General features: G+C 65.0%; 2 protein-coding genes across 12 annotated transcripts; both read left to right on the top strand.

Annotated features, from left to right (window-relative positions):
* The first annotated feature begins 25,104 nt into the window (after nt 1-25,104).
* INF2 (inverted formin 2) lies at nt 25,105-40,823 on the top strand. Of its 2 annotated transcripts, XM_036241509.1 has the most exons (23): nt 25,105-25,262; nt 26,786-27,185; nt 28,552-28,667; nt 28,732-28,891; nt 29,319-29,352; nt 30,086-30,227; nt 30,777-30,918; nt 31,104-31,913; nt 32,281-32,423; nt 32,504-32,565; nt 33,151-33,253; nt 33,509-33,594; nt 34,362-34,462; nt 35,023-35,093; nt 35,168-35,275; nt 35,524-35,594; nt 36,121-36,241; nt 36,505-36,669; nt 36,788-36,890; nt 37,060-37,221; nt 37,726-38,373; nt 38,786-38,842; nt 40,207-40,823. In XM_036241509.1, the coding sequence occupies exons 1-22, from the start codon at nt 25,176-25,178 to the stop codon at nt 38,839-38,841; spliced, it is 3,891 nt and encodes a 1,296-aa protein (XP_036097402.1). In that variant the 5' UTR covers nt 25,105-25,175; the 3' UTR covers nt 38,842; nt 40,207-40,823. The 2 variants fall into 2 exon arrangements, with proteins under 2 accessions (XP_036097402.1, XP_036097412.1); XM_036241519.1 differs by lacking the exon at nt 38,786-38,842.
* Nucleotides 40,824-44,462: 3,639 nt separating this feature from the next.
* ADSS1 (adenylosuccinate synthase 1) lies at nt 44,463-60,296 on the top strand. Of its 10 annotated transcripts, none has more exons than XM_036267982.1 (13): nt 44,463-44,481; nt 51,228-51,330; nt 53,354-53,416; nt 53,940-53,990; nt 54,493-54,542; nt 55,281-55,388; nt 55,468-55,567; nt 56,270-56,396; nt 56,806-56,960; nt 57,633-57,757; nt 58,088-58,185; nt 59,720-59,869; nt 59,945-60,296. In XM_036267982.1, exons 2-13 carry the CDS (start codon nt 51,274-51,276, stop codon nt 59,995-59,997), a joined length of 1,137 nt encoding a protein of 378 aa, XP_036123875.1. In that variant the 5' UTR covers nt 44,463-44,481; nt 51,228-51,273; the 3' UTR covers nt 59,998-60,296. The 10 variants fall into 10 exon arrangements, with proteins under 10 accessions (XP_036123875.1, XP_036123856.1, XP_036123848.1 ...); XM_036267963.1 differs by lacking the exon at nt 44,463-44,481 and adding an exon at nt 44,496-44,518; XM_036267955.1 differs by lacking the exon at nt 44,463-44,481 and adding an exon at nt 44,520-44,613.
* The last annotated feature ends 652 nt before the right edge of the window (nt 60,297-60,948 follow it).

Here is a 60,948-nt window from a genome sequence, read left to right on the forward strand (position 1 = left end):
AAGGACATTGTCACTGATTTTTAGAGAGAAAGGAGCGGGGGACAACGCTGTGAGAGAGAACCACCAGTCGGCGGCACCCCCATGTGCCCCGACAGGGAACCAGGGACCGAACCCACAACCCAGCCATGTGCCCCCAGCAGGAATCGAACCGGAGACCTTCCCGTGTCCGGGACAACGCTCCAGCCTGCTGAGCCGCCAGCCCGGGCATCGCACCCTGTCTTCGTCCTGTGACAGCCGCCCCCAGGCTGGCTCGCAGCCCTGGTCCCCACCACTGTAAGTCAGGCTGGCGGAGTGACCAGAGCCCACGTGACGCCGCTGACTTCTGGGTCGTGACAGGTCCTGGAGCCTCCCCTGGATTCCTTGGGGCCCCACCCCGGGGAGAGCAGGCCACCGGGTCGTGAGGACACCCAAGCGGCGGCGTCATGAAGACACGGGGAGGACTGGGCGCCCACCCTGAGTCAGATGCTTCGGAAGCAGATCCGGGGCCCCAGTCCAGTGTGCAGATGGCGGCACCCCAAGCACACACCTGGCCCCACAAACACAGTCTCCCGAAGAGCTGCTCCACATGCCAGCCCACGGGGACCCTGCCACAGTGTCGGTGGCCGTCCTAAACCAGTGAGCATGGGTGCTGGTCAGGACAGACCCCGCCACTCCTGGTCGGTCCTTCTCCCGGACAACCTCCGTGCGGGTCTGCTCTCGGCTCGTTCCATATGAAATTGCGTTTCCTGTGCTGTGGGGTGGGCTCCAGGCCGCCTTCCAGCTCACGCTGCCGTGGGGGCCCCGGTGCCACCTCCTCTGGGCTTGTTCCCCACCTTGCGGCTGTCCCTGAAGTCGGGGTGCACTGGCACCTTCTCCTGGGGAGCCCTGGCGGGTTGGCTCTGAGAGCCTAGGTCCCTCCTGGCCACTGCTCCTGCCTTTGAGGGAATTCCTGCTGATTCCACCGGATGCCCAGCTGCTTCCTCCTGCCCGAGGTCGCCGGGCTGCAGGCTGGCGGTGTGTCCGTCCCTGCACCAGCGAGGTCGCCGGTCTGCGGGCTGGTGGCGTGTCCCTGCACCAGCGAGGTCGCCGGTCTGCGGGCTGGTGGCGTGTCCCTGCACCAGCCGGTCTACGGGCTGGCGGCGTGTCCCTGCACCAGCGAGGTCGATGGTCTGTGGGCTGGCGGCGTGTCCCTGCACCAGCGAGGTCGCCGGTCTGAGGGCTGGCGGCGTGTCCCTGCACCAGCGAGGTCACCGGTCTGCAGGCTGGTGGCGTGTCCCTGCACCAGCGAGGTCACCGGTCTGCAGGCTAGCGGTGTGTCCGTCCCTGCACCAGCAGAGGCGCACGGGTACCTGGCTCACTGCGCATGGAGGGCGGGCGCTTCGGCGCTGCCATCCCGGTGTCTGTGGGGAGGCTCAGCCCTGGGCCACCCTGCCCCCCACCCCCGAATCAGTTACAGTGTTTGAATGACTCAGAGCAACAATGTCTCAGGCTCAGGACCGGAACCAGGAGCTCAGCCATGGTGGTAAATGGGCAGAATTAGGGGGAAACCACTTGAAGACCGTGTAGACTTCTTACACGTGTGTCTGCATAAAGTCTATATAATTAAACCCACCCCTGCCCCCTTCCACCCGGGATGGACGGAGGGGAAGTTCTCACCGTGGCTGGTCCTTCGTGGCTGGTCCTTCGCAGGCCTGACCACCCGGTGCGCCCCGGGGGCGTTCTCGGGAACGGGCTCACAGTCCCGGACGCCTGAGGAACGCAGTGACTTACGAAGCAAACAGCTATGTGGACACGTCACCAGAGAGTGTCGGCTCATGGTAGGGGATAAGCAAGCTTTTCCATCGGTGAACTCATGGTGGCAAGCGACCTCAGGGTGACCGGACGGGACGTCTGCCGGGGTTCCTGCTGCCCTCGCTGCTCTGCCCCGTGGCCCGCGTTCTCCGTGGGGGCACCACGTTGAGGGCGGGGGGCAGTGAGAACGAAGCTGTGACCTTTCCACCCTGGCTGGTGGGCTCAGTGGTTAGTGTCAGCCCAAGGACCAACGCGTCTCGGGTTGGAGGCCTGGTCCAGGACACATACCTGAGTTGCGGTTCCATCTCTGGCCCGGTCGGGGTGCATGTAGGAGGCACACAATCAGCGTGTCTCTCTCTCTGCCCCTCCCTCCCCACTCGCTCTAAAAATCAATGGAGAAATATCCGTGGGTAAAGGGAGTTCACAGACGCCCTGAATTCCGTGCTCAGCGGTTCCAGCTCGGAGCCAGTGTGGGGTTCACACGTGAGTAGACAGGTTTTTCGGGGCCCTGTGTGTGCTGGGGACAGTCCTGCCCCTGGTTCCTGGCAGCTGAGTGGCAACCGGACTTGACAGACACTCTAGGTCCGCAGCTGCTCCCCCAGCGCCCGGCTCCTCCTCATGCGCCCGTCCTGCATCCCAGACACGGACAACCTGGGTTCTCTTCTTTTATTATTTTTTAATCCTCACCCGAGGACATTATTTTCCATTTTTTGTTCAGATAGAGTGGGAGGGAGAGAGAGAGAGAGAGAAACATTGACGTGAAAGGGACACATTGAGTGGCTGCCACCTGCACAACCCAACCAGGGCCGGGGACAAACCACAACCGAGGTACATGCCCTTAGCGGGAACCGAACCCGGGTCTCTCCGGACCGCAGGCCGACGCTCTAACCGCTGAGCCAAACCGGCCAGGGCCTGGGTTCTCTTCTTTCGGAGGAATCCTCTCTCTTTCTGGACGCCTTTCGATTTTTTTTGTTGTTGTTGTTAATATTCAGAAACAAAAACACACCTGACTGTCCCCCGACTTCTTCCACGGGTACCTCCTGAGCCCTGTGAGTTCTTCCAACGTTGACGAGAGAACTCTGAGAGGCCCTGGACTGATTCCGGCGGAGGGGAGCGAGGAAGCGATGAGAGGCGAAACTGGAGACTCATAACATTCCTGAGGGGAGCTGGAAACTCAGATCACCTGCTGGAGGCTCGGAGCTCACGCCCTGACAGACCGCGTCCTTTTCTGGCCCAATAAACACTTCTTTCAGAAAAGGCTCGGGCCATGGACGTTTCTAGTGAACACTGGGAAATGATTCTCCTTGTTTTCCGATGTTTCCGCCTCCCCTCTGGGACCCTCCATCCCCAAGGTTGGCCCTCGGTCCCCCAGGTCGGTCAGCGTTTCTCGCGTGTTCACTCTCGTCTGTCTCTGGCGGCCTCCCCTGCTCTGTGCCGACTCCTGCCCAGGTGTCCGCGGTGCCCGCCCTGCACCTTATCTCATAACTGACTGACTTGCTTCAACAATTAGTCTTTGATTTTATGGGTCCCTGAGTCCACCCTTCCCTGATTCCTGCGGCTTCCCTTGTTGCTTGGGGAGGGGCCTGTCAGCCATGAATCTGAACTGGATGCAAAGGGGTGCCCTGGACAGGGAAGACTGCGCCCCCCCAAAGCTCTGCCTTCTGAAAGGATGTCTCGGACTCAGCAGAGTAGACACCTGTGGCTGGTTAGAGGGGGACCTGCCCCGACAGGGTGCATGAGGTCACCCCCATCCTGATGCAAGCTTGGGGGAGGGAGACAGAAAAGGCGGGGACCCGCTGAGGGGGGCTGGAAGTACCCACTCCTGACCACACGCACTGCACACCCTCTCCTGCCCGTACTCGGCATTTTCCGGGGCAGACCAAGCCTGGAGGGGAGCCAGGACAGGGAGGGGCCCGGCTCTCCAGCTCCGGAAGGCCAAGGTGTTCTCTCCCAACAGGAGCAGGAGCGGAGGCCTCACGGTGCTCCTGTCATCTCGACCCCAGACATCGCCCTCCTGCACCCGGGTTCACTCCCGGTCCTCCAGCAGCTCCAGGGAGACGCCACCTGTCCCCCGGAACCCCACCCCAGGCTGGGCCGTCTTCTCTGAGGCCAGCGCGCTGTGAGCAGGGGGAGACTGAGCTGGCAGAACCGGGGAGGAAAGTCAGAAGGAGGGTGGGAATCCCCACAGGAACCCCCGAGGCAGGGCCATGCCCACCCCGAGGCCCTGTGTCTGTTGTGGGCAGAACTGTGTCCCCCCAAATTCACCTGTTAGAGTCCCAACCCCAATGTGACTGTACTGGGAGCTGGGGCCCCTGGAGTAATAGGGGTTAAATGAGATCAGGCCCGGCCGGTGCTGGTCAGTGGTTGAGTGTCAACTCCTGCACCAAGGGGTCGCTGGTTCGATTCCCAGTCAGGGCACATGCCCAGGTTGTGGGCCAACCCCCAGGGGGGGGCATGCAGGAGGCGGCCAATCAGTGTTCTCTCTCATCGATGTTTCTATCTCTCTCCCTCTCCCTTCCTCTCTCTAAAATCAATTTAAAACACACACACAAACAAACAAACAAAACGATCCTTCTGACCTTTTGGGTTTTAAATGAGGTCAGGGTGCGGTCCCCGCCCTGACAAGGCTGGTGGCCTTGCGAGGAGAGGAAGGGACATCAGAGCGTTCTCTCCACCCCCGTGAAGACAGAGGGACAATGGCATGTGTAGCCCAGGGGGGTCCTCACCAGACCCTCAGGGTGCCGGCACCCCCGGGCGAGCTTCCAGCCTCCAGACTCAGCAGCACATGCCTGTCGCGTTAGCACAGCCGTGATGTCCCGTTGACGGCCCCAGCTGGCTGGGACACCAGGCCTCAGGCCTCACGGGCCCCAGGTCCCCAGGTACTGAATCTCCCACCCCTGACTGCCCGTCAGGCTGGCTGGAGGTGCCATCCCGTGGCCACTGAGGCCCCACTGGACGCTGATCTCTGGCTGACGTCCAGCCAGCAGCTCAGAAAGAAAAGCCTGTGTCCGGTGCCCGGCCCCGGGAATGCAGCCTGCTCCCCCTCCGCCCCCACTGCAGTGCAGCTGCTTCCCCAGGACAAAGGCCTTCTGTCCCTCTGGCCAGGTGACCCTGAGTGGACATGGGAGCTGGAGCAATGGCAGCCTTGGCGGGTGGGCAGCCACAGCAGCTCCCTCGACTCCCTCCTGCTACAGAGACTCCCCCCCTCTTCCCCCCAGGCCCAGCTTGGGGACACCTAGAGAAGGGAGAGGGTTTGCAGTCTCCAACTCCCGCTGGGCTGCAGGGCCTAGGATGAGAATGATCTGGGCACACCCTGCTAAGGGCCCAGCCTGTCCACAACACCTCTCCTCTAGCTTCAAAAGTCGTCTCTCTGAGCACTCGTCATCCACAACACACTGCAGACCAAAGGGGCACGAGGAAACCTTCTGATGTGGTGGGGATGTCCTGTATCTTGTTCAGGGTGTGACTAAATGGATAAGTGATGGATTGGTGGATGGATGTTGCATGGATGACCAAGCAGAGAAATGGATGGATGGATGAATAGTTAGATGACAGATGAATGGATGGATGGGTGGATGGATGTTGGATGGATGGACAGACAGAGGAATGGATGGATGATGGATAGATGGATGAGATGGGTGGATGGATGGATGATGGATGGATGATGAATGGATGGATGATGGGTGGATGGATAAATGGGTGGATGATGGATAGATAAATGGGATGGATGGATGATGGATGGGTGGATGATGGATGGGTGGATGATGGATGGGTGGATGATGGATAGATGGATGGGATGGGTGGATGGATGGGAGGATGATGGACGAATGGGTGGATGATGGATGAGTGGATGATGGATAGATGGATGGGATGGGTGGACGGATGGGTGGATGATGGACGGATGGGTGGATGATGGATAGATGGATGAGATGGGTGGATGGATGGGTGGATGATGGACGGATGGGTGGATGATGGATAGATGGATGGGATGGGTGGATGGATGGGAGGATGATGGATGGATGGGTGGATGATGGATGAATGGATGATGGATAGATGGATGGGATGGGTGGATGGATGGGAGGATGATGGACGGATGGGTGGATGATGGATGAATGGATGATGGATAGATGGATGGGATGGGTGGATGGATGGGTGGATGATGGATGGATGGATGATGGATAGATGGATGGGATGGGTGGACGGATGGGTGGATGATGGACGGATGGGTGGATGATGGATAGATGGATGAGATGGGTGGATGGATGGGTGGATGATGGACGGATGGGTGGATGATGGATAGATAGATGGGATGGATGGATGATGGATGGGTGGATGATGGATGGATGGGTGGATGATGGATGGATGGGTGAATGATGGATGGGTGGATGATGGATAGATAGATGGGATGGATGGATGATGGATGGGTGGATGATGGATGGATGGGTGGATGATGGATGGATGGGTGGATGATGGATGGATGGGTGGATGATGAATAGATGGATGGGTGGATGATGGATGGATGGGTGGATGATGGACGGATGGGTGGATGATGGATGGGTGGATGATGAATAGATGGATGGGATGGGTGGACGGATGGGTGGATGATGGACGGATGGGTGGATGATGGACAGATGGATGGGATGGGTGGACGGATGAGTGGATGATGGATAGATGGATGGGATGGGTGGACGGATGGGTGGATGATGGACGGATGGGTGGATGATGGATAGATGGATGGGATGGGTGGATGGATGGGTGGATGATGGACGGATGGGTGGATGATGGACAGATGGATGGGATGGGTGGACGGATGGGTGGATGATGGATGGTGGATGATAGATGGGTGGATGGATAGATGAGTGGATAGAAAGATAGATGATGAATGGATGGATTGATGTTGGGTTCTGTAAAGGTTTTCACACTAAGTAGTCTTACGTGTCCAATGACAGAGCTGGGTGGAGCAAAGGAAGCGCTGGCCTATAGGAAGACACACACGACCACCCCGCCCAGTTCTGACTCATTTCACTCTCTCCTTTGACCTGTATTTGTAAAGCAGGCATGGTCTGCTGTGCCCCAGACAAGAGGCAGCCCAGGGTGCTGACCTGGGAGGGGGTAACATGACTGGCCTGCAGGCTTCCAAGCCCTGCTGGGACCTCTGACCTCTCAGTCCCAGCACCGAGGAGCTGCTTCCAGACAGCTGGCCACCCTCACGGTCAAGCTCCAGCTCACCAGCATCTCCGGCAGCCTTTCAGGAGCCTCCACAGTCCTGGCACCCCGTCGGCTACACCTCTCCCTCCTGGGACCTGGGAGCCATGGGAACCACACCTCTGCCTGCAGGGAAGGGGCTGGTATCAGGCAGACCCAGTAGCACCTGCAGACACCTAGCCCGCAGCGCCCATGACCCCTCTCTGGGAGAACTGCGCACCTTGCAAGTTCTTTCCCAGCACCTCGCTCTCCTGGCCCCCCCACCTCAGAGACTGTCCAAAAGTGGGGAGGGACCCTGACTGTCCGTGGGAGTCTGTCTCCAGGACTCTTCCAGGGGCTGGGGCATCTCCTCATCAATGGCACCTTCCCCCGAGGGCCCCAGGCATGGCACAGTGAGCCGGCAGGTGTGGGCAGACACGCGCCCGGGGGTTGGGGAGTGGGTGGGAGGACAGTGCTGGCCGGGCCCAGGTGAGAGGGAGGGAGAGGCTAGGCTGACCCCCCCTCCTGACTCAATCCATCAGTTCCTCTTTCTCTCCTCCCCTGCGCCAGGTTGGGTTTCTGACTCTTGCAACCAAAAGGCTCTTGACTTCCTCGTCCCTGGGCAAGAACTACACCCAGTCTCGGGGGTGCCCCTCACCAGGACGGGGCCCAGCCCCGTGGGCACCTCTGCCACTGACTTCCTGCTGACCTTGACACGGGTCAGGCGCAGCCCGGGCTCACCCCGCAGCCCCACCGTAGCCCCAAAACCAAAGCCTGGGGAGGCAAATAAACACGCCTGGGAAGGAGGACCCCATCCCACGTGTGCTCGAGGGGCATGCTGGGAGGACAGGACAGGCTCAGTGCTGGACGGTCAGCGTCTGGATAAGCTTTTACCTGGACAGAAGTCCCCACCGCTAAGAGACACCCAATACTCCATATGTGGGAACACGACCTGGCCTCGGGGAGAGACCTGGGGAGGCTGGGGGTCTGGGCCCATCCACACGTCACCTGACGGGGATCTGCCATAGTCCCAGAGGCTGGAAGACCGTGCAGCCTAGGGTCTGCCCCAGGCAGAGGGTATCCCTGCCCGCGGAGGGGAAGGGGCTGGAATCCACCAGAGCCCCTGCAGAGTGACCCCACGGCCGCCACCCCCGCGGCCCAGGGTGCTGGTTCTCAGGCCGTGGGAATGAGATGCTTGGTTCTCCAAGGGCTCTGCGCCAAGGGGTCCCTGGGAACAGAGATCCGGGCCACCCCCAGTGGGGGAGCGGGGACTGGGGGACGGGCTCCCTGTGCTGTGCTGGAGTGCCTGACTGGGCCAGGTCCCCAGCGGGAGTCCCGGGAGCTCGTAGAGGAGGGGTGCTGTATGGCCTGGTTTTGCAGGGCACTGGACACCCCTCTGTGTTGCCCTGTGTGGCCCCCTGCAGCCATGCCCTCTGCCCTCCCCCAAGGCCTCCTCCTCCGGCCCTCCTCCTCCTCCTCCCAAGGAGACAGATGGCGGTGGAAACAGCCTCCTTCTTCCCAGAGCATGACTCAGACCTCAGCTGCCTCCTCAGCTCCACAGCAGGCCGCAGCCTGCCCTCCCCTCCCCCACCCAGCAGGAGCTCGGGGACTCCCCTGGCCTCCGGATCCACCAGGGAATGCGGGCCAGAGGAGCCCCAACATCTCTGCAGAGCCCCACACCCCTGGTCGGTCACCACCCACACGGCCCCGGCCCCATGGCCCTCAGAGCTCTGGCTTCCGCTCAGCCGCTGGCCTCCCACCCGACAGCGAACAGTAGGGGGCAGTGTGTCCAGGGGCTCCCGTGGGGTCCTGGGTGGGGAGGCGTGGAGGGCATGGGCCTGGTGGCAGGCTGAGCCCTGGTTCTCAGGGACACTGCCCCGGCCCAGGGGAGGGCTGAGTCCAAGGGAAGGAGAGACACAGGAGAAGAAGTTTCCAGAAGCAGAAGGTTCTGCTGCAGGAACCAGGCAGACTGGCCTCCTCCAAGGACCCAGCTCCCCCAGGACACTAACTCCAGACCCATCAACTTGGACCCTTGCTCTGCCCTCCCCAAAGACCCTCCCTCCCTCCCTCCCTCCCTCCCTCCCTTCCTTCCTTCCTTCCTTCCTTCCTTCCTTCCTTTACGTGCCCCTAGCGGGAACTGAACCCAAAACTTTCTGATTCGCAGGCCGATGCTCCAATCACTGAGCAAAACCGGCCAGGGCCCCAAAGACACTCTCAACTTGGGAGGGACCCCGCCAGCATTTCTCGGCCACCGCACCCCTCTTCCCCTCCGCCTCCTGCTGGGCCATGGCCACTGAGCTGCCCCAGGACAAGGGCACACACATGCTCCCCCAGACTCCAGCACAGGAGCAAGGGTAGGCAGGCTGAGCTGATGCCGAGGGGCCGGGCTGCCCTCTCTGCTGGGCACCCTCTCCCAGGGCCTTCCCCACATCCTGGGCAGCGGCCTGAGCTTCCCGTGCAGAGGCCAGAGGCCGACTTCCCACACAGGCATGTCTCACCCCGCCCAGCCCCCACCAGCTCTCCCCCAGAGGGGGTCTTCATGCCACAGTCAGGCCCCTGCCCCTGCTCACAGCCTTCCCACACCCACCCCCGCCCTCCACCCTCGCTCTGCCTGACCTTATCCATTGACTTCGCCCCTCCCCTCCGTGTTCAGGGGAGCTGCCCTGACCACCCCGAATCTAAAGCAGCCTTTGCTTCGCTCCTGGACGTCAGCTGGTGTGGCCTCCTATCCCCCCACACTCATTTTTATTTTTATTTTTTTCTTTATTGATTTTAGAGAGAGAGGAAGGGAGAGGGGCAGAGAGATAGAAACATCGATGAGAGAGAACATCGATTGGCCGCCTCCTGCATGCCCCCCACTGGGGATCGGGCCCACAACCTGGGCATGTGCCCTGACCAGGAATCAAACTGGCGACCTCTTGGTGCATGGGTTGACGCTCAACCACTGAGCCACACCGGCCGGGCCCAACACTCATTGTTACACACCCAGAGGCCAATCAGAGGGCTTCACACACCTCACCCCCACCCTCCTGCCGCTGTAGGTGGACTGTTATTCCACCCCCACATTACAGGGGCCCCAGCTCCTTGCAGCCCAGGTGCCTGCCCAGGGCCTGACGGCACATGTCAGAGCCAGGCCTGGGCCAGGCTGTCCAGCTACAGTGCTCCTGGCTGGACACAGGGCCACACTGCCCACTGTGCACGGCAGTGTAACCAGCCTCTGGCAGGGCCTCCCCGGGCAGGCCCACAGCTCTGGAATGTGGCCCGAGAGTGGCGCTCCCTGTGCACAGGGCCCACTGGGTGGGGGTCAGGCTGCACCCACCCCCCAGGGCTTCTGCATCCCAGCCTGCCCACCGCTCCCTCGGCCACGCCCCTCTGCCTCCGCCGCTGGGAAGGTGGCTGATGACTCAGGCTTCAGTCAGCAGCTTAGGAAGAGGATGTGACTATCCCTGTGCCAACACGGGCCAGGGAGGCAGCAAGGCCCAGGCTCTGTCAGCGGGGTCAGCAGGGACCCCCAGCCAGGACTGAACCAGCTGCACCCGGGGGCCGGGGGGGCACTGGAACCGGGAGCATGCTCTGGGGACACTGACGCAAACCACGTCAGGGAGCTGGGGCTGGAGCAACCCGGCTGGGGGAGGACACACCAGACAGTGGGGGAGGGGTCTCTGGGCGAAGGCGCTCCAAGGCCACTTAAACTCACCACACACCCCATGCACCCCACAGACAGCGAGCCCCCTGCCTCCTCAGCCAGGCCCAGCGCTGGGGCAGAAGCAGGAAAAGGGGGCTGGGGGTGCATGACCTAGACTGGGATCCGGAAGAAATAGACAGCAGGCGGGGCTGAGCTCCCAAGAAGGTGGAGCAGCGGAGCCTCTCGCCCCTCCTGCGGGCCTCTCGCCCCTCCTGCGGGCCTCTGGGCCCCTCCTGCAGGCCTCTGGGCCCCTCCTGCGGGCCTCTCGCCCCTCCTGCGGGCCTCTCGCCCCTCCTGCGGGCCTCTGAGCCCCTCCTGCGGGCCTCTGGGCCCCCTCCTGCGGGCTCTGAGCCTGGAGCTTAGGAATGCATTCTGTGTCAGTAAATAAGTTGATTCGATTTAAAATGTGGGGGGAAAGTAACAAGAATGTTCTGGAAGCACCGACAGAAAGCCTGCCGCCCCCTTGTCCTGTGGCTCCCGTGGGCTAGGGGCCTCGGGGAGGGGGGAGGGCGGCCTAGAGAGGGGCGGGCACCGCCCCAGGCCTGCAGTGCCTCTGCCCCCAGGCGCTCTGACCCTGTGCCCCGACCTGGTCCCGCTGCAGCTGCGCCCACGCCATCGCTCTCCGCACAGACTGAAACATGATTTCTAGTTAATGTCAGAATGCAGCCAAGGTAATAAGGAATTGAAGGGGGAAAGGGACAGGTGCCGCCACCTGGGGCAGCCACAGAGGGCTTCCCCGTGGGGGGGTGGGGTCCTGAGGCCCCGCTGGAGGCACCTGGTAGAGGCAGGGGGAGCCCTGAGCTCACTCATCACCCCACCCCCACAGTGGCTGGCCTTCTGCCACCCTGGGCCTGGAAGTCACCGTGTGGCCTGGCAGAGAAATCAGGTACACAGCCCTGCGCTAGGACAGCCGCGGTCAGAGTTCAGTGGGGCAGAGGGGAGGCTGTGGTCCTTCAGGGCCAGCGGGGCGGGCGGGACAGGGGCGGCAGAGGCGCAGTGGAGGGGTCCTTGCCAGGCAGAGGGAGTTGTGGGGAGCGAAGGCAGTGGGGAGGGAGCCCCCTGCAGAGGCCTGGGACAGCCTCAGCCAGCACACCAGAACCACCCACGCCCAGGTTTGGGTTCTTTGGCTCTTTCTGACCCTTCCCGCTGCCCCACAGGAGCAAAGGGGAGGGTGACGCAGCAAGCTGGTGGGGAGGGCCAGAAGGGGCAGGGGCGGAGGGCTGGCCCAGCGTTGGGGATTGGCACCCGTCCTGGGCCACAAGGCGCCCTTTCTCACCTCCCGCCTGCCGTCCAGCCTCGTCATCCCTGGGAGGGAGCACTGAGAGGCCAATGGAGTCTTGTCCACGGAGGTGGGGACGCTCAGAGCCCACCTCGCGGGGTGGACGAAAAGACCTGAACCCGGTTACTCTGGAATAAGCTGGTGGCTGCCAGTGGGGTGTCTGGAACAGACCCGCAGGGACACCACAGCCTCATTCCATTCTTAGAAACTTCAGTGACCCGCCCCTCACCCAAAATAAAACCTCCAAGGCTGACAGCACAGCCAGTGGCCAAAACCAGCAGCAGGGAGCTCCAGACGCTTCCGGCTCCAGGAACTCCAGGGAGGGCCCAAGCCCAGCCACCCTCTTCCCCTTCCCCCCAGCACCTCTGCCCTCAGCCCCCCTTCTCCCTGCCCCAGCCCTGCCCGGGCAGGGACACGGGGAGCCCCTCCTGGTCGGCAGGGTGAGCAGGGCCAAGGGGCAGGGGGGTCTCAGGCGCCTCCTCACCCTCAAAGCCCTAAGGAGTCCCTGCGGCTTCCACCTGGCTGCCCCACCCCCACCCTCGCATTCCTAGAACCAGGGCCCAGCGGCTTCCTGACTCAGAACCTTTTCTTAGAGCAGAAGAGGGTGCCAGGGCCCCGTACACAGAGCCCACACCGTGGACTGCTCTCTGCCCCGTCACACCGAGTACCTGTGCAGAACCAAGGAGGAAACCACTCATCCATCTGGACCTTCACCAGGCATCTGAGGCCCCGGGGAGGCTGGGAGGTAGGGCCAGCCCAGGTCTCCCTGTGGGCCAGCAGAGGCCCCAGGCCGCTGCCCAGCCCAGCCGGGCTCCTGTCTCCAGGCATGGCCCTGGCACTCCTGGGGTGGCCTCCAACTGCGCGGGGACTGCAGGACCACAGGGGCAGCCGCCCAGGGAGGCTCCTGAGGGTGTCAGGCCACAGACAGCCCTGCAACACCCCCGCCTCTGCAGGAAGCTTCCTTGGCTGGATGGGCCGAGCTGCCCACAGGGAGGCCACCTCTGGACCCGCCTTTGAAGAAGTGGGTGCGTGTGTGTCCCGGGTGGGCTGTGGGATCCACACAGAGTCTCAGCCAGCCGGGGGCACAGCGGGGATGGTCTGTAGAGCAGCCACAGACACGGAATTGGCCAGTACTGAGCCATCCCTCCAGGGGGACAAGGCGAGGCCTGTCCCGTGTTTCTGGTTCGGGCCTCCGGGAGGCACCGCCCAGCTCCACGCGCTCAGGACACCGAGGGCACTTCAGCATGTGCTCGGCCACTCGAAACAGTGAAATCTCCAACACAATCCACAACACAACACTAAGCAGGCGGGGGGTGGGGCTGTCCGCGCTGTGAGATGAGACAGGAGGCAGGGGTGGCCTTGCTGGACGTCAGCGGGGGTCTCAGTCTTTGCCACTCTGCGCATGTCCACAAGTGACCACAACACAAGTATCGATTTTAGGGTTACAGATACATTGTGGCGAGAGTCTGAAAATACAGAATCTTCACGTGATGAGAATGTCCTGTAAGCGTGTGGTCCTCAGATGGGGCGGCTAGCGGGGACTGCCTGACCCAACGCCCTCGCTCCGGGCTCTGACTGCGCCACCCCCGCAGCCAGGCACACAGAGGCTGGCACCCAGGTGCTCTCTGCAGTTTGGACTGAGACATGTGGGAAACTGAAGCCTGCCACGAGGGTGACAAGGCCACAGCAGCCAGGACACAGAGCGAAGGCTGAGGGAGAGGCAAGGATGAGGGCAGGAGGGACTGGGCCAGGCTTACAGTTGCCGCCCACCACAGCCCACCCGCTGCAGTGTCCCTGTCAACAAGCAAGAACAGGCAGGGCTGGGCACCCAGTTCTTCCCCACCAGGCAGACCCTGCAGTGGATGGGTGGTGGGTGAGGAGTGAGTGAGTGAGTGAGCGAGTGGGTGGGGTGGGTGGATGGATGGTAGGTGGGTAGGTGGGTGGGTGAGTGGAGGGTGGGTGGGTGAGTGGGTGAGTGGATGGGTAAATAAATGGATGAGTGGGTGGGTAGGTGGGTGAATGGGGGTGCGTGGATGGGTGGGTGGGTGAGTGGGTGGATGGGTGAGTGGGGGGTGCTTGGATGGGGGGTGCATGGATCGGTAGGTGCGTGGGTGGGTGGATGGGTGAGTGGGGGGTGCTTGGATGGGGGGTGCATGGATTGGTAGGTGCGTGGGTGGGTGGATGGGTGAGTGGGGGGGTGCTTGGATGGGGGTGCATGGATCGGTAGGTGCGTGGGGGGTGGATGGGTGAGTGGGGGTGCTTGGATGGGGGTGCATGGATCGGTAGGTGCGTGGGGGGTGGATGGGTGAGTGGGGGGGTGCTTGGATGGGGGGTGCATGGATCGGTAGGTGAGTGGGGGGTGCGTAGGGGGGGCATGCTTTCACTGACTTCGGTGTAGCAGCATCAGTGGTTGTCTCGGGGCCTCCCTGCAGGATACAAAAGGAAAAATGTTTTATTCATTTTTTATTTAATCTTCACCCAAGGACATTTTTTCCATTTATCTTTAGATAGAGTGGAAGGGCGGGGAGGGGGGAGAAACATCGATCTCCGAGGACAAACCATAACCAAGGTATGTGCCCTTGGCTGGAATCGAACCCAGGACTCTTCGGTCCACTGGTTGACGCTCTAACCGCTGAACCAAACTGGGCGAATGTTTTAAAAAGAAAAAGAAAAGGCATCTGGGTGCTGAACTGACAAGTCCTGGTGCTGCTTGGGGTCCCTGGCTGGTCTCCGGGCTCCCCTCTCAGCTGGAAAGTACCTGCCCACTATCCTCAGGGTTGCCTGAGCTGGGAGGACTTTTCTCCCTAAGAACTGCCATACCTGCCTGCCCACACCCGCTCCCAGCACAGCTCACACCGGGCAGTGCCTGCTCACCCCCTTCATCCGGGACTCAGGTTCCTGCTTCCCAGCGGGAGGCCGTGACCAACTCACTGAGCTCTGTGCGCAACTCCGTGGTGCGAGTCAGCCTAGGGCAGCACCTGTGCCCCACGGGTGTGTAGGAGGTGGCTAGTGCGGCAAACCGACCCTCCCCTCGGGGTCCGGGCACCAGCCAGACTGCAAAACCTTGGGCTGGGACCCGTCTCTGAGCCCACCGGCCCCAGGCCGGAGCACAAGGGAGAAGGCACTGGGCAGCAGCCAGCCTAGGGCTCTGGCCTCCCTCCGGCCGCCTTCTCCACATCCAGGCAGCGGTCCTCACGCCTGCCTCTGGGTGAGGCTCGGAATTCCGTTCGCTCCCCAGGCCCAGGTGGTGAGAGCTGGGGGTCAGGGCACAGAGGCTCCAGCCTGACCGCTGTCCCAGCTGGACCCTCCGCCCCAGCCCAGGCCGGAAGGCCTGAAGGTCACTACCCTCTTCCTTCCCAGCATTCCTCCATCCACTGGATCAACAAACACACCTACTGACCACACCGGCTGCAGCCAGATTCCAGCTGCGGACACTGGATGAGTCAGCGGGCAGTGCCTCCCACCCCCACTTCCTGGTGCTGTCAGAACACAGATCCAAGAGGAGGCCTGGAGCACAGCTTGGCGGGGAGGGGCTGGAGGGCAGAACGGCCTCCCTGAGCTGGGGCTGGGGCTGGGGCTGGGCTGAGGAGGGAGGCCGGGAGCCCCAGGGGAAGGGAGACTGGCAGCCGTCCGGCGGAGGCACACCCCGTGCAAGGACGTGGCGCATTCTAAGAACGGTGGAGTCCTGTCCAGAAGTGGCAGCCGCGGTCACAGTTCCCCAGGCTGGAGGGTGTCCAGGAGGCAGCAAGCACCCTCCACCGGCTCTTCTGGGCATGCCTGGCACTCAGGGGCCCTCATTCAGCACTGGCCTGTTGCTGGGGCCCAGACTTCCCAGGCTGGGGCCGCGGGGCTGGGCAGCGGCTGCACACGCTGGAAGAGGACAGCTCTGGGCCTCGTCCCCTCCCAACGGAGGGGCACCCTGAACACCGAGAGGGCAGGAGGCCAGCCCCAGGGCAGAAGCTGGAGCGAGGCTGGGAAGCCACCGGGATCCTGGTCTAAAGCGACTGCACCCAGTGTCCTTCCCTCAGCCCAATCCCCTCCCTCAGGGCCCCACACACCCACCTGTCCCCCACGCACTGCACACAGCAGGTCCGAGGACAGACCAGTCAGGACAAACAGCCAGTGGACACACTTCATCCCTGTTTTTCCATCTCACGTGGTCACAGAAGCACTGGTCATTTTTGTACCTATGGGGAAACTGAGGCTCGGCAGTTCTGGTCACCTCGGAGTAGGAGGCAGGTCACATGCTGGGTGCTAGAGCAGGGCCCTCGGGGCAGGCCTGTCTCGGCATCAGACGGGGACTGGGCAGACCTTCCTCGGGTGCCCCTAGGCCCCCGGCCTGGTGCAATCTGCCTTAGTGAGCCATAGTGACTAAGGGTTAGATGTCAGAAGGGACTTCCAGAGCTGCGGTCTGGCCTCTCAGCAAGTCAGCCAGGCTTCCCAAGCCTACTAAGGGGTGGCCCCACACAAGGGCAAGGTGGGGGTCATGGACAGGGTGCCCACTACCCGGTTTGGCAGGGTTGATGAGGCAGGACAGGAAGAGGGGGTGACAGAGAACAAGACCACAGCAATCAGGGCTTCTGGGGGCAGGGGCAGCTCCCTCAGGCCTTCTGTCTGCACCCCCCCTCCCAGTCTACCTGCCCCGAAACCACGGAGACCCCACCATGGCAGTCAGGCAGGGCTCCTGGGAGGAGGACGCACCCACGGGCCTGGTTGATGGGGATGCTCTCCATCCCAGAAGCCCAGGGGGAGCGATCTTCCACCAGAAACTCTCAGACATGGGACATGAGGTCAGCTGGCCTGAGCAGGGGTCCCCCGTGGGGGCAGAAGGAAATGAGCACAATGCCGGGCAAGCGGGTCCCAGGCACCGGGTCAGAGCGCTCGCTGCCGGTGGTGGTGGACCTGGAGGAGATGTTGAGGGGCGCGCTGGAGACCAGAAGGGGAGCTGACAGTGAAGTCCAAGGTGGGTGGCGGGCAGCTGGGAAGGGGCGGGCCTCCGTGGGAAACCGTCGCGGGTATTTATAACCGTGGGAGATCCCCTGAAAACATCCCCGCAGGCCCGGCAGGCGACCCCTCGCGGCTCCGCCTTCGGCCCGCGCCGGCTCCCCACGTGGCCGCCGGCGGGCGGGGCAGGGCGGCGCCTCCTCTTCCTCCCGAGCCCCGCCCGAGCCGGAGCCGAACCTGCTCCCGCGCCCGCGCCCGAACCGTGCGGAGCCCGCGGTGGGCCGGCTGCCCGCAGCCCCGGACCGGATCGGACTGAGCTCCCTGCCCGCACCCTGCACCCCGGCCGCCGCCCCCGCCCAGTAAGTCCGCGCCCTCTGGGCCCGCCAGTAGTCTGGGGGAAACTGAGTCCGGGAGGGGGCTGGCGCTTGGGGCTGTGGAATGGGAGGGGCAGCGACGCGTGCGCCCGGAGTGGCGAAAAGCAGCTCAGCCATGCAGGCGGCGGGCCCCCGGCCCCCGGCGGGAACCCCAGCGGGACCCCAGCCCCCTCCCCCGCGCCCCCCGGCCCGCGCCCACCCGGGACGGCGGTCCCGGCGCGGAGACACCGCCGAACGCGCGTGGCATGTGGGTGTTGGGTCGAGGGTCGGCCGGGACTCCGCCCGGTGCGGGCACAACTTCCCCGCCTCTCGGCTGCCACATCCTGACCGTGAATCTACCACAGTTGGGAAAATAAACTTCAACGCCGGGTTCGCTGCCCGCTGTCACCGCGGGGCGCGCAGGCCTGGGTCCCGCGGGAGCTGCTGGGTCTCGAGCTACCCACAAGCCGGTGGGCGCCCACGGAGCCCGGGCACCCCCACAGGTGCTTTAGGGTGCAGCCCAGGCACTGTGCTCAGCTCCTCCTGGGTGGGGCTGGTAGGCGGGGTGAGAGGCCGGCCTGTGCTCCCGTCTTCAGGCTCCTGGACCCCCTTCCTGAGGACACCCAGGAGTGGGTGGACCTCAGGAGTAAGACTAGGGTGACCAGTTGTGCCTGCCCCCACCCCCAGCTGCTCCTGGGAGTGACTCAGGGCCCCAGGCTATGGTGACCACTTCAGTTGTGACCACAGCGTTATTGGCCTGCCCCAGCCAAACACTCCAGGGGTCAGGGTGGGGAACCACTGAGTCTGACACACCCACGCGGAGCCAGCCCCGCCCCCTGCTTCCCCAGGCAGTGGGCCTGGCCAGGACGCTTGCCTTCTGCAGTCCTGTTTCCCCACCTGCACTCTGAAGTGTGGGGACAGTGGCACAGGCGTGGAGGAGGCAGGGGCTCCGAGCCAATGCCCCAGACCCCTTCACAGTGCCCCCCAGGGCCGGAGGCCTTTAGGGAATGAGGGCTGCAGCCCCTGGAGGAGCTAATATCGGTGACTGATTCTAGGTCTGGGCCTCACACTGTCCCCACCCCTCTCCAGGTCAACAGTTGGTGCAGTAGGTCCCCCTGACCATGACCAGGCGCTGCCCTCCCATCCATTCCCTAACAGCCCCTCACTCGGGGCTGATGGACAGACAGGTCAGCAGGCAGGAGAGGGGCCTTGGCCTGGGTGAGCCGGTGGGGCTGCCCTCCTGTGACCTGCGCAGCCTGGCTGCCCCGCTCCCTCACAGCAGAGCGTCCTCCGCCCCCCTCTGTGGAGGTGCAGATGGGCTGTGGGAGCCGCGTACACGCCCCTCACATCCGGGACCTGGGAGCTCCTACCTGAAATAGATTCTCCGCCTCTCATCAAATGCACTTGTTTTCCAGGTTGGAAAAGTTAGCAGGTTTGCAAAGTCTGCAGGCGGGTGCTGATAGCTGGAGAATGGCGGGCGCTGCCTGGGTGCAGGGCTTAACGAAGCCCGCCTGCTGTGAGACCCTCCGCGTGGGCGTGGTCTGAGTCAGGATCCAGAGGCGTGCTCAAGCCCCTGGCTTCTGAGGGGCCCAGAGGGGGATCGGGGACAGTTCCCTCTGCCCCCAGTCTGAGGGATGAGGTCGACTCCACTGCCCACCCCCCGCAGTCTTGCACATAGCAAGTGTCTAATAGTTGCATGTTCAAGGCCCAGTGGACACAGCGGATTGGGGAAGGCACCTACCTCTGTTTCAGGACTGGTCGACAGTGCGTCTAGGGGAGACAGGCCAAGAGGGCTGGGAGGTCCAGGCCAAGCAGGAGCCAATCTCTGCAGGGCTGTTCCCAGGGCAGGGAGCCAGGCCTGGGGACCCTAGCTGTCCAGGATGACCAGGCTGGTCTCAGCTCATTATGAAGGAGGAAGTGCTTGGGACGGGGTGAGCTCTCCGTCACTGGAGGCGAGAACAGGGTCCCCACTCCCGCTGGCCCAGTCCACCTCTGAGCACCGGCCAGCGGAGTCCTGAGGCAGTGTGGGTCTGTTGACATAGCTGCCCACCTGCCCAGCACTGTGGTGACGGGAGCTCCATGGTGACCAGCTGTCTCCCCCCCCCCCCCCCCCCCCCCCGGCAGGGAGGGACTGGAGTGCCTGCCCCTCGGGAGGAACCACTTGGGACTTCCCAAGGTGTGATTAAACAAGAGGCGGCTCTGGGCCCTCTGCCGGGTGCACACCAGCCCTGAGCCTGGTCTGTCCGTGTTGGCATGCCCACCGGTGCCCTGACAGGGTCCGTGCTGAATGAATGTGAGTGAGGGAAGGGATGAACAGCCTCTGGTTTGCCCGGGCTCCCACCCTCACGCCCGCTGGTGAGGTTCGGTTCGGTGACTGTTGTCTCACAGATGAGGAAACTGGGGCCTGGGGGGCTGGGTTACAGAATCGTTGCCGCTGCCTGGATAAGGCAGTTATAAAGCCCCTACTGTGTGCATAGGCCTTTCCAGCTGGGCCTGGGCTGAGCCCACAGGGAAGGCAGAGGCCTCCTGGGACGCCAGGCTGACCAGGGCCATTGAGTGAAGGCCTCCCTGGATGGAGACCAGCTGGACCACACCAGGAGGTGGAGGCTGACTCTGCTCCTAGTTTTCAGTTGGTGCCGCTTTAAGAGGCTAACCGAGGCCACAGTGGCCAGGGAGCCGAGGGCCAGGTGTCTAGTTCCAGCCACACATGCCTTGGGGGTCCTGTCCCTGCATGGCCCCCGAGCCTGCACTTGGCTGCTATGGGCTGAGCCCCATCCCCTCCCCTGGCCCCACCAGTGCACCCCATACACAGGGAGTCCCAGCAGGCCTGGCCAGTGGGGCACAGTCTGCCGTCCTGGGCTGGTATTGGCCTTTGCCAAGTGCTGGTGGACCCTGGCAAGTTGTGTGAGCGCGCCTCAGTCACCCTGGCTGATCCCCTGGGATGTGGCCTCAGTGTGCAGCCTGCCTCCCCCGCCATTCATGTCCCAGTCCCGATTCTGCTCTGGGTACATCTCAGCTCAGCTCAGCACTGCCGCCCGCGCACAGCCGCCGGGAGGCAGACATCCACTCTCCCAGCCAGGGGTGTGGGAGGGCCCTGCTGCCCCCATGGTGGGGGGGGGGGGGCGGGGGGTGCAGGCCGTGGAGGTGGGGGCTGCCTGCAGGTGGCGGCAGAGTGGTAGGACGGCCAGGACAAACACCTGTAGCTGGGACCCAGGAGGTCCCCTTTGAGAGCAGGTGGGGGAGCAGCCAGGGAGGGGCCTTGCTGGTGATGCTGGCTCAGCCAACCCAGGGTCCCTGGAGTAGAATATCGTGACCATTTTACAGATGAGAAAAGTGAGTCTGGAATGGACCTGGCCCCTGGGCACCTAGTATCTTGAGCCAGACACTGAGAATCCTGCTCGCCCGGTTAGGTAGCGCTCCCCCTGGGTCGGGCTCCTGGCCCTGCATCCCAGCCCTATGTGGGCCCAGCAGCCTGGGGCAGGGGTGGGGTCAGCATTGACATGCCCATCCCCCTTTGAGGACTGAACCAGGGCCTGCAGAGCCTGGTCTCACTCAGAACCTGAGCTACCCCTGCCTGCCCCCCCTCCCCCCAGCCCTGGCCACAGCCCCTGGCAGTGCCAGGTCGTGCAGGCTGTTGCCCCTCCTCCACCCTCAGCCTGCTGCTTTGTTTTCTCTGCTCTGGGGCAGGAAGCCTGGAGCTGGGACACAGGACAGGGCTGGGGGCAGGGAACGCTGGGGCCGGCAGTGGGTAGCCTTCAGGTCCCACCCCAGCACACACATCAGAGCCTGTCTCGGGCCTGCCCCTTCTCCCTGGGCACTGAGGGTCCCCCCAGGCTGGGAGAGGCCTCCCAGAAGAGGCATTTCAGAGCTAGGTCTGGTTCTGAAGGAGGGAACCCAGGCATGGCGTCCCCCTGCATCCGCGGAGCCTTACGGGTGGAAGCCGCGGCTGGTTGGACCGCTGCCCACTGTGGACCTGCCAGGGTCCTTGCCCTGCCCACCCCTAACCACAGGTCTGAACACGTCACTCCCTCCAGTGGCCACTGTGGGAACTGACTGGGCCACAGAAGGGGCCCCTGTTGCCCTTGGTCCCCTGGGCCGCTCCCCAGGGCTGGGGCTCCCAGGCTCTGCCCAGTGTCAGGGGTGGCCAGGCCCTCCGGGAACTTGCCATTGGCCCTGCTCTTTGTGCAGTTTGGCAAGCCCAGGCCCCAGGACAGCGGGAAGCAAGGACAGAGGTCGATGCCAGCCTCAGTGCAGGTGGAAGCGAAAGCCCGGCTTCCTGGTGAGGGCGCCTCCACCCTTCCTGCCCTCCCACAGCAGAGCCAGGCAGCCACTGGGGGAGGGGCTACCCGGGCTACCCAGACCACCGCCCGCCCCCAGCAAATGCACTGCCAGCTTACGGCTGCACTGGGAGGAGCCCCTGCAGGAGGCCCGCCCGAGGCAGCACTGCCCGCCCCCCTCCAGAAGGCTTGCCCTGTCTGCCCAAGTCCTTTGCCTGGCCTCTCTGTGCCTTCCTAGGAGGGTGGGATCTGACCGCGTCTGACATCGCTCTGACCTGCCCCAGATCCTGGGCACACCGTGGGCTAAGCCCTGGCCTGGCTCCCTGACCAGTGATGTCCCCCAGTTCTCAGCCCAGCCAGCCCAGATCCCTGCCCCTCTCCACTGTCGAGGGCAGGGGGACACCAGGGCTTTGCTACAGTGCCATGGAGACCCAGCTACTGGCCCTGCCCTTTGTTCCCTGGGCACCGGAGCTGAGGCAGCCACTCTGGGGGACGCTGTTCGCCCTCTTCCCTCACCGTCTTCTGTCTCTAATTATGGAAACTACCATGTTCGCCCTGATGCAGCTTCTGTTAGTGTCTGGGCGTGTGTCCTGGGTGACTCGTCAAAATCCTACACTGTGGCGTCCCCACTTGGTGTCCTGCTTCTCATCTTCGTTGTAACTGGGCAGTGCTCCCAGGACCCCTCCCTGGGACGAGCCCGCGCAGGTGACCCACATGGGTCAGGGGGTCTCTCGAGGGCTGTGGCCTGGAGGGGAAGGAAGTAAAACCAGCGCTGGAGGCTCAGAAGCAGCCCAGACGGTGAGAGGGAGAGAAACAGGGTCATGGCAGGGCGGTCTCAGCCCCAGGGGCCTGAGCTCAGCCCTCGGGGCCTGGGCTGCCTCTGGGCTCCAGGGAACTTCCCGGAACTCAGTCCAAGGGTTGCCAGGCAGTGGAAAAATTTGGGTTCTTGGAGGAACTAAAAATACAGCGTGGCAGCCCCTGCCTCCCTGTTCCGGAATCCCGCTCCTGCATCACACCCGCCCACCCCGGGGAACACAGGCTCACTCTGCACCTGCCCCCGCTGGCTCTGGGCCCAGAAGCACCCCAGTCCCTGTGCTGATCTGGAAGGGCCACCCCAAAGCTGCCTTCCACCCAGGCAGCCGGCCTCCCACCCAGGTGCCCATGGCCCTAGCCCGAGCCTGCCCTGGCCCCCACCCCTGGGTTCCCTGAGCCCCCCACCAATGTTGGCAGGGTCCAGCACCAGAAGGCAACACCCCCTTCCCAAGGGTGCCGACCTCTAGCCCAGAGTCTGGGCTTCCCCATGCCACCACAGTGCTCTAAGCCAGATGGGCCTGTTCAGGGCCTCCCAGCAGCTGTGCCCAGGACACAGCTCAGTGCCCAGTGCCAACCTCAGAAGCTTGCCCTCTGTGGCTCAGTTTCTCCATCTGCTTAACAGGGCCTGGGCAGCTGGTCTCTGAAGTCTGGGGGGCCACCTTTGACCCTGTCCCCCCACCCACCCACCCACATTCACTCAGATTGACAGACAGCTGCCAAGCAGGGGCGGCGGCTTGCCCGCTTCCCAAGAGTCTGTGCATCTGCCCAGGCATGTGGAAGCCCACATGAGGTGCCAGCATCGCTGTGCCAGGCATGGTCTGGAAGGCAGACAGGTGGCCCAGGAGGTGGCCAGGTGTCCCGTCTCCTCCAGGCTCTGAAGGCAACCCCTGTCTCCCTTGTGGGCACTCAGCCCACTCCTCAGGACAGCCAGATCAGTGGGTGACCCCCAGGAGAGTTCCCAGGGAGACCCTGCTTTTAGGAGCCCCGGATGGAAGGGGAAGGCATGACCCATCCCAGGGGAAATCCCACGCAATTGGTAGAAAAGGTGGACGATCCCACTCATGTCAGAGTCCTAGGGTCTTCATCTGCAAGGCCCCCGCCCCTAGTTCCACTGGTGCGGGGGGAGGGGTGCACTGCCTAGCGGGCAGATGGGGATAGATGGAGATACCGAAGCACCCCTGACCTATCCGCTGGCCTGCGCCGCAAGAGTACGTGCAGCCTGGGAGTCCCGGGTGGCTCTGTTCTGTCTGCTTGGGCCCCTGTGCGGGCTGCGGGCTGCGAGCTCTGGGACTGTCCATTCCTGCAGGCCCCGCCCCTCCGCGGGCGGCTCTGAGAACACCCGACACATTCCAGAGCTGTGGCCCCGCCCCCGGGAGGCCCCGCCCCCGGGGAGACCCCGCCCAGGGCAGGCCGCGGCTCCGCCCCGCTGCGAGTGTCTTGGACGGTCCCTGCGCCCCGCCCGGCCCGGCCCGGCCCTGGCGCCCGGCCTCCCTGGGAGCAGGACACAGCCCGAGGGCTGGGCAGGGCTGGGCTGGGCCGGGCTGGGCAGGGCAGGGCCGAGCCGGAGCATGGAGGGCCCACGTCCACAGACGGCGTTACAGCCCCCGAGAGCGTTTTCTGCGCACTCACTCCCCAGTGGGTTCAGTCTCTCCACGGAGCACCCTGCTGCCACCCAAGACACTGGCTGTCACTTTACAGATGGGGCACACAGCCAGGAAGCCAGGAATGAGGCCCCACCTTCAGGTGCTGCCTCCCAGGCTTCCCGGGTGTTGTCAGGAAGGGCGTCCCCAAGTCCTGCTCCTGAGGACAGCACGTCCAGTACACTTAGGATGCCAGGGCCTGGCCTGGGACGGTTCCGCCCTGCCGCCCAGACGCAGCTCAGCCCGGGCAGGCAGGAGAGTGAGGGAGCTGGGTGGCCCGTAAGTGGTGTGTCCTGTGTGATGCTCGGGGAGCACATTTGTCTTTCCCTGGCAGGCCCTAAGCGGAATGGGGGGACACAGTTAGGGAGCTGTCAGGTGCCGATCAAGCGTGGCCCTTGTTTCCGGGGCAGACTTCCTGCAGGTCTGACTGGCTGGCTGCTTCCTGCCGATGAAGCAGCTCCCTGGGAGGTTGTGGGTTGGAGTTCTATCTTTACATGTGGTCTGCCGTGGTCCATTTACACATTCCGTCTCTCATCCTGGAAGTCCGTGGGAATACCTCCAGGGGACGTGTTCTGCCCAGGACCTGACCGGTGGGCATCACGGGGGGGGGGGGGGGAAGGCTGCCCCACATGCCACTGGTCGCCAGCCGATCTCGCGGATCCGTCTGGACAGCCTGTTCGCACTAGCCCACGCCAGCCCTGTGCACCCTCGATGCCTCGGGTGTCCAGGGAGTCGTGGCTGACTGGACACAGAGCTGGGTGCACAGCAGAGGATCTCCGTGGGCGGAGGGGACCAGCTGCCTTCCACCCCACAGACCAAAGGGTCCCATAAGCGGGGTCTTTCCAGGGAGTGAGCCATGGTCCCCGGGCAGAGGGCTCTGGGCAGTGCCGGCGGGCCGGGTCTAGCTGGCTGTCCCTGGTTTTTCTGCGTCCAGGGACCCCTGGGGCTCTTGGCTGGACAGGACACTTGGGATGCCAGAGGCCTGGCCTGGGAGAATTCTCTGTACACTCAGCCTGTGCCAAGAAGCAGGGACTGGAGCCAGTGGGGACGGGGAGGGGGGTCAGTTGTGGGAGTCTCTTCAAGCAGCAGCACCCAAGGGGGTGGCAGTACACTGAGGCCGTCCGCTGTGCACTTCATGGTACTGGGAGCGGCCCCCTTCCCTGCCACAAGAGGTTCTCGGGAGGAAGTGGGGCTGCAGCCGGCAGCCTGGTAGCTCAGCACTCGGCAGGGATGAGAAGCCAGGAGCACGGGAGGGGCGGCCCGAGGCAGAGCCTGGACTGGGTGGGCAGAGGCAGCCGGAAGGTCTTGCGCATCTGGGTGAGTGGACGGTGTGGGGCTGGGAGGGTGGGTGAGACCGTGGAGTCACAGGGAGGGCTCTGGGCTCAGGGCACTGGGCCCCGGGGGAGGGCTCTGAGCACCCGACACCCCCTTGCTGCCTGTCAGGCTGATAGCAGGGGTGCAGATGAGGAAACTGACTTGGCCAAAGTCTGTTGGCAAGGGGCACATCTGGGCACACACGCAGGTCAGCGGAGCCCTCTCCTCCTCTCATCCACGCTGCCTCCAGGGAAGACCCCGTGGTCCTGAAGGGCAGTGGGCCCGGAGGGAGGATCAGGAGCTGGCCTCCTGGCCTGGACCCACAGCAAACCGGAGGGTCTGGTGAAACGCAGGTGCCCTCAGGCTCCTGTGCTCCCAGCAGGCCCCGGGTGGCCTCCGGAAGCTTGAGGGAGGACACGCAAGGCCCTCACCAAGGCAGAGGGCAGTGGGGCCTGTGGCTCTCACCTCAGCCAGCCTCTGTCTCCTGCATGACCGCAGGTGGCCCCTGGAGCTCCCTCCACGTTACCAGGTGCAGCAGCTGTGAGACTGGTGGGCACGTGACCTGGCTTCTCTGGGTGCCACCTCCTGTGGAGTGGGGTGCACACCACCTGTCTCAGGGGTGGTGGGAGCCTGAGGGTCAAGGGTGGGCACTGGGCGTGAGCTGCAGTGGCGTCACCACGCCCTGTCCCGCGGGGTCTCTCCCGCGGCTCCACACTGCCCGTCACAGACTAAATTTAAGACCCAACCATACATGGCTGCTGGAGCGCGTGGGCCGCCCCGACCTCCGGGGCCAGTCCCCAGGGGCTGTGGTTGGCGACAGCGTCACGCTAGGGCTCCCGGGAAAGGGGCTGGGTGAGTGTGGCCATGACACAGAGGCACGTGTCGGGGGACATGTTCTGGGGGGTCACACCTGTTGTAGCAGAGTCCAGGTAAACCTCCAGATGTCAAGGGCCTGGGGGCACCCGGCCCTCCACCTGCACACAGATTGACAGACTAAGGCCCACAGAAGCCAGGGCCTGGCAGGGCTGCTCCCCCACAGGGCCCTGATCTTGCCCCAGAATTGGATGGGCATCAGACATGACCCTCAAGTCAACTCCCCCCACCCTCGTCACACTCGTGCACTGTGAGCAGCCTGGATGTGCCCAGGGGCCGGAATCACCCCACCCACCCACTGTGCCCATCTGACCCATCCACTGGGCTGGGAAGAGTGGGGGGCGAGATAAGGGCATCCCAGACACACGTCTGTTGTATTGTCACCCCCGGGCCGGTGGTGTTGCTGCCAGTGTAGCCCCTGAGGTTGTCATGCGGTCATGGTGCGCACAGCAGGCAGTGTGGCTGCCTCTCCGGTTGCTATGGCGATCCATCCAGGGATGGGTGCAGGAGCCCCTGGCACAGGGGAGCCAGCACCGGGTGCTGCAGGGCGTCCCCGGGAAGCACTGGATCTGTTTGGCAAGTGGGGATACTGAGGCGGAGAATGCTGTCCTGGCCAGGCCCCGGCTGACCCCCGCCTCCCTCTGGCCCCACAGTTCAGCAAGATGTCGGTGAAGGAGGGCGCGCAGCGCAAATGGGCAGCGCTGAAGGAGAAGCTGGGGCCCCAGGACTCGGACCCCACGGAGGCCAACCTGGAGAACGCAGACCCCGAGCTCTGCATCCGGCTGCTGCAGATGCCGTCGGTGGTCAACTACTCGGGCCTGCGCAAGCGGCTGGAGGGCAGCGACGGCAGCTGGATGGTGCAGTTCCTGGAGCAGAGCGGCCTGGACCTGCTGCTCGAGGCCCTGGCGCGCCTGTCGGGCCGCGGCGTGGCCCGCATCGCCGACGCCCTGCTGCAGCTCACCTGCGTCAGCTGCGTGCGCGCCGTCATGAACTCACAGCAGGGCATGGAGTACATTCTCAGCAACCAGGCCTACGTCCGCCAGCTCTCCCAGGGTGAGCTGCAGGGCCTGACGGCTGCAGACCACAGACAGACCGACCTTAGCTACTCAGCAGGAGGCCTGGCCGGGGAAGGCAGTGGGAGGACTGGGTGCCCAGGAGGAGGCAGTTCAGCTGGGAGGGCTTCCTGGAGGAGGCACCAGTTTCTCATTTGCCTCAAGTCTGAGACCTCCCCCCCAGCTGCACCCAGTTACCCCCTCTGTTCTATGACTCTGCCCCAACTCTCCACCCAGCCCTTTGCTGGTTCAGCCCCCCGATCTTGAGCCTCTAGGCCCCCATCCACACTGGCTGCTGGAGTCGGCTGGATCAAAAGCAGAAGTGACCCTACGCTCCACCTGGCTCTGAGCCCCTAACTTCATTAGCAGGCCTGGCCAGCACCTGCTGGCCAGCATCCACGGCTGCCCTCCTCTCCCCGACCCCCATTCCTGTCATCTGGGGGCTTCTTGAACACGGACCCCAGTTGCCACGTCCACTTCAGGCTGCTCTTTGCTTTGTATCTGCAAAGTTTTTTTTAGTCCGAGGATATTTTCCCATTTATCTTCAGAGAGAGAGAGAGAGAGAGAAACATTGATGTGAGAGGGACACATCGCTTGGTCGCCTCCCGCACGAGCCCAGCAACCAAATAGCAACCGAGGTATGTGCCCGTGACTGGAAGTGAACCCACAACTCTTTGGTCCATGGGCCGAGGCTCTAACCGCTGAGCCACACCAGCCAGGGCTGTATCCACAAAGTCCTGCTCACCCCTTAAGTCCCCGCTCATGGTCACCTCCTCCAGAAAGTTCCCCAGGCATTCCCAGAGTTAGTCCTCAGCCTTGGGAGACACCCCCAAAGGTCCTTGGCAGACAGAGGTCACTGTGTGTCCCTTGCCCACCCGGCTGTGCTGCCCCGTGCTGGGCAGTGACAGGTGAGTGCCCGTGTGGGTGAGTAAGATAGCAGTCACCCCATTCCTGTGACCCAGCCCGGGCCTGGCCGTGCCGTCTGCAGAGTCCTTTGTGACTTGCTCTTGGGAGGGCCAGGCAGGGGACGTCCTAGAACTTCCAGTTCAGGGCAGGAGGCAGGAGGCAGTGGTACTGAGTTTGGAGAAGACCCGAGCTTGACCCAAGTAAGGCATGTGGATGGGACAAGGGCCCAGAGCCAGCGAGGGCCTCTCAGAACTAAGGGGCAGCCCCCGGTCGCCTGGGCCTGCCCCTGTGGTGTGGGAGGGGTCAGCACCCGATGTGGGCAGTGGGTGGGTGCAGTCTCGCCGTGTTTGCCTGCTGCCCACTTTCCCAGCTGAAGTGTGGGGGTTCTGGTTTGGAAGTGCCGAGGGGGAGACCTGGCCTGGACCCCTGGTCCCCACTGAGACCCATCTGGCCCTTGGCAGCTCTGGACACATCCAACGTGATGGTCAAGAAGCAGGTGTTTGAGTTGCTCGCCGCCCTGTGCATCTACTCGCCTGAGGGCCACGCCCTGGCCCTGGACGCCCTGGACCATTACAAGGTGAGTGGCAGGGTGGCTGGGCCTGGGAGGGCCGGTGTGCAAGCTGACCCCGCCCACCCCACAGACGGTGTGCAGCCAGCAGTACCGCTTCAGCGTCATCATGACGGAGCTGTCGAGCAGCGACAACGTGCCGTATGTCGTCACCCTGCTCAGCGTGATCAACGCCATCATCCTGGGCCCCGAGGACCTGCGTGCCCGCACCCAGCTGCGTGGCGAGTTCATCGGTCAGCCCGCCTGCGCTGCCCCAGGGAGAGGCCCCAGCTCCCTTCCCCTCCCCACCGGGGCCTGGGCAAGGCTCTGTTACGGGTCTTGAAAGCCTCCCGCCCCCACCTGCTCCCTTCAGTGGACAGGGCCTTCAGGGCCCTTGGACGTTAGCCCTGGAGCTCCCAGTGCGAGGCAGGATCCTGACCCCAGTCCCAGCCTCGGTGGTGTGACAGTGACCATTTGACGGCACCACCGCGCGTCCAACAAGATGTCTCCCTCCGACCTTCATGGCCGTGGTGTCCCATGGGAATGGCAGGGCCCTCCCGCCTCACGGGCTGGATGCTCTGGGTGTCAGGACTGGGCCAAGGGAAGGCGTTAGGGTACAGAGGACTGGAGGATGGGGGGCCGGAGCAGCCTCCAGGCCTGCTGACCCGTCTCCCTCCCCAGGGCTGCAGCTGCTAGACGTCCTGACACGGCTTCGGTGAGTCCCCACCTGCTCCTACAGCCTGCCCCCTCCCCCTCGGGTGCCAAGCAGTGCCTCCGATAAGCAGCCATCCCTGCCGTGCCCTGCTGGACAGGCTGCCCTGTAGAATTCCCTGCCTGGGACTCGGCTGCTGCCCCTAGAGCTAGTGTTGCCAGGTTCAGGGCTCCAGTGAAATGGGACCGCACACAGACGGCGCCGTAGTATAAGTATATCCCAGGTATTGCTTGGGATGTCCTTCCATGGAAATCATTCACTTTATCTGAAATTCAAATTTAACTCGGTAGCTGGGAACCCGTATAGCGGAGAACCCCCATCCAAGGCCTCATCAGGACTACTCTCTAGGGTGTCAGCTTGGGGTGGGGGACCCCAGGAGAAAGAGGTGGGCTGGTGTGACGGGTGCAGGACTGACCTCTAGCAAAGGTCTTTGGGGTGCTGAGAGGGGCCCCCTGCCGCTGATGGTGCAGATCATTGGCCAGACTGAGATGATGGGCAGGTCCTGAGCCCAGTGAACACTCACACTCCCCCTGCTCTGACAGCACCCCCACCCCCTCAGGGGTGGTCTGGGTGCCGCCTTCCCAGTGCCCATCCTGTGAGCCTCTGCCCCGCAGACCTTGGCTGCCCCCTGGCACAGGCCGGCCTGCTGGCCCTGCTCAGGGTCATCTGGGCGTCTGTCCGGGGTCGGGGAGGCTGCGGGGCATCCTGGGCTCAGCGGCTGGCCCTCCCCTGGCAGGGACCTGGAGGACGCAGACCTGCTGATCCAGCTGGAGGCCTTCGAGGAGGCCAAGGCGGAGGACGAGGAGGAGCTGTTGCAGGTGTGCGGGGGCATCGACATGAACAGCCACCAGGAAGTCTTTGCCTCCCTGTTCCACAAGGTGGGTCTGGGGGGGGCCACTTCCCGCCCTGGTACCACCCTCCCTGACGGGGCAGCGGACCAGACCTGGAGCCAGCTGGGGAGCAGCCAGGGACCCGGGGAGGGGCTGGAGCGGGCATCCCGGGGATGTCGGGACCAGAACGGGGGCCCTAGATCAGGGCTGCCCGGAGGTGTCCTGGGCCCCAGCAGGCTGGCTCCATGAGGTGGACTGAGGGGGCTTCAGAACCAGTGAGAGACCAGGAGGCCGAGTTCTGGTCCAGCTCAGGCCGCCCTGCCTGGGACCCCCTGTCCTTCACTGCGCCCAGTGGGTCTCAGACCAGAGCAAGTGTCCCCAGGGAGACTTTCGGGTTGTCACAATGCATCGGGCGGCCCCACCCAGAGAGATGTTGGCCCCCAACGTCCCCAGTGTGTCACTTGGGAGCCCTGACGCAGGCCCGGCACTAGGGCCCCCGAGAGGCTCAGAAGGGACGTGTCAGGCCACCTGCGCCAGTGGTGGTCCGCCCGCCCCAGAGAGGGTGGCCGCTGACCGCGCTCCTCGTCCGCCGCCCAGGTGAGCTGCTCCCCGGCGTCTGCCCAGCTGCTGTCCGTGCTGCAGGGCCTCCTGCACCTGGAGCCCAGCCTCCGCTCCAGCCAGCTGCTCTGGGAGGCCCTGGAGAGCCTGGTGAACCGGGCCGTGCTCCTGGCCAGTGATGGTGAGCGGCCCTGCCCACAGCGCCGTCCTGCCCCAGCCTGGTGGGCACACACTGGGGTCTTAGATGGGGGGAGGGCCCATCCTTGATCCCTACCCTGCACCCCGCCTGAGCGAGTGGGCCCTGCCTTTCCCTCTGCCCTGCCTGCCCCCTCGGCCCTCTGCCTGACCCCGCCGTCCCCACCGCAGCCCAGGAATGCAGCCGGGAGGAGATGGTCCAGCGGCTCCTGTCTGTGAAGGGGCGGCCCCGCCCCAGCTCCTTGGACAAGGCCCACAAGAGTGTCCAGGCCGACCTAGGCCTGAGCCAAAGCGGCAGCTCCCTTCAAAACACGGGCGCCCCAAAGGCAGACGTGGAGGTCCAGCAGCCAGCAGTGACCCTCGCCGGCCTGCACGCTGACCGTGCCCGGAGCTCGAGCAGTGAGCCGCCGGCAGCCTTGGAAGGACAGATGCCCACCCCACCCCTGCCTGCATCCACCAGTCCCGGCTCTGCCACCGGGTCCCCTCCCCCTCCCCCTCCCCCACCCCCACCCCTGCCTGCATCCACCAGTCCTGGCTCCACCACTGGGCCCCCTCCCCCACCCCCACCACCCCCACCCCTGCCAGGCTCAGGGACCTTGTTCCCCCCACCCCCTCCACCACCCCCACTGCCTGGTGCTAGTGGGACCTTACCCCCCGCCCCTCCTCCACCCCCGCCCCCACCCCTGCCAGGCCTGGGGACCTCGTTCCCCCCACCCCCTCCACCACCTCCATTGCCTGGTCTTAGTGGGACCCTACCGCCCGCACCTCCACCACTCCCAGGCATGGGGTGCCCACCCCCACCCCCACCCCTGCCGGGCATCTCTGGCCCCCCTGCCGTGGGTGGCGTAGAGGAGATCATTGTGGCCCAGGTGGACCACCGCCTGGGCTCCACTTGGGTTCCCAGCCACCGGCAGGTAAACCCACCCACACTGCGCATGAAGAAGCTGAACTGGCAGAAGCTGCCATCCCACGTGGCACGAGGTGAGGACCCCGGGCCCCGCAGGTGGCTTCCGTCTGGGGCGGGCTGGCCCTGCTGGGGAGTGGCAGGTGGCACCTGCAGCCCTGTGCATGGACCGGCCCCGGGCCAGGGCAGTCAGTCCTGCCCTGAGCTCTGCCGGTGTGGTCTGGGGTGGCGGCAGGGGACAGGAAGAGGTCGAAAGTCACTCGTGAGGACCCTTTTCTCCCACACACCTTTGAAGCTGGTGTGTCTGATGCCACAGCCCCACATTGCTGAGGCTCCTGCGTGTTGGTCATTCTGGGGGCCAGGGTGCTGGGCTCAGAGGTCGCGGCCAGGTCACCGGCCAGCCTGGACAGTAGGTGGCTGAGCCTGACGGGTGCCCCCCTGCAGAACACAGCTCCATGTGGGCCTCGCTGAGCAGCCTGGGAGCCGAGGTGGAACCTGACTTCTCCAGCATCGAGCAGCTCTTCTCCTTCCCTGTGGCCAAGCCCAAGGAGCTGGCGGCAGCCCCGGCCAGGAAGGAGCCCAAGGAGGTGAGGCCTGAGCCTGGGTCCCGGTGCCCCCCACCCCCGGACTGCCCCGGGTACCAGCTGATGGGGGGGGTGTTTTCCAGATCACCTTCCTGGATGCCAAGAAGAGCCTGAACCTCAACATCTTTCTGAAGCAGTTCAAGTGGTGAGCTGGGGGATGGAGCCCTCCTTCCTGGTCACCGCCCAACCTCCCCAAGCTGAGTACCCTGGGCTCCGCAGTGCCCTCTGCAGGCCGCCCCTGGGAAGTGCACAGCCCACCTCAGGCCAAGACAGCCACAGACTGTCCCAGCTGGGAGCCCTGGAGACCTCCAGTCCAGACTCCCTGGGGAAACAAACCCAGAGAGCGGCTGAGACCCCCTAAGGCCAAAGACAGGTGGTTGCCAAGCCAGGGTGAGGACCTGGCCCTGCCTCCCAGCCCCGGGTTCTCCCCTGGGCCCCTGCACGGAGCCCACTGGGTGCTTCCGGGCCATCCGCCTGTGTCCTGAGCAGTCGCCCAGAAGAGGAGGCAGAGGGTACTCTGGCCAATGGGGTGTGGGTTATTCAGCCCCAGCCTCATTGCTGTGTGACCTGGGCAGGTGGCTCACCTTCTCTGTACCCCCCAAACTCATGGGTGTGGGAGGAGCCCCTGCTGTGACCAGCAGAGGGTATGGGCCCAGGGCTGTGTGCACCTGCCTGGCAGGGTCTCTCTTCCACCCCACCCCACCCTGGCGCATCCTCCTGCCCCCTCTAGCTCCAACGAGGAGGTCACTGCGATGATCCGTGCGGGGGACACCACCAAGTTCGATGTGGAGGTGCTCAAGCAGCTCCTCAAGCTCCTTCCGGAGAAGCACGAGGTGGGTGGGGATGAGAGGTGGTGGCCCTGGGTGGGGCTTCCAGCAGGGATGGGGAGGGGCAGGAATGCACCCTGGAAGAGATGGTCAAGCAGCTCCTGTCCACCAAGGGGCAGCCCCACCCAAGCTCCCTGGACAAGGCCCACAAGAGTGCACACCCACCAGACCCAGATGCGAGCGGGTGAGGCCCCCGGGCAGTCTGGGGCTCTGGGTGGGGAAGCAGAAGCTGGGATCTCACGTGGGGCCTTCTCCCCGCAGATTGAAAACCTCCGTTCATTCACCGAGGACCGAGCCAAGCTGGCCAGCGCCGACCAGTTCTACCTCCTCCTGCTGGGCGTGCCCTGGTGAGCTCAGACCCCTGCCTGGGGAGGCACAAGGGCAGGAGCTGGGCCCAGCCCTGGAGGTCAGAGCAGGGCTGTGTGGACCAACCCCAGGCTCCGTGCCCACCTCACTCACACACACCCAGCCGTGGGGCCTCTCCAGGGGCCTGCAGGGTCAGCAGCATGGGGCAGGACTGGACAGGGCCCCCCTGGCCTTCCTGGGAGACCCCAACCCAGAATCCTGCCCATCGAAAGAGGGAGGAATGCCCCACAGGGAGGCAGTCGGGCACCCTCTGCACCAAGCACTGATCTGACATGCTCCTTCCTGGGCCCCGCCCCTCCCTGGGCCCCACCCCGTCCTGGGCCCCACCTCTGGGCCCCGCCCCTCCCTGGGCCCCGCCCCATCCTGCTGGATCCACCTCTGGGCCCCGCCCCATCCTGGGCCCCACCCCGTCCTGCTGGATCCACCTCTGGGCCCCGCCCCATCCTGGGCCCCACCCCGTCCTGCTGGATCCACCTCTGGACCCCGCCCCTTCTTGGGCCCCGCCCCATCCTGGGCCCCACCCCGTCCTGCTGGATCCACCTCTGGGCCCCGCCCCTTCCTGGGCCCCGCCCTGTCCTGCTGGGTCCACCTCTGGGCCCCGCCCGGGAACGTGCGTTGAGCAGTGACGGTGTAGGACCCCCCAGCCCTGGGCTGAGCCCACTCTTCGGGCCTCGGCCCCGCCCCCGAGCTGCAGGCCCGGGGCAAGGGTGTGTCGGGCCCCAGGCCCTGACGTCCTCTCTTGCCCCAGCTACCAGCTGCGGGTGGAGTGCATGCTGCTGTGTGAGGGCACGGCTGTGGTGCTGGACATGGTGCGCCCCAAGGCCCAGCTGGTGCTCGCCGCCTGCGAGAGTGAGTGGGGCCCTGGGGCCAGCACGGGGGGCGGGGCATCCAGCCCCTGTGCCGCGGCATCTGCACCGTTCCTAAGCGCACCTGTGGGTGCTGACCCTCCTCACCTCACAGACCACCCGTTCTGAGGCACACACTGCACGTACATGCAAGAACACAGATGCATGCGTGGGCACACAGGTGTGTGCACAGATATGTACACACGGGGACACACACCACTACCTAGTGGGGACTCCCTGCAGCCGTGGCAGGAGTGTGGATGGGCCTGGACACCACCAAGGGGCAGCTCGTCTCTGCTGGGGACAGCAGCAGATATCCACTCCCACCCTGGGGACAGTCAGGACATCCCCTGGGACATCCCCTTCCTGAGGTCCCCTGGGATGCTTAGCTGAGGACCAGGGAAGCCACGGGTCTGGAAGGTTCTGCCGTGTCTCTTCCATGGAAGGGGCGGTGGCCACCTGCCCCGGGTGGGGAGTCCGAAGCACTGCTGGGGGTCTGCTTCCCGAGCCCCCGTTTGCCGGTGGATGGCCGCCTGCACCCTCCCTGAGCCCGCCCTCCCGCAGGCCTGCTCACCAGCCACCAGCTGCCTGTCTTCTGCCAGCTGATTCTGAGGATCGGGAACTTCCTCAACTACGTGAGTGGCTGCGCCCCGGCCCCCGCACCCCCCCCCCCCCGGGAGGCAGGGAGACTCACCCCTGTCCCTCGCAGGGCAGCCACACCGGGGACGCCGATGGCTTCAAGATCGGCACGCTGCTGAAGCTCACGGAGACCAAGTCCCAGCAGAGCCGTGTGACGCTGCTGCACCACGTGCTGGAGGTGCGGGGGCGGGGAAGGGGCGCTGGGGGGGGCTTCAAAACGGACCGCCCCCCTGGGAGCCCCCATTCAAGCCCCAGCTCCCCCGCCCCCTCCTGCAGCTCCCATCCCGGCCCAGGGAAACGGTGGGAGGCCCAGCCTGCCCAGGCCTTCCGGAGGGCATGGGCCTTAGCTGGGGGCGCAGGGAGATGGATTAGGGCATACCTGAGCCGGGTGGCCACAGCAATCTCCCTGGACACGTGCTGTTGCAGGAGGCGGAGAAGAACCACCCAGGCCTCCTGCAGCTGCCCCGAGACCTGGAGCAGCCCGCCCAGGCAGCAGGGTAGGTGCCCGCGCCCCGGGGCAGCACACTGAACCAGGCCCCCTCCTCCAGTCCCCGCCAGTAAGGTGGCTGACCAGGCTGGGTCTCACGGCTGCAGGACAGCCCCAGGTCCCCCCAAAAACCACTGCCCAGTAGAACACTGGCCTCCATGGCCTGTCCCTGTGTGATTTAGAGGAGAAAATGGGCAAAGGACTGCTGGCCATGGTCACTCTGGGGGCTGGTCTACCGTTGCCTCTTCGAAGGCTAACCCCTGAGCAGGGCTGTGCCACCACCATGTACAGACCAGGTCCTGCCGCCCAAGAAGAGGGGCCGTTCGTGGAGTCACGCAGCCCGGAGGGGCAGCGCAGTGCGGGGCTGGCTGCCACGGGTGGTCTGGTCGCGACCCCCCCCCTGCGCCCACCTGCTGTGGGGGCAGCTCCCCACACCGCTGGGCCACCCAGCGCTCGGCGGAGCCTGCGGCATGCAGGGCCTGCACCCCGTCCAGCCAGGCTGCTCTCCGCTGTCACCGGACCCGCCTGCCTTTCAGGATCAACCTGGAGATCATCCGCTCAGAGTCCAGCAGCAACCTGAAGAAGCTCCTGGACATGGAGCGGAAGGTGGCGTCCTCCGTCCCCGAGGTGCAGGAGCAGTACGCCCAGCGCCTCCAGGTGAGTGCGGGGCAGGGCCTTGGGTTCGGGGCGGGCGCGGTGCCTGCCGGGCCTGGCGCCGGGTGGGGCAGGTGCCTGTGGGGAGGGGAGGGGCAGAGTGAGGGACCCGCAGGAGAGCCTGGTCCCAACGTGGGTCCTGCGAGGCCACAGCACCCAGAGCCCGGGCCCTGCACAGAGACCATCACCCTCCCACAGCGCGTAGTGCCTCCCTGTGACAGCGGGTGTCACCACGGGCCCTCACAAGCCCGTGCCCGTGCCCCCAGGCCAGCATCGAGGCCTCCCAGGCGCTGGAGGAGCTGTTCGAGGCCATAGAGCAGAAGAAGCTGGAGCTGGCCAACTACCTGTGTGAGGACGCCCAGCAGCTGTCCCTGGAGGACACGTTCAGCACCATGAAGACCTTCCGGGACCTGTTCATCCGAGCCCTGAAGGTGGTCCGGGTCAGAGCCTAGAGCCCAGGGCGGGCCCGCAGCCCCTGGCTCTGTGGGCGGCACAGGCATGCGCCCGGTGACCAGGGGCTGGGGTCACAGGCTCCGGTCTGCCCTGCAGGAGAACAAGGACCGGCAGGAGCAGGCAGCCAAGGCCGAGAGAAGGAAGCGGCAGCTGGAGGAGGAGGAGGCCCGCAGGCCGCGGGGCGAGGACGGGAAGCCTGGTGAGGCCCGGGCAGGAGCGGGGTCGGGCAGCCCGTTCACGCTGTGGCCACCGTCCTCCCTCCTCAGTCTTGCGGGGCCACCCAGCCTGCTGTGGCTCGTCTCTCCAGGCCAGCGGGTGGGCCCTGGGGACGCTGTGAGCCCCTCGCTGAGAGTTCTGGGGCTTCCCAGTCAGGAAGGGAGGCAAGAAGCAGGAGGAGGTGTGTGTCATCGACGCCCTGCTGGCCGACATCAGGAAGGGCTTCCGGCTGCGGAAGACGGCCCGGGGCCGAGGGGATGGAGAAGGGGGCAGCAGGCTGGCCACCACAGACCCCCCGAGGGACAGAGCACCTGGTGAGACCCTCGCCTACCTCTGCACAGCGACCTTTGCCGGCAGCCCGCCGCCTGTGCCAGCCTGTGGCCCAGTACCTCCCTCCCTTCAGGAAGCCCTCCCTGACCTCACGAGGGAGCCCCCTCGTGTCACCTGCTGCCCTGAGCTAGGGGACAGCATGAGGCAGGGCTGGAGGGACCACTTGCCCTGACAGTGTTTCCGAGTCTCTGCTGGCAGGACAGCCATCTGTCCAGCCCCTGAGGTGGGCAGGAGAGATGGGGCCAGAGGGCCCACAGACAGATGCCCCTGGGGCTCAGTTCCCCTGTGGACAGACCCAGGATGCGGAGGCCGGGCCTGCCCTGTGGAACCACGCTTGGAGGCCACCAGGGAAGGCCACCTGGGGATGGGGGGCATTGGGGTTAGAAGCTGGAATGGAGGAAGGGCCCCGCTTGGGCTTATTCGCAGCAGGGTGTCATCAGAATGGTTGGGGGTTTCTTGCCGTCCACCTACGTGTACTCCATCCACAGCGGCCTCCAGTGACCCCGCGGGAGGCCCCAGCTGCCCCGCCTCTGGGCCTGGTCTTGACGTGGCGGCAGCCAGGCAGCCTCAGGACTGGGACCTCGTGGACGCCACCACCCCCAGCCCGGAGCCCACGGGAGCCCCGTCGGAGGACAACCCCCCACCCCAGGAGAGGCGCTCCTCCTGGTACGTCGATGCCAGCGACGTCCTGTCCACGGAGGACCTCCCGGGTGCCCAGCCCCCTGCAGCAGCGTGGCCGGTGGCACTAGGGGATGCGCAGGCCCTGAAGCCCCTCCAGTTCTCCACTGACAAGCCCACTGGGGCTCTGGGTTCGAGCCAGGATGCTGAGGACCTCACAGGCCCCCAGGGCGTCTGCCAGGCCGAAGCTGACAGCACAGGAGAGGGGCCGCAGGACAGAGCCGCCCGCGGCCAGGGAGCGGGCTGTCCCACAGCAGGCCCTGGCGGGGACGGGGACAAGCCGGACATGGCCCAGGATTCTGCTCTGGACACGTCCCTGGACACGTCCCTGGACAGGTCCTTCTCTGAGGACTCAGTGACCGACTCCTCAGGGTCCAGCACCCTCCCCAGGGCCCAGGGCCGGGCCTCGAAGGGGACGGGCAGGCGAAGGAAGAGGCGCCCGCTGCGGACCCAGGAAGGTAATGTGGGCTCCCTGGCGTCACTCCAGTCCCCCAAGCAGGCCCTGGGTGGGCGAGTCACACAGGGCTCGAGGCGGCGTGTGGTCAGGCTCGTCCTTCTGTGCCAGGACCCTGGGCCTCTGCCTGCACCAGAGGTCCCCTTCCCCCCCAGAGTGAGTGATTCCCAGGGCCCCCGAGCCCTGCAGGAGAGGAGTCAGCAGCGCCTCCACCCCAGGAGGGGCAGCTTTGGGGGCCACCGCCCGCATCGCTGCACCCTAATCTACTAACCGCTGCCCACACGCCGTACCGGGAGGCTGCCCGCGGGGTGGGGAGCTGGGGTGCAGCTGCGTCCCGGCTCAGCGTCCACACCCCGGCTCGGCCCTCGTGCTCGGCAGGCTCGGCGGTTGAGTGCGTCTCTTTTATTTGAAAGCAGAGGTCGCCCCTGACTCTGACGATAGTAAAACAAAAAGATTCTGTGTGATCCAGTAAGGTAGGTACGCCGCCTGGCGCTCGGCACTAACCGGTGGCGGTGGCGGCACTGCCCGGCCCTCCCAGGCACTAACCCGGCTTCCCTGCAGCCCGCCTGGGCCTCGGCAAGCGCCCGCCTTTCTGTGCCCTGTGGCGGAGCCGCCTGGCCCGCGGCCTCTCCTCTCTGGGGGCAGGAGCCTGCCTTGCTTAGCTGGTGTCTCCTCTGCTGTGCAACCTCAGAGCAGCCCGCTGGGCAAGTGGCCTGGAGAGGGCGGGGTGGACAGGGCCCACGTGGGTGCTCTGGGAGCAAGGCTCGGGGCCTGGGGGAGGGGCAGCTGGCCTCCTGGGCCTGCAGGACAGGCTGAGGTTGCCCGTCCCTAACTCTGCCTGACCCTGAGCTTTACTGACACCCTCCCCATGTTCTGGGGTGACACCTTTACTTGGGGTCTGTCCACAGGACATACCCTAGCCCTCCTCTGGCCCTGGTGCTGGCCACTCACGTCTGCAGGGAGGCAGTGAGGGACAGGGACAGTCCCAAGGACAGGCTGCCAGGGCCACCCCCTCGGTGGGGTCTGCAGCACCCTCTCTGGAGGCCTGTCCTGGGCAGTGAGCGGGTCTGCGAGCTGCTGTGCGCAGGACAGGCAGGGCCTCGTGGCCGCGAAACGCCCGTTCTCCATTCCTTCTCCCCTCGTAACTCTGAGTGTCGCGTGTGGGTGACCCATCACGGTTGTCCGTGGTGACACTTCCAGGCCCGTGCTGCCTCCTCTGCCCCTCCCTTGTGCCCCGCACCCGGCCGTTTGTCCTGCACTCTGCCGTGCAGAGGGGACTGACAGCCACTGCCGGGGACTTCTGACAGTTTCTGTCACACGCCCTGTCTTCTGAGCAGTGGTTCTCAAACCCGAGGCTGCCCACAGCCCCCAGGGACAGTGCCCAGTGGCCGTAGAGGTGGAGCATTGGAGAGACAGGGAGCGAGAGCCCTGGACCGGAGAGTGCCAAGGGCACTGGATGGGCAGGTGGCAGCAGCCACGGGGTGGGCCCAGGTGCCCTCAGGCCTCGGCTGGAGAGAGCAGGCAGGAGTCCAGTGGGGGGCTGGGGGCCTGGTGCAGAAGCAGCTGCGGGAGCTCAGGGACCGGAGGTGACAGCAGGTCCTCGAGCGTAGACAGGAGAGCACACGCAGCTCGCGCCCTCCTCGGGAGACCCAGCCGGCAGGTGCGCAGGCACCAGCACCTCCCACCTGGGGTCTTGCTGCTGGAGAAAGGGCCTGGGGCAGAGTGGACCCAGGGACACATGGCACAGCCCCCTGGGCAGTGGGGACCCCGACGCGGGCACCCCAGCGCTGCCCCCAGCGAGGCTGCTCCTCACGGCATTTCCTTCCCCTCCCCACAGGCCTCAGGCCCAAGCCCAAAGCCAACTGAGGGGCCCCGCGGGCGACCCCTGCACAGAAGTGGGCCGCCGTACACACTGCTGAGCGGAGGGAGCATCCGGAGCCAGACTGGGACTGGGCCCTGGGAAACGGAACTTGTGCCTTACCCAGCCAGGGACGTGGCCTCCCGAAGCCGGCTGGGGTGCCGTGGCCGGGACCCCGCAGGCACCAGGCCAGCCCGCCTGGCACCTTCCTGGACGGCCCGCACGCCCCAGCCCTCACGATCTGCTTTCCGAAGCTGCGGCCGCCCCGCATGCGCATGGTACCGCCTGCGGAGGGTGCGGTGGCTGCGTCCCCAGCACCCCCAAGCTTGCACCTGCTTTCCAGTGCCCTGGAGACAGCTCCGTATAGACCCTCCCCCGAAGCCGTGGGAGCCAGGCAGGGCTGGAGCCCCCAGTGCCTTCCCACTGGACCCCGTTCTCCCTCCCCTGCCCTGCCCCCCAACATGCTCAGCTGGGCTGGAACAGAGTGATTTTAACGAAAACATGACTGTGCTGCTGCTGTTTGTGCTACCTCGGCTGGGCATGGTGGGTGGGTGAAGGACCCTAGGCCTTGGGCAGAAGCAGGCTAGTGGGCAGGACTGGGTCCCTTGCTCAGAGCCATGGAGGACCCCGTGGAGTCGGCCGCACCCCGTGTGCTCAGCCCTGAGAGCGGGGAGGTCTACCCTGGCTGCCGTGCCAGGCCTGCCCACCCACCGCCAGGACATGGCGCCTGTCACAGGACTGCCTGGCCTGCTGCTCCCGGGGAGAGGAGGCCGAGGGACAGGGAGGATCCAGCCAGGGGGCCGCGGCCGGTCCTGCCTGCCCCACCCAGCGAGGGGCAGCCTGCCAGGCCTGGAAACCGCCCAGTGTAGAAGCTGGAGGACTCGGACCAATAAATCACGGAGCTGGCCCTGCGCTGGCAGCGCGGCATTCGGAAGCCGTGGGTGAACGTGGGGGCCTGCCCCTCCTGACAGCTGTGGTGATGTGGGTGGAGGGATAGACGGATGGAGAGAGGGACAGACAGGTAGCCGGGGCGAGGGATGGCTGGCTTTGCAGGGCACATGGGGGGTTGGTGGGGGGCAGGGGCCTGCAGCACAGAGCACCGGGAGAGGGACAGCAGGTGGCCCACAGGCCCCACGTCAGCCCTCTGGGGGCACAGCTCACATACATAACTCACCTGTGACTTGAGCAGATTCACAAGGTCGTAAAATTCCAACCACAGTCCAGTCTTGAGCTATTTCCCTCACCTGCAAGAAGTCCCCTGCGCGGCCCGTCACCCCCGCCTGTCTGTCTGCTCTGTGGACGGTTCACACAGCACGTGGGCTTCGGGGCTGGCCCTTCCGTTCCGTGGGTTTCCGAAGCCCCTGTTACAAGGCGCCAGCTCTCCGGCGCCCTGCATGGCTGCCCAGTGCCCCTGCGTGGGGAGCACACTGCTCTCGCTGGCCCGACATGGGCCTGGCTGTTCCCAGCGGCCGGGACACCACTCACTGCCCGTCTGTAGACGAGCTTGTTTCCCGGGGATTCCGAGCAGGGGGTGGCTGGGTCAGAGACTACGTTTATGTTTAGTTTTTTAAGAAATTGCCGGTTTGGCCCTGGCTGGTTGGGCTCAGCGGTTAGAGCATCGGCCTGCGGTCCAGAGAGACCTGGGTTTGGTTCCCGCTGAGGGCACATGCCTTGGCTGCAGTTTGTCCCCGGCCCTGGTTGGTTGTGCGGATGGTGACCACTTGATGTGTCCCTTTCACGACGATGTTTCTCTCTCTCTCTTTCTCTCTCCCCCTCCCACTCTCCCTGAACAAAAAATGGAAAAATGTCCTCGGGTGAGGATGATTAAAAAAAAAAAAGAAAAGAAATTGCCGGTTTGGTTTGGCTCAAGCGGTTAGAGCATCTGCCCGGGGACCAGAGAGTCCGTCCCAGGTTCAGTTCCCGCTAAGGGCACGTGCCTCAGTTGCAGTTTGTCCCCAGCCCCGGTTGGGATCGTCTGGGTAGCAGCCACTCGATGTGTCTCTCTCGCATCGATGTTTCTCTCTCTCTTCCCCCCCCCCCTTTCCCTTCCGCTTCTATCTGAAAATGAACGCAAAAATGTCCTTAGGTGAGGATAAAAAAAAAAAAATAAGAAATCGCCAAACTGCCCTGGCCTGAGTGGGTCAGTGGTTAGAGCGTCTGCCCGCTCACCGAAGGGTCTCGGGTTCCATTCCCAGTCAAGGGCTCGTACCTGGGTTGCAGGTTCGATCCCAGCCCCAGTCAGGGTCATGTGGGAGGCAGCCAATCGATGTGTCTCTCTCACATCCATGTTTCTGTCTCTCCCTCTCCCTCTCTCTCCCTCTCAAAATCAATGGAAAATTTTTCCTGGGTGAGGATTAACAAAAAAAGAAAAGAAAAGACAAAAAAAGAAGCTGCCACACTGACCCCCAAGCGGCTGCACCCTGCTCTCCTGCTATGCACTGTTTCAAGTTCCAGGTGCAGGCGTGTGTGCAGGTGTGTCCTGGCCACCATGTACGACGTCCCACGGTGACCCACGTGCTCCCCGAGGGCGTGCCGGAGGTCACACAGCGGGCCCCCGAACTGGGTGACTTGTACTTCCTGGTGGGATGTGCAAAGGGCCACTGCAGGGGGGTGGGGGAGGGTTCTAATTCGGGCTGGGCCATGTGACTGGCAGGGCCCCAGCTGTTGGGCCTGGACAGGGTTGTTTATAGAAAAGCCAGACTCCCTCAGGCCTGCTGACTATTTATAGGCCCCGGCTTGGGGGACTTGGTGCCACAGCCAGCATGCGGCCCTGCAGAGCCTGTCAAACCCCAGCGGCGTCCCCTGGGTCCCCATCTGGGTCTCCCCCAGGGAGGCTCAGAGCCAGTGCCCACCCCAGGGGTGGGAAGAGGGAAGCACCCCCACCCCCCCCCCAGGGCTGTGGCTCCAGTGAACTGCGTGGCTCCTGGTGGGCATGCAAAGGCTCGGCTCCTTTCGCCTGGAAGCCAGCAGACAGAAACTTCTAGAACCCTCTTGGTCCTTCCTGCCAAGTCCAGCCCCTTCCTCTTCCACATTGTGATCCCAATGCCCTCCCACCCGAGCCCCGACACAGCCCCTCTGGACACCCCTCCTCTGCCTGCTTGTGACCGTCACAGCCTCACACCCAGCCCTCCTGCCCCTGCTCTAGCTGCTTCCCCGGCTGGTGGCCGGTGGGCTGCTCTCCCTGTCCCCAGCCTGCCACCGTCACCAGGAAGCTGTGGACATGATACCCCGCTCTCTGCGTGTAAACCACACTGTGGCGTTTGCCTCCAGCAGTGCTGGGGGAAAGGAACTATTGGTGTCCCCAAGTGAGAAGAGGGTCTGGGGCACCAAGGGGCCAAGGGACCTGCCCAGGGTCTGAGCCAGGGGCCCCACCTGGAGCAAGGGACAAAGGAGGAGGAGAGTCATGGGCAGTGCAGCCCTTGCTGGGGCTCGAGTCCTTTTTTTTTTTTTTTTTTTTAATAAGTTTTAATTGGATTTTAGAGAAGCAGGAATAGAGAGGTAGAAACATCAATGTGAGAGAGAGGCACTGATCGGCTGCCTCCTGGACGCCCCCTACTGGGGATCGAGCCTGAAACTTGGGCGTGTGCCCTGACTGGGAATCCAACAGGGACCTCTCAGTCCATGGGCGGTGCTCCATCCACTGGGCCACACCGGCCAGGCAAGGGGCTTGAATCCTTCATGCTCCATGGGTGACTTCGTGTGACAAGCCCAAGGTGACTTCCTTTCTTCCTGGGAAGTGTCTTGTCCCCAGCCTGAGAACCAGGAGTCCCCCACAAACCCTCTGCTCTCCAAGCCTTGACCAGAGGTGAGTGGATGGGCTCTGGGCCCACAGGGAGGGGGGGGGGGGGCTAGGGCCCCGTAGGGCACTGCTGTCCCCAGGGACCCCATCGCTGGTCCTTTCTCCCAGGCCCAAGCCAGAGTCCACTTGTGGGATATGTGTGGGCTCAGGCAGTGCACCCAGCTGGGAACTCAAGAGCCCAGCCTACTGTCTGTCACACAGCCTGGCTGGGCACCCAGTCCCCCCACAGGCCGGAGCAGGAAAGAGACCTGGTGTGGGACCTCTCGGTGCGTCTCTGGCTGCTCCCCAGGGCTGCCCGGCTCTCGGATGGAGCCCGCTTGGGGCTCCCGCGGGCAGGCCACAGCGTGTCCTGTTGCTGGGCGGCGGCCCCTGCGCGCAGAGGGGACAGCTGTCCTCTCCGCGGCCACCAGAGGGCGCGCGCGCCGGTCCAGAGGACCCGGGCTCACCGAGGGCAGGTGCGCACCCCCACCCCCGAGCAGGCGGACCCTCCAGGTGGGACGCAGCGACGGGGCTCCCCTTTTGCGAGCCGCACGTCGGAGCGGGAGGAGACCCCCCGCAGTTCTGGATCCCGAGGTCCGGGCCGCGGGGTGGGTTCGCAGCGCCCAGGCCTGCCCCGGGGCAGGGGGAGCCGTCGCCCTCGCGGGCGGGACCCCGGAGCGCGCCGTCTGCCCGTGCGCCCCAAAGCGCCCGCAGGCCAACGACTCCGGCGGCGGCGGGGGCGGGACCGGGTCCGGAGGTCACGAGCGTCACGGGCCCGCCCCCCGCCCCGGGCCGCGCCTTTTAATGGCCGGGACGGGCGGGCTCTCGGGCGGCCCAGCGCAGCGGACCAGCGAGCGGCATGTCTGCGACCCGGGCCTCCAACGACCGGCCCCCCGGCGCCGGCGGCGTCAAGCGGGGGCGGCTGCAGCAGGAGGCGGCGGCGACCGGCTCCCGGGTGACGGTGGTGCTGGGCGCGCAGTGGGGGGACGAGGGCAAAGGCAAGGTGGTGGACCTGCTGGCCACGGACGCCGACATCATCAGCCGCTGCCAGGTGCGCCGGCCTTCCCCATCCAGCCAGCCCCCACCCTACCCAGACTCCCACACGCCTCTTGGAGCCCTTCCCTCCCGGGGACACCTTCCCAGGGCCACCTCCACCGACTCAGGCATGCACACAACACCCACTCACAGGCGCTCACACCTTCCCCCTGCGCGAGACGCCCCTCCCCCTTCCTCCCCCAGAGACCCCCACCCCCACCCAGGCCCACCCCCACCCCTGCAGTGGGCCAGGGCAGAGCTATAAATACAAGTCCTGCTGAGTTGGGGACACCCGATCCTCAGGGGGTGAGTGTGCCAGGGGCATGCCACTGGGCCCTCGAGTGGGAGAGGGGGCAGCGACCCCAGCCCCCGGGGGGTTTGAGGACAACTGGGACACCCCTATTCCTCATTGTTTGGGTCAGGCTTGGGGCTGGCTGACCCACACACGGAGGGGCTGGGTGTTGGGAAGTGTGGGGTAAGTGGGCAGGCACAGCGTCTCTGGGAGGTGACCCTGGGCTGTCTGCGGAGAGGTGGCAGAGGCCAGGGGAGGACCTGAGGAAGGCAGGGTCCTGGCTGGACAGAGGGAGAGGGAGGGGCCAGGGACTTCTGGCCAGGGTGACCAGCAGCGGCAGTGCCACCAAGGAGGCCAGACACAGGCTCTGTCCCCTGAGGGCCCAGGGCAGGACCTCTGCCTGCTGCTGGGTGACGGTCACTGGGCGCTCCCTAGGGGCCACTGCCCCCCACCAGGGCCTCCGAGCCATGCTTGCTGCTGTGGCTGACAGAGGTCACCCAGGGTGCAAAGGGGTTGGCTTTGGGGTGTATGCATTGGCGGTACTGGGGTTTGGAGCCACCAGCAAGAATGCTGCCCAAAAAGGGGTTGGTTGCCCCCTGGGCTCCTTCTCCCCGGTACTGTGGCCTTTCCTGAGCTCCCGCCTGGAGACTGGGGCTCAGAGTCCCCTGAGAAGGGGAACCTCAACAGCTGGACTCCCTCTGCCTGATGTGACAGTGGACTCCTGGGAGCTCCCTGGACTCTGGAACGTCCCCACCCCTCTGTGTCCTAAGCCGTGGAAAGCACACCCTGCCCTCCCCACTGACAGCCCAGGTGCAGGAAGCAGCCCCCAACCCCTGCTGAGTGAGCGAGGAGCCCCTGTGCCCCGAAGCCCAGTGCAGTGTGTGGTCAGGGGGCTGCCCCCCACCCCCACTTTAGCACAGGGCGCCCTCCTCCGGCCAGTCTGCTTCAGGGATGCCCACAGCCCTCCACATAAACTGCTGCCCACCGGGGCCTGTCTCCCCTCCTCGAGGTGACTGCAGTGGCCGTCGATACCCTCGTCCTGCTGCCGCTGGGCTGCCCTTCCAGCTGTGGAGATGGTTCTGGGACAAGCTCTGCACCTGCGTCAGCAGGCCGGCCCTGGCCACTCCCATCCCGGCAGAGAGCCTCGGACAGAGCAGCCGAGGGCCGAGCAGGCTGGGACTGCAGTCTGTCTGGGCAGCTGGCTGAAAGGGCTACAGCAAGCCAGCCCCAGTGGCCTGTCACCTGGCCCTGGGCCTTCCCGGGGGACAGCTGTACTTGCTTTGCTCTCATCTCGGTTGTTTGGGGGCCTGTGGTCCCATCTCATGCCCCGGGTTCCTCCCGCCGTTTTCTTCCGCTCCAGGGCTGTTTCTGGGCAGCCTCCCTTCTCCTCAACGGCCCGATGTCCTGTGTCCCATGACCTCCTTTGTCCCAGGCCTTGCTCCAAGGCCTCACGGGAAGAGGGCAAGTCTTGGTTGAGGTTGAATGAACGAAGGAATGGAACCTGCCAGTGGGCACCAAGCACGGTGCAGCACTGCACGGGTGGGGAGCCAGGGTCACACATCCGCCCAGAGCCCCAGCCCTGAGCTCAGCCCTGAGCCCAGCCCTGAGCACTAACCCTGAGCCCAGCCCTGAGCCCAGCCCAGAGCCCCAGCCCAGAGCCCAGCCCTGAGCCCAGCCCTGAGCCCAGCCCAGAGCCCCAGCCCAGAGCCCAGCCCTGAGCCCCAGCCCTGAGCGCCAGCCCTGAGTGCTAGCCCTGAGTGCTAGCCCTGAGCCCAGCCCTGAGCCCCAGCCCAGAGCCCCAGCCCAGAGCCCAGCCCTGAGCCCCAGCCCAGAGCCCAGCCCTGAGCCCCAGCCCTGAGCCCCAGCCCTGAGTGCTAGCCCTGAGCCCCAGCCCAGAGCCCAGCCCTGAGCCCCAGCCCAGAGCCCAGCCCTGAGCCCCAGCCCAGAACGCCAGCCCTGAGCGCCAGCCCAGATCCCCAACCCTGAGCCCCAGCCCTGAGCACTAGCCCTGAGCCCCAGCCCTGAGCGCCAGCCCTGAGCACCAGCCCTGAGCATCAGCCCAGAGCCCCAGCCCTGAGCGCTAGCCCTGAGCCCAGCCCAGAGCCCCAGCCCTGAGCGCTAGCCCTGAGCCCAGCCCTGAGCCCCAGCCCAGAGCCCAGCCCTGAGCCCCAGCCCTAAGCCCCAGCCCTGAGCGCTAGCCCTGAGCCCCAACCCAGAGCCCCAACCCTGAGCATCAGCCCTGAGCGCCAGCCCTGAACTCCAACCCAGAGCCCCAACCCTGAGCATCAGCCCTGAGCGCCAGCCCTGAGCGCCAACCCTGAGTGAGCGCCAACCCTGAGTGAGCCATGCGCGATCTGGATAAAACCCATGGCCCCAGCCCCGAGTCTCCTCCCAACCAGGACCCTGTCCACCCCAGGCTGGTAGCTCATGGCCCCTGAGGAGCTGCCGGCGCCCCTGCCCACACCCTGCCCCTGCTCACCTGTCTGCTCCCTCTGTCCACTCGTCCTGCACAGGGGCCAGTGTGGGGGGTGGACCCCGGTGGAAGAGCTGGTCCCTGTCCCGAGTGAGCTGGTGCTGATGGGTTGGGGGCCACATCACGGGAGAAAGGCCAGGCCGGCACCTCTCTGGGAGCTTGGCCCAAGTGGGCACTTGGTGGCCGTGGTTGCCATCTCAAGCCTCAAGGAGACCTGTGGGGTGGGGTGGCTGAGTGGGTGTGAGAGGTGGGAACCTGGTGGGTCAGAGGTCAGTGGAGGCCTCGAAGCAGATAGTGGGGTATGAGGTCAGGGACAGATACCAGAGAGCAAGGCCGGGATGTGTGTGGGTGATAAGGCACCCAGTGTGTGCTCCATCCAGGGGTGCCCCCCAGCGTGAAACAAGGGAGTGAGGAGGGCGTGGAGAGGGGCCCCTAGTGGGACATCAAGGTCGGATGTCAGGGCTGCATGAGCCTTGGGGTGCCAAGGAGGGTGGCAGAGGTCATACAAGGTGACTAGGCTCTCCAGAGGCAGGGTGGGGTGGGGGGCGCCCCAGGTATGTGTTGCATGGACCAGGGTCACCACTGATGCTCTCTGGGGACAGGCTGTGCCCGTGGCTGGGCCTGAGCTGGCTAAATGCCTGCAGGGACAGGAAAGGTCAAGCTGGTCAGATTTCTGAGTGGGCCAGCCTCGGCCTTGGTCCTCTTCCCGTCTGAGAGTGAGCTAGCCCCCCTTTCTTAGATCCGTGACATCAGGGAGGCAGCTGGTGTCCACAGGGGACTTTGCGTGCCAGGCCAGGCCCAGCAGGGGACAGTGGGAGTGGGAGGGGCTTCCGCGCCCTGGGGAGGGCTGAGGGCTGTGCCCGACCCCCGGCTGCACCTCGGCCGAGGCCGAGGCCGGCCGCTCTGCCAGCCCCCACTGCCCACCGGTCCCCGGGGGTGTGGCTCCAGCCGACGGTGAGGCTGAGGTGTGGGAACAGCCTCGGCTGCCTGGTCCTGGGATGGTCCTGGCTCACCGTCAGGGGGCACCGGACTCAGAGCCTCTGGAACCTGCCCCCCTGGGATGGGGAGGCCCAGAGCAGCCCAGGAGGCAAGGGCCCCTCCTCGGAGGCCAGGCTGGGCTGGGACAGGCTGTCCCGCATCTCCTGTGGGACCCTGGGCTAGCTGCCCTCTCCAGATGGTGTTGTAAACCAGCCTGCAGTCCGAGCGGCCCTTGGCCCACTTCTTGGGCCTGCAGACGGCAGCTGGGCCAAAGCCTGAGGAGGGCAGGTGGGGTGTCCCTGCCACGTGTGCCCTAGGGGAGGACAGGCCAGGGTCTCTGGCAGGGTCCCCTCGGCCTTTGCAGTGAGCAGGCCCTGGGCTCTGCATCCGGCCTGGCTCATGCCCCTGGGAGTGGCCTGCGGGCTGAGGCCCGGCCTGCAGCTGGCAGGGGTCATCTGATGCCCACTGGTCCACGGCGGCTGGTGCCTGTCCCTAAGTGCCCGTGTTTACCCCAAACAAAGGTGGGGTGCTCCGAGGCTGTCATGCGGCCCTGGGCACTGGGCAGGGAATGAGGCAGCGTGGCCTGGGCTCTGCCGCCAGCTCCCCTCTCTGGGGGCCTCAGTTTCCCCCTCTGTCCCTGGAGGCCACGCCCCCAGGTTGCCCCTCCTGTGGGTGTGGCTCCATGTGGAGAACCTCTGGAGGGCGGAGCAAGGATGGAATCCCCGGGAGGGGCAGGGACCCCCAGGCCTGTCGGTCGCTCGTGGGCGTCTGAACTGCCAGCTGTCCCTTCTGACGGCCTGAACCAGCAGCCCAGGGCAGAGGGTCTCCTGGAAGGCCCATCTCCCCCTCCCTGTATCTGCATCCCCCTCCCAGCCCCGGGGGCCGCCCAGTTCCCCTCCCAGCACGGGCTCCGTCCTGAGCCCCCAAGGCCCAATGCCCTGCCATCCTCACCCGAGGGGCACCCTCCTAGGTCCCAGGCCCCGGACACTCCTCCGGCACCCGTTTCCCCCCGAACGTGGCCGTTTCCACAGCCACGCCCCTGGAGAGCAGCGGCCCACCCGTGGGGTTGAGCTGTGGGACCTGGAGGGCCACCGGGACGCACACCTGGACAGCGGTGACCCCAGGCGTGTGACCCCAGGCATGTGGGGTCACCTGGGAACAGGCCTTCACACCCTGGGGCAGCAGCATGGGGGCACCCAGAGGGACCTCCCACATGTGTCATGAGCAGGATACCCGTCTCTGGGACCCCTGGTGGGATGGGTTTCCAGGGGGGCCCTTGAGGGGAGCAGGGGTGGAGGGCTGGGCTCCAGCCCACTTCGGTTAGCGATGCGAGGCCTGAGGTCCCCCGAGTCTGCCTTTCACTGCCCGGTGGCCCACCCAAGCTGTTTAAGGGGGACCTTTGAGAGAGGCAGTCTGTCCAGATGAAGCGCAAGCAGCCGGTGCCCCAGGAGGGGTCGGGGAGCAGGTGTCCTTCAGCCTGCCCGGGGTGGGCAAGGAAAGGCAATGAGGGCCCCACCCTGCGGGGCCCTACGGGGCCCTGTGGGGGTGGGGGTGGGGGGGTGCTGATGCTCCTCAGCCTGCAGCCAGGACTCCCTCCGCAAGACCGGGTGTGGCAGGGAGGAGTCCCCATCGGGCGCCTGTCTGTGGTAGATTGGGGCAGGTAGGTGGGGCCGGGCTGGGCAGGTCCACAGTCTGGGCCCCAGCAGGCGTGTGCCCCTCCCCAGGGCTCTGCTTGCTCTCTGTGGGGACCCAGGAGGGAGGGCAGCCCCGGGGTCTGAGGGCCCAGGCCCCAGGGACCACAGTGCCCTCCAGTGGCAGGACATGGGGCTGCAGGCCGGGCCTCCCTCTGTCGGGCCCTCTCCTGCCAGCCCCAGCCCACGTCAACAAAGGTTCCACAAAGGGGCTCCTGTGGCCTGGTGTCCCCCAGAATAGGGCTGGCCTCAAAATTTCTTTTTTCGTTCTATTCTTAAGGGGAAGGTGTGGGCCTAAAGGGGAGCTGCTGTTGGGGGTGAGGAGCACTGGCCCCACTCGTCCGAGACAGCACGTGTCCCCCAACTGTCTGTGTGGGGTGCGGCAGTGGGGCCCCTCACTTCTGCATGAGAGGAGGCCCAGAGGGGCTCTGTGCGCGCCCCAGCTTCAGGCTGCACTGAGACACCTGGGGGTCTTGGCGTGTACCCACAAGACAGTGCGGGTGCTGGAAGCAGCCTGGGCCGGTCTCGAGCAGGGCACGAACCCAGCACACCCCAGACCGGCACCAGAGCCCAGCTGCCCCTGGAGAGACTCCCGGAGTCCGGTTGGACGGTGTCTCCCGATCCCTGGGGGCCAGGACCTGAGTGCCCCGCGTCAGAGCTGGGAGGCCCGGAGCAGGGCTGGGTGCAGGGCGGCTCTCCCAGGGTGGCCCAAGCCCGGGGGCTCCTAGACACTCAGTGGGTTTCTGTCCCCAGGGGGGCAACAACGCTGGCCACACCGTGGTGGTGGACGGCAAGGAGTATGACTTCCACCTGCTGCCCAGCGGCATCATCAACACCAAGGCCGTGTCCTTCATCGGTGAGTGCCCCCCCCCCCGGGCCTTGATGTGCAGGGGTCCCCGGCTGTCCCTGCACGGCCTGCTCAGCCAGGCCGAGGTTCGAGATCCCGGGCCCCGTCCGGAGCCCTGGCTGGAGAGTCTGATCTGGGAGCCTGTCAGCCGCATGGGACAGGTGGGGGGCAGTCAGGATGCTGCCCAGCCTGGGCCAGAGGGGGAGAGGGTGCCCGAGGCTCCGCTGAGCTCCCAGACCCCTGAGCAAGCGCGTGTGCATCGTGTGGGTGAGTGTGCTGCACGTGAGTGAGTGTGCCCGTGCTGAAGCACACCTGCCCAGGTGTGCGTGTGTGCGTGCGGGTGGGCCTGGCTCCCTGCCTGTGGATGGAGCGGAGCCTGGGTGGGGACACTGCTGCTCCTGGCCGCCGCAGGAGCCCTGTGCTGCAGACGGCCCTCCTCACTCCACTCTGCAGGGTCCTGCCCCCGGCCCAGCCCCCTTGCCCTCCCTGCAGCCACTTGTGACTTCTGGGGGCTCCTGAGAGACAGAGCCACCCCCAGGACCATGGATCGCTCCTTTTCTTCCCCCCTCCTTGGTGTCTCTCTCTCTCTCTCTCTCTCTCTCTCTCTCTCTCTCTCTCTCTCGGTCACAAGGCCCCGCTGCCTGTCCTGGCCTCATCTCTTAGCCTCCCTTGTTCAGAGACACTGGTCCTGGTCCCCCCGCCAGGCCCCTGGGACAGGCTCTTCGAGCTTCCAGTACTTTTCCTTCTGGTTCTTCCTATGGCTGAGCACCCTCGTGACTCCTCTGCCCCTCCCCCTCAGGAAGCGGGGGCTGCAGGGGTAGGGAAGTGCCCAGCGCTGGCCCACCAGGAGGGAAATGTGGGCTGAGGAGGAGGTCCCCGATCGCCCCTCCATGCGGGTGCAGACCTAGGCTCCAGCGTGGCTGAGGACATGACCCCCAGCCTGGCCTGGCAGGGTGGCCCGGCTACAGGAAGCCCTCTCAGCTCCCGCCTGTCGGCTGCCCCCACCCCGCGCCAGGCAGGAAGCAGGCCAAGGAGGCACCACTTGACGGCGGGGGGTGCGCTCTGCCCGGTCTCAGAGGATCCTTCAGGGCCAGTGGCCGGGGCCCAGGCTGGACAGTCACCAGAGTGCATCAGCGGGGGCCAGCTCGTCAGTCAGCGTGGCCAGGCGGCCGAGAATGCACGTAGCGAGGGCTGAGGGCGCTGCGGTTCACGGGCCTCCCCTCAGCTTGGGACAGCCCAGCCCTGCCCTGTGGCCATTCCAGGATGCGTGGCATTTAGGTGACCTTTTGTGCTCAGCGTGGCTTGCGTGGCCTCTGAGTCACTGCCATCTGGACAATGTCCTGTCTTCCTCAGCTGAGCCTGTGCCACTGCCAACTCCGCGGGGCCAGCTCCGGAGAGGGTGGCCCTGGCCCAGCAGCCTGTGGTCCCAGAGGAAAGGGCAGCGGTCGGCTCTACCTGGACCCACGGGGACGTGCGACTTTGGGCCACTTGTGCCGCCCACTTTGGTTTTATGTCTGGGGCAGCAGGGCTCCCGGGAGCTGACAACCCTCTTGAGGCGTCGCTTGGGCCGTGGAATTCACCCACGGCTGCACGGCCGTCGCCGCGTTCCGTTTCGGACATGGCCATGGCCGGTGCACCGTCCGGGGGTTCACATTCACACCACTGCGTGATCATCCCTGGGCATCCTCACCTCCCTGCCCGCCCCTGTCCGTCTCCACCCTTCTGACTGCTGCTGGGACCTTTGTGAGTCACACAGCATCTGTCCTCCTGCACCTGGCTTACGTCACCGAGCACGACGTCCGTGTCGTACCGGTGTCTGAGCCTCCGTCCTTTCTAAGGCTGAGTAACTTTCCACGGTGTGGCTGGACCCCAGTAGGTGACCCCTCCCGCGTTGTGGACGCTGGGCTGCACCCTCGCCTCCGCGGCTGGGACCGATGCCGCTATGAGCGTGTGGTGCCCGTTTCGTGCCATGGTGCCCGTCCGAGTCGCCAGCATCTGTGATACAGGGCGGCCTCCTGTCCGTGTGTTGCAGGCAACGGGGTGGTTGTCCACTTGCCGGGCTTGTTCGAAGAGGCAGAGAAGAACGAGAAGAAAGGTAGGTCCGAGCCCCACGCACAGGTCCTGGCACCGGAGTGTCGCCAGCGGCCGGGTCCGCCGGTGCCTTGCCGTGCAGTTGCTCTGGTGGGCTGACTATGCCTTCCAGCAAAGATGTGGTTCCAGGGGCTCCTCAGGGACAGGGGGCAGGCAGGCGGTGACTGGGGCCACCCGCCAGGGCATCTGGGCGACTGAGGCCCTGTGAGGGTTGTCTAGGGGCCAGCTGACCATGACGCAGCAGCCCCAAGTCCCCGAGAGGTCGTGAAGGGAGCAGGGCCTCGGCCTCGGGGCTCAAGTTCAGGGCAGGTGTGGGAACCTGACCCTGGGACACGGGAGCCAGGAGGTGCCAGGATGGGGGCCCCGTGAGGAGATAAGTGCTGCAGGAATGTGGGGGGCATCCCCTGGGGTGAGGCCATGAGGGGAGGGCCGTCAGCGCTGAGCACGGGGGGTGGCCTTGGCTCTTGCCCGGTGGGCGCTGGGGGAGCTGGCCCGTCTCAGCCCTCCCGTCTGTGCCGTCACCACAGGCCTCAGGGACTGGGAGAAGAGGCTCGTCATCTCTGACCGAGCGCACCTCGGTGAGTGTCGCCCCGTGAGCAAGTGACCCGCCCTGGCCCTCTCCCCAGGCACAGAGCCATGGAGCTCGGCATGGCCTTCCCAGGGCACCGGTGGTCAGGGGGACCCGCGGTCACATGAGTTGGTGGGGAACAGAGGCAGCATTCCAAATCGTCCCTCTTTTATTGTAGTCCTCACCTGAGGACATGTTTGCATTGATTTGAGAGAGAGAGAAACATCCGCGTGAGACAGAAACATCAAGCAGGTTGCCTCCCGGACGCGCCCCTACCGGGACTCAAACGTGCGACCTGGGTTTGTGCCCTGACCGGGGACCCAAACCCAGACACTCTGGCGCGTGGACGATGCTCCAGCCACCTGACCACACCGGCCAGGGCCCAGTGTGTCCCCTTTCAAACCGGACCGCCTTCCCTCGGAGGCCCGGGCGTGCGGCAGGCGGCCTGTAACCGTCGTCTGTCTCTCCCCCGGGTGCCCTCGCCTGGCCCCGCAGTGTTCGATTTCCACCAGGCGGTCGACGGGCTCCAGGAGGCGCAGCGGCAAGCCCAGGAGGGGAAGAAGTGAGTGCCCGAGGCGGTCTTGTGGGGCTTCATCCACAGCTGGGGTCCCGGGGCGTGTCCTGCCCAGGGGACCGGAGGGGAACCTGGATCCGGAGCCCCTGGAGAACCGCCCCATCAGTTCACCCCCAGCCTCCTCTCCCTGGGTCACACCATCCACACTGGCTGCCCCCCCCCCGGAGGCTGCCCATGCTGCCTGTCACCTGTCCCTGGGACCCCTGGCCAGCCTGGACCCACACACAGGCCACACCCCACACCGCACCCAGATCCTGCTGGCACCTGATGGTCCTATAAGTGCCCTGTGAAGATATCTGTGAGGAGGCGGGGTGACTCCTCTCACACACGTGTGCACACGCACAAGTACACGCTCACGTGGGCCAGACTCAGGTGCCCATGCTGAGCCTGGAGCCTGGCAGTGGGTGCAGGGTGGGCACGGCTGGCTCCCAGGCCCCAGGAGAGGGACAGGAGGGCATGGTGGACGCTGGGCCCAGAGCAGAGGCCAGGGGACGAGGGGAGGATTAGTTTGGGGCCCAGCACCATCTGCCACAGCCCCGTTCCTTGGTTCCCTGAGAGGTGGCCGTTTGAGGAGTCCGGTGGGTTCTCACCGCCGCCCAGACTGCTGGGCACTTCGCTGAGGAGGTGCCATACACGGCATCCAGGGATGGAAATAGGGCCGGGCCCTGGCGGGGACCCCTGAGCCCTCAGGCAGGCTCCCGTGCTCACAGCTGCCCCGTCTCTCAGCATCGGCACCACCAGGAAGGGGATCGGACCAGCCTACTCCTCCAAGGCGGCCCGCACCGGCCTGCGCATCTGCGACCTGCTGTCCGACTTTGACGAGTTTTCCGCCAGGTACCTGACGCCCGCAGCCCCTGGGGGGGACTGGCTAGCGAGAGGGGCTCGGGGATCCAGCAGGGCCGAGGGGACCCAGTCACTGTCACCTCTGCAGGTTCAAGAACCTGGCCCATCAGCACCAGTCCATGTTCCCCACCTTGGAAATAGACATTGAAGGTCAACTCAAAAGGCTCAAGGTAGAGTGAGGGGGCCGAGGCTGGGGCCAGGGCTGGGGCTGAGGCGGCAGGAGCTTCTGACGACTTATCTCACGGGGTGCACCCTTTCCGGGGCAGTATTATGGGGCTGCTGGCCTTCTTAGGGCCCATGAGCCTCCTTTGTGAGCCCCCGGCCAGAGGGCCAGTCAGGAGGTCTCAGGAGGCCAGGCGGGCGCCGGCCGGGCCCTCATGTGCCTTCTGGGGGAAGTGCCAGGATGTGTGGGGAGGTGGGGGGGGCATTGCTGTTTCACCTGAGGCAGGTAAAGTCCCTGCTCACTCGGAGAGAGGCAGATGGGGTGGGGACAGGCAGCTATCAGCACAGGCCTTCTGGAAGTTTCCAAGGCTGGGATCCTGCTCCTCGGACCTCTGTCTGGGCTGTAAATGAAGATAGATGGACCCATAGGGACACAGTCACACTGGATTCGGGTCCACCCTAGGGACCTCATCAGAACTTGGCCTCGAAGTACAGCCCCATCCTGAGGTCCTGGGGGTCAGGGTTCCAACCTGAATTGGGGGACCCACTGCACCCCGTGATGGTGGCTGAGGGCAGTGCTGGGTGTCACAGACAAGCCCTGGGTGGGGTCGGGCTTGCAGACCAGGCCCCGGACTGGAGGAGGTGGTCTGCATGGGCCAGGCTGGCGGGAGGGGGCGGGGCACCCCCGTGGCCACTCTCCTCCCTCGCAGGGCTTTGCCGAGAGGATCCGGCCCATGGTCCGAGACGGCGTCTACTTCATGTACGAGGCGCTCCACGGCGCCCCCAAGAAGATCCTCGTGGAAGGCGCCAACGCGGCCCTCCTGGACATTGACTTCGGTGCGGACCGCGGGCCCGTCTCCACGTGTCTGCTTGGGCGCGGGCACAAGCAGGCCCCTCTGCGGCCACGCTGCCACCCCTGCCACAGAAAGGGCCACAGGGCCTCTCGGTCGAACTTCAGCCGAGAGGAGGGAGGACCCCAGGGACCCGACAGGGTGGGATGGTTCGGGCCACGCCTCGGACTGCACCCCCCTCCCCGACCGGGGACACAGACGAACCGCGGCCGCCTGCGGCTGAGCAGCCTCCTCCCTCCCGTCCCCCCAGGATGGTCCCTGATACCGCTCTCCCTGGAGACCCCACTGAGGGGCCGTGCAGGGGCTTATCCACCATGCCCTCTGCCCAGAGGGTCCCCTGGGCTGGTGTGATCTGTGGGGGTGGCAGAAGGGCCCCAACTGGCTCTGTCTTTCAGGGACCTACCCCTTTGTGACGTCATCCAACTGCACAGTGGGTGGCGTGTGCACGGGGCTGGGCATCCCCCCCCAGAACATAGGCGATGTCTACGGCGTGGTGAAGGCCTACACCACACGCGTGGGCATCGGCGCCTTCCCCACTGAGCAGATCAACGTGAGTCCCCAGCCCGGGCAGGACCCCCCGGGGGTGCAGAGGGGCCAGGCGTCGGGGTGGGGCGTGCAGCGAGACGTGGGTGGGGCTGCGGGCTCCGTCAGCACGGCACCACGTGGCTCAGGCACACACGTGTCCACACAGCCTGGGCCCCACTGGGGGTGCTGCAGGCGAGTGGGGTCAGGGACGCCCCTTGGCTCAGAAAGGAGTCCCCAGGATGCCAGCAGCCTGCCTTTGTCCGCCTGGCCTGGCGTCCCGGTGGCCAGGAGGACAGGAGGCCTGGTCCTGAGCAGGCGTGTGAGGGCCAGAGCGGGAGGGGCACCATGTCCAGGAGTGTGTGGCAGCTGCGGCGGGCAGGCGACATAGGGATAGGCATGGGGACCAGGGGAGAAGCCGGCTCACAGCCCGCAGGCCCCCAGCCGAGCCACAGGACAGCTGCCTTCTGATCTCACTCCCCGCAGTGGGCACTGAGGAAGGAGGTGGGCGAGGCTGCCGGGGCCTCCCTGCGACCCCCAGGCCTGCGAGCGGAGCCTCAGCTGGGGCGCAGTTTGCAGGGTGCAGCTTCGAGCCCTGCCCCGAGGCACGGGTTGGGGGAGGGGAGGAGCAGAGCGCAGGCGGGCAGAGGCAGGCCAGGCTCCGTTGACGTGCGCGGGGACCCGCCCTGCCCGCACACAGGAAATCGGCGACCTGCTGCAGAACCGCGGCCACGAGTGGGGTGTGACCACGGGCAGGAAGAGGCGCTGCGGCTGGCTGGACCTGATGATTCTGCGCTACGCTCACATGGTCAATGGGTTTACCGCGTAAGCGCTTGTTGCGCGTGGCCACCCCCATACCATCCACGCTGGGACTGTCCCAGGGTCCCCAGACCCCAGCGGAGCAGCCGGAGCCGGGAGCCCGGGCTGGGGGCCAGAGCCCGCTCCTACAGGGCGAGTCACTCCATCTGGACTGTTCCGCACGCGAGGCCGCCGTGGCTGTGGGAGGGTGCCCCAGCCTGCCCGCTGCCTGGCTCCTGGAGCACCTCAGCTTTATCTTCTGTTCACTGAGGCAGAGGAGGAGCGTGGGAGGCAGGCAGGCAAAGCCACGAGCGCAATGCCAACAGCTTCTCCATTTGTCGTCCTGGTTTTGGACAGGCTGGCTTTAACCAAACTGGACATACTGGACGCCCTGGACGAGATCAAAGTCGGCGTCTCGTACAAGCTGAACGGGAAAAGGATCCCCTATTTCCCAGGTATGAGGGGGAGGCGGCTTCCCCTCGGGGGCATCTGCACCCGGCTTGGGGCAGACGTGACCAGTGGGTCCTGGAGGCGCGGGGAAGGTTTCGCACCTGCCTGGCCACTGGCTGTCCCAGCTTCTCACACCGACGGGGCGGCCTGGCCGGCTCTCAGGGTGGCTGTGGGTGCGCCCCAGTTTGGGAGGGACTGGCCTGGTGGCAGGTGGAACGGAGCCCGGCACCCACCCCGGGGCCCTGGGGGACCCACCTCGGTCAGCAGACGAGGACGCTCTGGTGGACCTGAGCTCTGCCGTGGAAAGATGGCAGTCTGACCTGAGAACACACTCGCTCGGACCCTGTCGCTGGGTTCCCACTGCCACAGACCTATAGAGAGCAGGCAGGCCGTGCCGTTCTCCTGGAGCTCACCGTCACTCCGGACTCTGGACGTGGGTCACTTTCTGACCCACTCCCACCCGCGGCTTCCTCCCTCGCTGGCATGGACGGGCCGCTCCCCCTCCCTGTCTGTGTAGACCCACCAGTGCCTCCCAGGGTCCCTGACTCACCCTACTGACCCTGCCCTTCGACGTGTGGTGTAACCCCGGGGTCAGGGCTCGGGACTGTGCAAACTCCGAGGGGGCTGAGGCTGGACATCCTTGGGGTGGACGGCTTGTTCCTGCATCTCCCATTTGTGAGCCCAGGGTCCCTTCCAAATGGGGTCCCTGCCCGGGAAGGGGTGGGGGCATAGCTCCTTCACAATGTCTTTTTTTTTTTTCCTTTATTGATTTTTAGAGAGAGGAAGGGAAAAGGAGAGATATAGAGAAACACTGATGAGAGGGAACATCGATTGGCTGCCTCCTGCAGGCCTCCCACTGGGGATCAGGCCCACAACCTGGGCATGTGCCCTGACTGGGAATCGAACCGGCGACCTCTTGGTGCATAGGTCGACGCTCAACCACTGAGCCACACCAGTCGGGCTCCTTCAGGATTTCTTAACACTTTGTTTTTAATCCTCACCCGAGGATATTTTTCCATTGATTAATCATTAGAGAGAGTGGAAAGAGGGAGGGAGAGTGAGGGAGAGAAAGGGAGAAACATCGATGTGAAAGGGACACATCAACTGGTTGCCTCCTGCACAACCCCAACCCGGGCTGGGGATGAACCGCAACCGAAGTACGTGCCCTTGACCAGAATCAAACCCGCGACTCTTTGGTCCAGGGGCCGCGCTCTAACCGCTGAGCGACACTGGCCAGGGCCAGGGCAGGATTTCTTAACACTTCTAAGTCTCAGAGCCCCTTAGAATGTCCTCAGCTGAGTCACTCGAGGGCATTCCAGCGGCGAACCCGTGTGCGGCTGGCCGTGTCCCCCTGGTAGGGCAGCGGTACATCCGCTGTCCGAGCACCACTCTCTGACCTTGAAGAAACCAAGCAGGGCGGCTTGCCCTCCTCGCCGCTGAGCCCCCAGGGGAGCAGGCCCCAGGCTGGGGGTCCCAGCTACCCAGCGCCTGCCCGGCGTGGAGCGGACGTGAGGACAGTGCCACCCCATGTGTCCCCAGCTAACCAGGAGATCCTGCAGAAGGTCGAGGTCGAGTACGAGACGCTGCCTGGGTGGAAAGCTGACACCACGGGTGCCCGGAAGTGGGAGGACCTGCCCCCGCAGGCCCAGAGCTACGTCCGGTTTGTGGAGAATCACGTCGGAGTGGCAGGTGGGTGCCCCGTGCCTGGCGCCGCCCCCCCCCCCCCCCACGGCGCCCCAGCCTGACCAGCCTTTTCCCTTCCAGTGAAATGGGTTGGTGTCGGCAAATCGAGGGACTCAATCATCCAGCTGTTTTAGACCGTGACAGAGCGGATCCCAGCACGCCCTGTCCCCGCCCCCGGAGGCAACGCTGGTGCCATCAGAAAGATGTAGGAAAAGATTTTCTGGACTTTTATATTTCTCCTGAGCCTTCAGCTCACCTGCCGATTTCTGGGGTCCCATTAAACATCTGAAGGCCGGCCCTGTGCACCCGTTCACGACCCTGCTGCTTGAAGGAGTCATGGGGCCCAAAGTGCGGACCTTTGGTGGCTCATTTACATCACATGCTGTGTGTCTGGTGGGAGCAGTTTAGCAATAAACATCCAAGAGCCACTGAACGGTAGTGGTCACGCGTGTCTTGTTCTGACTGTCCTTTTGTTTTGACTTTTTTTAAATATATACATTACATGCTTTATTTTTTTTCTTCATTAATTTTTTAGAGAGAGAGAGGAAGGGAGAGGGAGAGAAAGATAAAAACATCAATGAGAGAGAACACTGATTGGCTGCCTCCTGCATGCCCCCCACTGGGGATCGGGCCCACAACCTGGGCATGTGCCCTGACCGGGAATCGAACCGTCGACCTCTTGGTGCATGGGTCAACGCTTAACCACTGAGTCACACCAGCCAGGCTTGTTTTGACTTTTAACACTAAAAGGTACCACCAGCGCTTTGCGGTGACAGCAGTCTGGGTGACCCTCGTGTCTGTTGTCACAAAGCCAAGAAGTTTGTTGGCTCAGAACTAGCCCATGTGAGGGAGACCACAGCAGTGAATGTGTTTTCCAAAACCAAACATTTAAAGGAGTTCGCTCTAGAGCCCGAGCCCCTTCCTCTGCTGGGCGATGGAGCCACCCTGCCCGTCTATGTCCGCGAGTCCTCACCCGGGCCTCTGGGTCTCAGCGGAGGGACCCCTGGTCGCCAGCCTGCTCCTGGCTGCACTCGCCCTGACCAGCAGCCTCCTGCACAGCTCCACAGGGTTTGGGGTCAGTTGAG

Source organism: Molossus molossus, unplaced genomic scaffold (assembly GCF_014108415.1).
Source record: "Molossus molossus isolate mMolMol1 unplaced genomic scaffold, mMolMol1.p scaffold_m16_p_1, whole genome shotgun sequence".
NCBI lineage: Eukaryota > Metazoa > Chordata > Mammalia > Chiroptera > Molossidae > Molossus > Molossus molossus.

Coding starts and splice junctions, on each gene's coding strand:
- INF2 (XM_036241509.1), top strand. CDS start 25,176: ATGAGAAGCCAGGAGCACGGGAGGGGCGGCCCGAGGCAGAGCCTGGAC. Junction 25,263..26,785: donor GGAAGGTCTTGCGCATCTGG/GTGAGTGGACGG, acceptor CTGGCCCCACAG/TTCAGCAAGATGTCGGTGAA. Junction 37,222..37,725: donor CCCGAGGGACAGAGCACCTG/GTGAGACCCTCG, acceptor CTCCATCCACAG/CGGCCTCCAGTGACCCCGCG.
- ADSS1 (XM_036267905.1), top strand. CDS start 44,865: ATGTCTGCGACCCGGGCCTCCAACGACCGGCCCCCCGGCGCCGGCGGC. Junction 53,991..54,475: donor CTCTGACCGAGCGCACCTCG/GTGAGTGTCGCC, acceptor CTGGCCCCGCAG/TGTTCGATTTCCACCAGGCG. Junction 54,543..55,280: donor CAAGCCCAGGAGGGGAAGAA/GTGAGTGCCCGA, acceptor CCCGTCTCTCAG/CATCGGCACCACCAGGAAGG.